Below are 57169 nucleotides of genomic sequence, written 5' to 3'. Positions count from 1 at the left end.
CAAAATGATGCCCAAGTGAAGAAAATGCTTCTTATCTTTCTATACAATTTCATGTTTTTGGAGGAAGGTCTTCTCTTTCTTTCCTCCCCCCATACATCTCTCGATCACCCTTTTTAAACCCAATGAACTTACCCCTCTCATGGCCCTTTTCAACAATCATTTTATTGCCAAAAAAGTTGTGACACCTACCGCACCCCTCCCTTGCCGTTGTCCCCATTCACATTGTATGAGTTTCAACAACAAAATAAATAAAGATTGGGATTGAATTTCGATTCTCAGATTGATTGAGGGCTCTTCTTTTTATCCCACCACTCCCCTGTTGTTGCTCAACTGCTCGTTGAAGAACTAGTTTAGTGATCTTGTATTTACTGTTTCTTTTTTATGATAACAAGAAATCAAACCGGGTTTTTTACCCTGTCGGCCCATCAATAAACTCTAAATTGATTTCCTCTAACACCAGGTTGGGGTCAAGGACGAGTCGGCCGAATCCTAGATCAATTCGCGAGATCAAGTCAGGTTGATTTCCTTTAACATCATGTTAGGATTAAGGACAAGTCAGCCGAATCCTAGATCAATTCGCGAGACCATGTCAAGTTGATTTCCTTTAACATTAGGTTGGGGTTAAGGATGAGTGAACTAAATCCAAGATCAATCCACGAGGCTATATCGGGTTGATTTCCTTTAATATCAGGTTGGGGTTAAAAACGAGTCGGTTGAATCTTAGATAATCCGCGAGACCAAGTTGGGTTGATTCCTTTAACATTAAGCTGGGATTAAGGATGAGTCAGGCAAATTCTAGATCAATCCGCGAGACCAAGTCGGGTTTAATAAAAATATATGGTAGTTTTTCACAATGAAATATGAAAAAACTATACAAATTCACGATTTATTAAATCTTTGACTAAATCAACCCCAGCAATTTATAGGGAAAAAAAAAGGAAAAAAAAAAGAATGAGTTGATTCCTTTAACATTAAGCTGGGATTAAGGATGAGTCAGGCAAATTCTAGATCAATCCGCGAGACCAAGTCGGGTTTAATAAAAATATATGGTAGTTTTTCACAGTGAAATATAAAAAAACTATACAAATTCACGATTTATTAAATCTTTGACTAAATCAACCCCAGCAATCTATAGGGAAAAAAAAGGAAAAAAAAAAGAAGAAGCATTCATCCAATTTTGTCCAGGCGGCTCCATTGTGATTTTAATTGTTTATAATGATCTCATGACATATTCATGAAATAATGTTTCTTGCGCCATACCAGCTCAACATCATTGTCCGAATCCCATGATTTTGTGTTCTAACAGTGGGATCTATGAGTGATTATTATTGCCATTGATTTCTAATCATTTTCTATTATTTATTTATTTCTTTTTTCACGTCGTTCTAGTTATTAGGGATTGGAGCTGGGGGCCATATATTTGTTGATCATGAACAGCAAAAATACAAAAAAATAAAAAATCATCCCATGATCAATAATCCAAAACAATCACCTACCGTTGTTCTTACTTTGATCTTAAAGATTTTATTTGTCGGAAGCATATCAAGATAGTTCACCCTATTTCACTAGCAAGTTTATTAGGCATAATCATGTTTTTACTCTACTGTGTGCATCTCTATCTTGTATGGTTACTTGTCATTTGTCATACTTTATTCTCTCCCTTGCCACTGTTTAGATTACATTTTGATTTTTTTTCTCCTTTTTATCAAAGTAAATGACCGTTTGATACTGTAAAAATTAAATTAATATTTTTTTAAATTAATTTCTAATATTAATTGAATTCATTAAATTGATTTTTTTTGCGTGGAATAAATTAAAGTTGTGAATTCGTAATCTTTTGGGTTCAACATGAATAATAATGGCCTATGAACAACTTGGTTCGAAATGTCCAGCAGAGATTCAAAGAAGACTGTCTGTTCACCACTCATCTCTTTCTTTCCTAAGAAACTCCATCTGGGTCAATTCTGCAACTTATCTAAATCATGATGTAAATTTTTGACCATTGTCTTTCTTAATTTGACAGCGAAAAGATTCATGAAATGCTTTGAACAGTTCATAATTTTTCACTGGAGCTGCGTAGGCTTTCTTTTTCTTTTTTTCTTTTTCACTCGAAGATGCTTATGGAATAAAGTAAACTGGAATTCTCCATGAATAAGCTGAGTTTTATAGTGATGCAAAATGATATGTCATTTTCCCATGTATATAGAACAGTAAAGAAATGAGTGGGATCATGAATACTAAAGGACAAACAAGAATGATTCAACCTTATTTACTGGTGTGTGTTTTTGTAATATTTTTATAAAAGCATTTTTCATTAAAAAACATGTAAAAATATTGTTTTTTTATATTTTTTTAAAAAATTAATATTAAAACATGAAATTTATATAAAAAAACTCACTTAAAAAACATCAATTCAAATAAAAAAACAATATGAGAAGCGGGTTGAACCGCAAAAACAACCACTTCTTATAATGTGTTTTGACGAATTTCCTACTAAGGATTTATTTGGAATTATAGTAGTGTTTGTAGTTCAAAGTGCTCTTCACTTATAAATATATTAAAATAATATTTTTTTTATTTTTTAAAAAATTATTCTTAATATCAGCACATCAAAACAATATAAAAATATTAAAAAATTAACAAAAAATAAATAAAATTTGACATAACACGGTTTGCATTGTGTTCCCCAAACAACCTATTAAGTAAAGTCAGCCCACAACCCTGAGGGGTGATTCAACTGGTTAGGTCTTGGGTTTGCTTCTCAATGGTCACGAGCTCGAGTCCCCTCAGGGTCATTGGAGGCTTACATAGTCGTTAATTTTAGAGCTCGTGAAATTAGTCGAGATGCATAAAAGATAGCTCGAACACCAACATTAATTTAAAAAAAAAAAAAGGCCAGCCCACTACATGGTCTCATTCCCAAATGAGGTAAATATTATGTAATGGTGCAAATAATGGAGGTGAGCAATTAATGGCGTTGCAGGTTTTAATTAGTTGTTTCTTCCATTTTGCATTTGAACTGCGAGGTCACCTTTTTATCATTTCTACCATCCCATCCTTTTCCTTTCTTTTCTTTCTCTACTCTCTATCAGAGGAGGATTGGGAACCAAATCATCCCAAGTAGATCTTGTAGCTTAGCTTTTCACTAACATGTAATCCAGGAGGGTGACTCGCTGGTCTTCGAACTCATGAGTGCGGGGTTGATATCTTTCTCACTTTGCATGATCTCCCAGTCAATATAGTCGGGCGTGAAAATGGAAGACCCATTTTCAAGTACATTGTTCCTGCATATGATGCATATGTGACACTAGTGGCCATTACCTGAATAAACTAGTCCTTCCTTGTTAGGAAACAAGGATTGTAAAGAAGAAAAGTTGCAACCTTTCACCAAGAGTCAACTTGCCCTCAACTATGGCGGATTCAATTTTTTGCGCCACCCCTTCTTAACCCAGTTCATTACTGACTGACTAACAGTGGCCCCAAGAAATCTAATGGAGGGAATCTAATGATCATTAGCACCAAAAGGGATTCTAGCCAGCAAAGCCCCTTTCACCACTGCTTCTATAAAATATATGCAGGTTCATGATTAGTCTGATAGAATTGAATTCCTCAGGCAAATATTATGCAAATTATCTTAGTTAGTGAAAAGATTAAGAAAGATGTGCGTATGTGATCGAGAATCACAGATGGTTCCTTGGCTGCAAGCCATTAACATCATTGACTACGTTTCAACGGTTCTGACTTGGGGTAAAAAGCCATCGGCCTTTTCTAGATTAAGTACATGGAACCGGAGGTATAAGCCAGAAGCTATGTAGCCTGTCGTCTTCTACTTGTTCAACTTTTGTTTCATGTGATGTGATCATCGTAATTAATGGGGCAATACCAGTCCAAGCCCTTGTGTGTTCTTGTCGTTAAAAAGGTTCATCTTTGAGTGAATGTTAAGATCATGAAATCAATGCAATCTATTCAAGTTATTGGCCGAATCAGGCCATGATCTTGAGTGATAAAGTTGTCAGGAAAAATCCAAAGCTCAAAGTTGTTTCAAGGAATCATGCCTGCATGCCATATTCATGGAAAGATGGAACTAGGCTAAATCCAAAAAAAAAAAAAAAAACATCTAGTTTGTGTAGAATATAATCAGCCTAACGAAATAGATCGATCTGATTACTTATTGATTGTTTTTAAACTTTAATAAAATATTTTAAAAGCCTAGTTTTATAAAAAGACTAACTTACTATAGCTAGATAAAGTCCAAAAAACCTTTAATTTAGACTTAAAAGATATTATTTAATCTAATTTCGTTATTTTTTTTTGCTTTTTATTTCTGGATTTTCTAATTTTTTGGGACTTTCATTGTCTCTTCTTTTATTTCTTGAATTTTTAATTTGTTGAAGTTGGTCTCTAAGTTTATTTCAGAATCAAAGAAATTTAATAAAAAAATTTCAAATTAAATATTGTATGCAATAATCTTATTTAATAGAAGGATAATAGTCTTGTTTTGATATCAAAATGACGCCACCCATAGAAGAGCTTTCTACCCACCATGGGGAAGAGGCACACTAATTTTTTTTTATTTTTTTTTCTTCAAAAAAAAAAACAAATATTAGAGAACGATTTGGAGCCTCAAGTAAGTCGGGTAAGATTAGTTGCTTAATCCAATTAGTACACTTGGAAGATAAGGTGGGCTTAGTGGCCTGAGTCACTCAATAGACTGCATAAAGTAGGGTAGTAGCTACCCACTATTATGTCCAATAATCTTTTTTTCCATTAGTTTATTCCTTCTTCTTGGCCTTTTTCTGAATCAAAATGAAGCAGTCCACGACATTAGTAGGAAAATATAGCCATCAAACAAACGCTAGTCGGAGGCAAGCTTTAAGTGCTATCCACTTCCAAAATCATTTCTTGTGGCTTTTTTTTTATATATATACAGTGCACTAGCACCCCTTTAAATAATAATAAAAAAAAAATAATGCCCTCCATTTGATGTTATCTTGCGTATATGTCAAATAAAAAATAAACACCCTGAAAATATAGTCTAGGTGAACATGAGAAGAAGGATGAATTAGATATGTAAAGTAAAATTATAATTTTAAAACTTTTTATAGAATGATGTGTATTTCTAAACATTCAATCTAATACGGGAGCTAAATCAATATAAATGTGATAATTAAAAAGTTAGAGTTTAGAGAGAATGCACCAAATTTTATAGAGGTCCAATAAATCATCTACTCCTTTTCTTGAACTTACATTCAAGAGTTCCATTACCACACACTGGTTTTCTTAGCAGATGAGAACAAACCGTTACACGATCTTTTTACGGGCTTAGAATCAAATTGTATCCCTAATCTTTTTGTAGGTTAAAGATTAAAAAAAATTTCACTTATACTTCTTAAAGAACAAGTATTAAACCTCTCTCAATTTATCCTCTAAGAGCCTTTTACAAGAATTTAAAGTTTTACTTACACTTTCCACTATATACTCTTTTGGTAAAGTTGATTGGAATAACAATTAAACTATTTGGGATGATTTTTGTCAATTTATACCTAACCTTGTCTTTTATGATTACAAGTGAAACAAGAGTATTATAAGTTGTTTTTTAAAAAAAGTATACTTAGATTCTTACTTTAAGAGTTCCACATTTTTTTTTGCCAAGGGAAAGGTTATTTATAAGCTTAAAAATAAAACTAGTCGTTAAACATAGTTTTTTTATTGTTAGAGAATCGGTGAAACTGTTTTTAGAATTGGTCAAATCCTTTTAGAATCAGTCAGACTATTTCGAAGAACCCTAAGAGTTTATGGAAATTTTCTAGAAACAAACCAATTGTTTTAAGAAACAGTTTGTTTAATGATTTCATAGATGTTGTAAATCTATTTGAATCATTGTAAAAGTATATACAATTTATGCTCTGTGTGTGTGTAGTGTTTTACTTAACAATTAAAATGAAATTAATGCATGTGGCACACAAATATGTTTAATATAGTATATTGACATGACCTATTAAATCAATTAAGCATCATAGCATGGTATTTAAAAACTTTATGGCATAAACCATGATATAACATATTTATATGCATGAACATGTGCATGCATTCATCAAAACTATATCAAATCAATGTTTTATCATTGACATATAACATACTACTTAATTAATGATATCAATATTTAATGTTTATGTTATCATCAAAATATAATGAAAAACTTCATTAAATCATCATTTTAGCCATAAGACTAACTACTAGTACTCTCTTAAATATAAAAAACAAATAATACCCTTGATTTTATGTTATCTCGTATACATGTAAAGTAAAAAAATAACACTTGTATACATGCTCATCAAGTAATGTGACTGGGAACACGAAGAACAAGTCTTTAAGCAAAATTTTGCCTTTTATTTTATTTTATTTTCTTATAACATGGAAGTATTTGTTTTGAAGAGAGAATGAGTCGTGGGATTTTAGGTTGCTGCTGGGCCTGCACCTCGGCTGAAAAGGCTACAGGCTAAGATAAAAGAATAAGGCCCACGAGATATCGAGGCCCAATGTAAGATAAAGAGTTCCTCAGTTTACACTTTACAGCTGTTATCGTGGTTTTAAGCCGCTGGGGGTTTTTAAAAGCACGTTTTAGCCGTGTTTTTTTAAAAAAATTGTTACTTTTTTGCTTTACAGTAGGTTTTTTAATATTTTTGGATTATTTTATGTATTTATATCAAAAATAATTTTTAAAAATTAAAATAATATTATTATGATATAGTTTCAAATACAAAATATACTTAAGTTAATCCATGAATAATTGGGTATATCAATATAATTTATTTTTTTCATAAAAATATTTTTTTAATTTAAAAAAAAAACTCAAAAAGACTCTTTAGATGAAAAAAAGATTTGAAATACCTATGTGTGTGATAAGTCCATATCAGAAACACGAGGCTGCTTTCGCCGAGGAATTCATCAGAACATAGTTAGCTTATGGCTTGGACATTTCGGAAGCGTGCACCTACTTTTTATTACTGTAACGAGCATATATTGAGCAGTTCATGTCAAGAGCACAGAACAAGTATATCATCTTTTTTTGCTCTCAATCCCACTAGATTGCAGTCAATTTTCTGAGCTGGAATTTCATAAAGTAAATGATTCTAGAAAATGTACAAGCATAGTTGGTATTCTTCCATCCATAAACACGAGAATAGATGCATTCAATTTGTCCTTCAAATATAAACAAGGAAAAATATGTGCGTGCAGACTCAAGATCCATGGCGATTTTAAATGCAGTCAGGATCATTTACTCCAGATTCATGCCACATCTTCTCATGATTTTGGTCCAAATTGGCTATTCATTTCTCTGCACCATTGCAGAAGCTGTCTTCAATCATGGGATGAACCCTCATGTCTTCGTTACAAACCGATATCGTAGGCAGCTTAGTGATGTTTCCTCTTGCATATTTTCTTGAAAGGTGCATCACACACATGCATACACCCACCAGATAAATTGCAAAGGTATTAGCTATACAGTTGATACCGGCTGGTTTATTGTATGAAATTATGCTACCGAACGCATTTTGCTTAATATGATTTTCGTTTTCCTGCAGAAAAGCGAGGCCAAAGCTAATAATTGTGTTGTTTCTGGAGATATGTGTGCTCTCTCTTCTAGGGTATGAAGGGCAATCCATATGCTTCAACATAAAGCAAAACGAAACAAAATTTTTTGTCTTTGTGAGAAAAGGAAAAGGACTTACAGTTTTCTCTTTTGACGAAAGCCAGGGCCAGCTTAACAATTAACATGTACTTTGCAAGCTTGAAATACACTTCTCCTACCTTTGTTGCTTCAATGAACAATACCGTTCCCTCCATGAGTTTCATAATTGCAATTATACTCAGGTGGGGACTTCAAAACCTGAATAACCGAAGACCAGAAATCATATCTATCCTGATTCTGACACGAAGAGTGCTTTCATTTCATGTAGGTTGGAGATTGTCGATTTAAGGAACCCTCGAGGAATAGCTAAAACTGTCGGAACGTTACTATCGTTGGCTGGGGTCTTGACCATCACTTTATACAAAGGACCTGAGGTGCAAAGCTTGCAGGGCGCACCAATCCATGTCAGAAGTAATCATGCTCAACAAAACTGGGTGAAGGGGTCTTTTCTGCTTGTTTCGAGTTGCTTTACATGGTCTCTCTATTTTATTATGCAGGTATAGAATTCTCCACTCTGTTATTTCCCTTGGACTTTCTTTTTGGTCTGGCATCAAACACAGACCATTACTCCGATTTCCAATTGTGCTACAAGAGTTATAAGATTCTAACATAATATTGGTGGCGTGGAATGTTAAAAAAAACCAATTATAACTTAACATGAGGCTAATTCTCCTTGCTAGAGTATCTTTGCCTTTAGAGATGCTTGATTTTATCAGAGCATACGCATGCAAATGAGTGCTAAATTTTCCTTAATTAATCATAGATGTGTACCTTGTAAGCATACACACTGAAAAGGTATCCTGCACAACTATCACTAGCTGCATGGATAAACGGCTTAGCGGCTGCACAATCAGCTGTCTTCACTGTGTTCATACAACACGAACCAGCAGCATGGAGCATCAGATCCAGCATTATATTCTGGTCCGTCATATTTGCTGTAAGTTCATCCATGAACAGCTTTACGGATTATTAAACTAGCTTGCAAGAAACCATGTTAAGTCATGTTATTAATCATCAATGGCAGGGAGTCATTAGTTGTGGCTTGACGGTCTTCATTCAATTATGGTGCAACAAAGAAAAAGAGGCAGTCTTTGTGACCATCTTTAGTCCTCTTGCAACCGTAATGGTGGCAATCACGGCTTACTTTCTTTTTGGTGAAGAGTTGCACGCAGGCAGGTAAAATTAAATTTTATTTCACAATTATTAGAAAAAAAAGAACGGGGTGAATATAATTTCATAGTTTGGAAACAGGGGAGACTGTCCCTAATTTATCTTTGGCTATATCAGCATATTGGGAGGAGCTGTTGTTATCATCGGACTTTACATGCTGCTGCGGGGAAAAGAAAATGAGCGAGATCGAAACAAGTCCCAAGAACCATCTCTTTCCACTTATGATGAGGAAAAGTTAAGCCAGTTAGCGTGGAAAGTTCAGCAGAAGACACGTAGTGAAACAGGAAGTTGAGAAATAAATCGAGAATTGGGACTGATACAAACGAGTCCTACAATACTCAGATCATGATGTTGGAAACGAATGGCATGGCAAATAAATTAAAGCTCGTTTATTGAGCACTAATAATCATTTTCTACAACAATTAGTTAACAAATTTTTCGATATTTCCAAGTGCGTATCGATATCCCCAAACTAGTACAGTGAATGTTACTGCAAACTCTCTAATCTAATCTTAATCAGTAAACTTCTGCGGAATGTTATTACAATGGAGTTCTACAATCATTGCTGAAGTTGTCTCCATAGTAGTTTTGTTAAATAGATCAACTGCAAAAGGTATATTACACTTGCGGCTAGTAGAAAAGAAAATATTGCAGTTGCAAAAAAAGAGGATTCATTATCTTGCAATTTGGTTAGCAAATTAATCATTCACAGACATCTAGACTACCTTAAACTTTTATACAAACATTGGCTAGCATATCATAAATTAGGGCATTCAGGAATAGCCAACAAAAGTGGGAGAATTTGGACACCGTCCCTCATCATGTTTCTTGCTATGATTTCAAAAGACATCGAGTTCTCTTTCTCACTTGGCTTCTTCAAGTCGTGCTCGTACAGTTTCTGGACTGTACATTTTGTTGATGCTGCAACATAAGATTAGATTGTGACATTAACAGCTTGAAAAGCTTCAGTTTGAACAGTGTATTATCATGCTCATTTTCTATGAAAACCAATTACTGAGTTTCAATGGATTCTCAATTACAATAGGAAATTTCTCAAAGCAAGGAGAAAGAATGAATTGTTTGCGAGGCTTACCGAAAGAGCAAGTCCCCACTAGATGCCAATTTCTCAGATATCCATTCAGGAACGAGTTCAAGCAACAAGTTCAGCTGCTCATCAACTTCTCCTGCATACAAAACACAAAATGAGTTAGCTTAATGTGGTGTTCTGAAAAATGTCTATGGTTTTTGACAAGAAACTCCTTGCTTACTTCTATCAGCAATATCAGAGTGGCTTGCAATTATCTTGTGTATGAGCTCCTCTTTTGTGAGAACTGATTGTCTTATTGACTGAAACAAGAAATGAATCTTGTTGAAGAGCTTAGGAAGGCAGGCAATCATTTGCCGCCGCTTCTTTGCTTGTGAGATTGCAGGATCTCGCTCCTCTTTAGCCTTCTGTTCTTTCTCTTGTATCTGCAGAAGCAACAATGATTACTACCAAACACAGCTTTAAATGTCTCGTTTGAATTCAAAGCACAAGTATTGAATCCAAGAAAACAGAAACCCTGGAGATTAATTTAAATATCAAAATAAAAATGTATGCAGTCAATCAAAGACAGCAGCTAAGATGTATCAATAGCCTGTAATGTTCACAGACAGACAGGTGAAAATGATTGAGAATTCAGGATGAGCTTACCGATTGCAGAAGACTCTTAGGGAAAATTTTCAAGATATCATCATCATCTGATACATCCCCTGTCTCTCTTTGTTCATCCATAGCATGCTTCACTGGAGTTTCAAATATCAGTGACCTGCTGGGTGGACGCCTAGCAAGCTTGTCTGGTGAGTTGGAAGAACCATCATTATATGGGCTCGTGCATCTTTTATGCTGATGCAATGCAGGTGTGGTAGATATCAATGCAGCTGGAGTTAAGGCAAGTTTTGCAGGAGTTGATTGGTCACTAGCCATCTTTATGGGAGAATCATCTCCATCATTCATGGCATCTTTCACTTTGCTTGGTGTTGCAGACAAACAATCTTGGTTGCAGGTAGGTGTGAAAGACACTTTGGCTGGTGATGGAGCAGAATAATTAGTTCTCTCATTGGAGGAGATTTTGCTGGGGCATGGCTCTAAAGCCGAGGAAACTGATCTTTGGAGGCTGTTTTCTGCTTCAATTTTTGTACCTTTTTGGGAGGAGAAGCGCCTCTTGAAACTTCGGGATAAAAGTGATGCCATTGCTGGTTTTTCTTCTTCAATTGCTGGGGTTCCTGCCAGCAATGGGGAGCGATTGAATGGCTCTGGGAGCATTTCCTCTGGAATATCATCACCCTGAAGCCATGGAAAAGCACTGTTAACACATCAATCAGAATTTATAAACAGAAGTACATTGAATCAAGTAGGACAGAAAACAACAAACTCAGTTTCATACAACTCAACGCAACTCTTAGCTAGGGACAAATTATAAAGGCTGTCAGTAATATTCTAATCAGTGGCTTCCTCAGCACATTCAATCACATTATATTGCAACGGTTGAACATACAAGAATAAGACAAGCTGATCTAAAGCCGCTTCCCAAAATGCAAATCACACATCACAAAAACATCATCAAAATCACAGTGTAATGGATGTCATTTTAAAAAAACAAAAACAAAGAACGAAAGAGAGAAACACATTCATCTTAAGCTTAAACCGAGTTATAGATTCATAACATGAATTTTAAGCACTAACAACATAAACAAAGGCACAAAAAACAGAAAAAACCTGAGGATGGTCTCTATAAAAATCCACAAGCCTTGAGCGGAAGACCTTCCTTAAATATATTTTCTCACTTTCAGTTTTCAACTTGCCATCATCACATTGAATTGCATCAGCATTTACAGTAACTTGAAGATCCGGCTTCATACAGCTGGTTTGCTCATCAAACTTGAGCACCCTCTTTATCTCAATTGCCTCTGGCATAATATACTTCAATTGCGCCAAATGTTTATGCGTAAACCTCCTAAAAAATAACAATTACAATTAAAATATACAATTACAAAATGAAAAAATAAATAATAAAAAAGAAAAAAAAAAGACAATACAGTAATCAGTAGTACCTGTCTGTTAAAGACTCAATTTTTGGGGAAATGTTAGAGAGAGTAGACATCGAGCCCTTCATACGCAACAACCGGATCGAGCTATCCAAGTTATCAAAAAACTCACCCAGCATTTCATACCTTAACAAGTTTTAAACAAAAAGAAAACATTTAGCAGAAATCACTACAAATTTCAAAAGAAATTCAAAAAATGACCCAAAAAACCTACTTATCGGGGATTTTATTGTGCCCATCACGAGACTGATTCTTTCTGGGCTTGGGTTGTTTACTGGTGGTGGTATCGGTGGTGGAATCCTCAGGCCAAGACGCGATCTGTCTTCGAGCGGACTTGGTTTGATTGGTTCCATGGTCTTGAGAGGCGATGTGACGGACTTCTTTTAAGGAGAGGGCGACACGGCGGTTGCGGAGGCGGGAAGGGAGTTGGGATTGCTGTGTTGGGGTTTGTGTGGCGATTGTTGAGTTTGAAGGCTTAGATTTTGGGGTTAAAGATGATGATTCAAAATCTAGTTTAGGTTTCTTGGATTTTGAAGGCTTAGATTTTGGGGTTAAAGATGATGATTCAGAATCTAGTTTAGGTTTCTTGGATTTTGAAGAAGGGATTGGTGAGTATAGAAGGGAGTTCATTGCTGCTGTGCTTCTTCTTGTTGATTTTGAGTGTTTAGTGAGATTGCAGACTCAGAAGAGGAGGAGGAGGACGATGGGGAAGGTGGAGGGCAGGCTAGTAGTATTAGGGGTTTTTCTTGGCGGGAATTGCTGAGGTGGAGCTTTGCCACGTCATACTTCCCGCCAAGCTGGTCCGTTGCCTCCCGCGGTTTTTCTTTCTTGACTCCTCTGTCTACTACATGCCGTTTGGCTAGATGGTGGAAACGACGATTCATTTAAACTGGGGACGAGGAAAAGACGAAAGGGCCATTCACCTGGACGGCCGTGCATGTGCCACGTCCTCGTGCTTAAAAAGTAAAGTTGCACGTGTAATTTTGCTCGTTCATCCCAAGTCACATTCGGATAATTTAGATAAAAAAAAATGTCATAATAGAGAATTTCTATGAATTATTTAAAATTATTTTTATATTTCCTGTCTCGAACTATTTTTTTTCCTCTTCAGTTTTTTTTTATTTAGATTATATTTCGGCACTTTGAATTTTTTACCCGTTACCTTGTTAATCGGTTACCCAGTTTTTTCCTAAAATTTATATATATATATATATATATATATATATATATAATGTTGATTTTAATTTGATTTTTGTAACGTAGTTTAGAAAAACCATGGGTGATCGATAAGTCAAGACTTTGAGTGATTCAGTTAGCCTTCTCATCCTTTGTTGAATATTTTTCTTAAATAATTTGTCTATAATTTCTTAAATAAATCAAAATATTGATCTAAATAAACTACAAAGCCTAAAAATAAAGGAAAACAAATAATTCTTTTTTTCTAAAAATCCTCCTGTATTAAATTCTCTCCATGGAGACAGATTAATTACATATTTACGAGTATAATAAATGTTAATTTTTAAGGTATGTATCATTTTGAAATGTATTAAACTAATTTTTTTTATTTTTATTATCGATACATAAGACAATTTAAAAAAAATAATTAAATTTTCAAAATATTAAAATTTTCAAAATATATTCTAACCGTAATCTTAAACACGAAGATATCGCAGTTGTGGCACGTTACTCCTCCTGGAATATCCTCTGTCCTTGCTAGTGATGCCGCTGAAGTTGCTTGCTTTTTTGGAGGATCCAGCTTTTGTTTTGTTTTTGCCCCTATGCACCAGAACAAAGTTAAAGAAGAGACTATAGGGTTGCACCCCTGAGTCCCTCCATGCACGGCTGCCGGTGAATTATTATGAGGACTAAGCAGGCGGATGAACCTGTTGAGACGTCTTTGACATTGACAAGTGAAATAAAACTTTGGACGCGTGACTTCTTCGAACATCTTGTGAGGTGGCAAATGTGGCGGCAGCCATTCACGCCAGTAACTCAGCATAACTCGTTCTCTTTTCAAACTCAGCTAAAATCACCCAGGACTGGTGGACTGGGAATCGAAGACCGTCACGACTGGGCTCTCCCTTTGATTGATTAATTAAAATAACAAAAACACGTTGGTCTTTGACGTTTTCTCTCACGTGTCACCTTTTTTCTCCTTTTCCCTTGATCCTCCTTTAAGAAATTATGCGACGAATTTTATTTATTTTCATTTTTTTTCTATCTGATCACTGACGGATTCGAGGTTTGTATAAATTAAAGGTTTATATTATAAAATAGAATTTTGCTTCATAATTCACAGCAAATTAAAATAACAATGACCATAATATGGTCATTTTCCTTTTTAGTGTTTCAAGGGCGCAAAAGACTTTCGATTGAATTTAAAGTTTTTGTTTTTTCACATTAGATCTATTTTTAGATTATTAGTCTCAACTAAAAAAATTATTTTTTTATTACATACCAGTTTCTTTGGTACCGTTTGGAATGTATTCCATAAAAATTTAATTTTTTATTTTTATTAAAAATTAATTTTTTATATATTTTGAATTGTTTTGATGCGTTGATCTCAAAAATAATTTTTAAAAAATAAAAAAATATTATCTTGATGTATTTATAAATAAAATATACTTTAAAAAACAATTACAATCACACTTCCAAACATACTTGAAATAAAAGTTTAAAAGTGACTTTTGACCTTCAAATGTGTTAGAAATTTAAATCAATTTTATTTTTATTTAATTTAACATTTTAGGGTTGAAAATGTTTGTGTACATATTTTCTATTATTTTTCTGGATTTCCAAGTTAAAATAAGTTGAAATTTTAGTTTTTCATGTTGAAACAATTTGAAATTTTAATTTTTAAAATCCAAAGATTCATACATTGACTTTCCATCCATTGAAAGTAACTAGAAGAAGATGATGTGTTATCTGCTTAGGCAAAAACATTTAAAAGATCCATGTATGCATCAAGTTTTTTTGTCTCAAGCCAGTCACGTAGATCCATCCTTCTGGGCCTAGATGTGTATAAGTTTTTTTAAAAAAATTGTTATTATTTAAAAAAAATAGAATAATTTTTTTAAAAAGTTATAAGATGATATTTTAAAAATTATCCAACTATGCATGGTTTTTTACAATAGCAAGTCTTTTTTATGATAATATTAATAATTATGCATGCGCCTGAGTCTAGATTTGTTTTAAAATTGTTTTTGTTAATAGTTAATATTCAATGAGAATGAAATATTACTTTGTTATTTTTTATTGTAATTTTTTTAATGTTTATTATTTTTATATTTTACCATACAAGCGTGAAAAATGATTGATCCATTAATTTTCTATTGTTTTTAATTGAAACATGCTTTCATGATCATAAGAGTTTTTATTTAGAAAAACAAATTTCATAGAAAAAAATACATGAATAAAGAAATTGATTTTTTAATTAAAAAGATAATTTTTTTGAATCTTTTACTCAAATTATTAGAATTCTATGAATATTTTTTTAATTCTCATTGTTTTTATTTAACAAACCATGTTGTAATAAAAAAAATACTTGTCATTATAAAAAAATAAATTACATGAATAAGAGGGTAGATTTAATTAAAAAATATTTTTTTATGGATACCTATTATAATCATTACGTGATTAAATAAAAATCAATTTCATAAAATATCGTCCAGCAATACGAGAATTATAACTTATAATAATAATAAAGTTCGGCTTGTAATAATTATAAAGTTTATTTATGAGTATATATATTATTGAATAACTTTTATATAAATATGTGAAATTATAAAAAAATATTAAAACTTGGTATATTTTTTTAATTTAAATATACATTTGCAAAAACAAAGTATATCTATCTCTTCATCAAATCCACACTAATTTGATCCAACTTTAAATTTTTGTTTTGTTTTTGGTTTTATATTTCATTAGCATTTTAATTAAATTAAATTATTAAATGATTTAAATTTAATTTAACACTTATTTAGAAAAAACAAGAGAAGTTAAGAATATACATACAACTTCTTTTTATTTAATTATATTCATTCATAAAGCCATATTTTTATTTAAATTGTAGTTGTAATATATAATATAGTAAAAGAAAAGCGTCTATCTGTTAGATTTTACCAGATACCATGCCCGCACGATGTTGCGGACTTCTGGCATGCTTATGCATTATCGTGGGCTTGTAGAAAAAATATAAAAAAATTATATGAAAAAAAATTGTTGCAATCCAAAATATTTTCAAGGAAAAAACTACAAAGCTAAATTCTTAACCAATTTAATATTAAAAAAATAAAATCAACAAAGAAAATTTTGGAAACAATTATAAAAAAACAGAAGGAAAAAAATTATGTAGAGAAACACTATAACAATCTATAGTGTTTCATAAGGAGATATTCAATTGTAATTCTCAACCAGCTCAATATTAAAAATAATAAAATTGATAAAGATAATTTTGAAAAAAATTATAAAAAAATTATGCGGTGAAACACTGTAGCAATTCATAGTGTTTTAAAGAAAAAAAACTACGAAGCTAAAATCTCAACCAGCTCAATATGAAAAAAATAAAATTGACAAAAACAATTATTGAAAAAAAATCATAAAAAAATCACGTGGATAAACAATGTAGCAATCCACAGTGTTTTAAAGAAAAAACTATAAAGCTAAATTATCAACCAGCTCCATATAAAAAAATAAAATTAATAAAAACAATTCTGAAAAAAAAAACAAAAAAATGAAAAACAAGAAGACAATTTTGAAAAAAAAAAGCAAAAACAAAATGAAAAAATAAAAAAAAACATGTGGGGAAAGTTAAAGCTAAATTCTCAACCAGCTCAATATTAAAATTTTTTTTAACAAAGATAATTTTGAAAAAAAACACGTGGAGAAACACTGTAGTAAAACAAAAATCATGCGGGGAAATACTGTAACAATTCATAGTATTTTAAAGAAAAAATTTACGAAGTAAAATTTTCAACCAGCTCAATATAAAAAGAAATCGACAAATATCATTTTAAAAAAACAATTTATAAAAAAAACATGTAGGAAAACATTGTAGTAATCCATAATGTTTTAAAGAAAAAAATTACAGTACTAAATTCTCAACCAGTTCAATATTAAAAAAAATCAACAAAAATAATTTTGGAAAAAAAACACAAAATAAAATAAAAAAATAAAATAAAAGAAGGCAATCTTGGGGTGGGGGGGGACATATAAAACCTAAAAATATAAGGGAAAAAACAAAAAAAAATATGGGGAAAAACAAAAAAAAAGACAAAACATAAAAAGATAAAAATAAATGATAAAATTAAAAAATAATTTTAAATAAAAATATGCGGGGAAAGCTACAATATTTTTTCCACATGTTTTAGAGTATTTGTTGAATATAAATACGCAACTCAGTTAAAATTATATTTTTTTAAAAATAATTATTTATATTGTTTTATTATAATAATTTTAAAAAATAAAAATATTATTATATTTTATTTTAAAAAAAATTACCGCTGCACAACCAAACAACCTCTCCAATGCACAAATAAATAAATGATGAAACCTGGTCACCAAGAAATTGGAACTAACTAATTTCCCAGTCCATGAAGTAAAGGGAAGTACCGGTTGTTGCTTTTCTGTAAAGTCGCGTCTCCTCCTCCTCTCCTCCTCCTCCTGCTCAATCCACCACGGAGGAGGCTTTTTTACCTTTACTGCTACTGCGTTTTTAACATCCATCTCAAGTAATAACAAAAGCAGAGATAGAGACAGAGACAGAAGATGCCCAAAAAGCTTTCTAAATTACCCTTTCACATTACCATTTCTCAATAACAATTTAAAATTAAAATATAAAAAATTCCCAATTGAATTTCAATTCCCTCAAGAAAGAACCACGCAACCCAAACAAGCAATCTCCCTCCCTCCCTCCCTCCCTTCTCCCTTTTCCTGTTTTCTTCTGTCTTTCAATTCTTTTTGACAAAACAAAATATTTCAGTGCAGTTTCTTATAGTTGACCTTACTGAATCCTCACCCTTTTCTTGATTTTTTCCACCCTTCGGTCATATCATTATTCTTTTCTGGGTTCCAGGTAATTTCGTGTTTTGTCTTATCTCGATTCGAATCAATTTTTTTTGTCCTTTAAAGTGATAATGATACCGTACAACATGAATACAACATGAATTTTTAGTTCTTTTTTTTCAGTTAATGATGTGAATGTTTTGTTTGATTTGCTAATCAACATGGACAGCTGGGATTAAGCTACAGTAATTTAATCCAGATTAAGCAATTTGTTTTTTTGACTCAATATAGTGATTATATGATCAAATAAAGATTGCCCATCTCCTTTTTTCGTGAATTTTTATCCGATTAATTTTGGTTTTTCCTTTCTGGGTTTTGCTCTAAGTGGTATTTATTTTCAGTTTAAAAGTTTGTGACTTTTTGTTTGCATATTGAATTGGAGGGTTCTATTAGAGATCTTAAGTGGTTAGTGATTTCACTATCCTTATTTCTCTTGCTAAATTTGATTTTTTTGGTCGTAGCTTTGATTGTTATTAATTAATTAACTAAAGGGAGCAGCGGGGATAGCAAAGATAGTGCACTTGAATTAAGTAGTTGTAGAAGCAAAGCAATGCCTCCAGAGAGATCATGTATTTCTGGCATTTGTTAAAGAGTGAAAAATCCCTATTGCAGCTTTTATATATGGCACAAAAGGGAGATGAAACTAGACCATGTCTTAGGAAATAAAGGGAGTTGATCTTGGTTTTTAGTTGCTCTTAGTAGATGCCTTGATTAGTTTTGAACTCCTTGTTAAACTCCCTCTCTGTCACTGGATTAGTGGCCTTCCATATTGTTTTTATCTATAAAATTCACATTTTTGTATGCATTTACGTGTGTTTACATTAGCAGACTGATCAATATCATTTTGGTGCTGCTTTTACAGGCAGCAGTGAAGCCCTTGTTTGTATTGTAGAACTGGGTGAAAATTGATTGCCTTGTAGGACTTAAGCTTTGGCAGATGAATAGGTAGATACTTGATCAAAACGCTATGAACTATGTGGGAATATTTGATTCTGTTTTATTACCCATTGATTAAAAATGTTTGTTTCAGCGGGTCTTAATAGATTTAGGATACTGAAGATGTAAGAATACTTTCAGAATGATGGTATAATTTCATTATGTTTCAACAACACATTCTTTGTTGTGCTCATCTTCATTCTGATTAATATGGTGCATTGGTAATATTGGTGGAAAATTTCTTCCATCACCCCCTGCCCCTTCTTTTCCTCCCAGAAGATTTTTTTTTCTTCCTTTTCTCAGTGACATTTGACGAATGAGAAGTGGAAGATATTGTGGTTGTGTAAATGCATTTTTTAGTTGAGTGTAGTAGAAGTGGCATGGTTTAGCATTCAACTTCTCTAGTTTCTCAAGTTTTGAATATTAGCTGATTACTGAGGAAACAGGGGATTGTGTAAAGTAGCTATATAAAGGCATGTCTAGTCTGATCCATTTTTTTCTTTCATTTCCAGAGCTTTGCCTTAACCATTAATGCAGTTTGGGGAATGGACTGGCCCTTTTTGCCTACTGTAAGTGTTTGTGAATATGATGTTCAGTGGGCAAAATTTTAATGCTCTGAGCATATTTAAGTGGAAATGGCGTGGTGAATCATCTTTGTCAAACCGCTTGCTTGACAATGTTCCACCAGAGATTGAATTGTCTGACTATAGAAGGGTGCCAAGTCCTGGTTGCGAGAGCCCTTCAGGGCTTCTTAATGGCGATAGGTTGAATGTGGAAACAATTGCTGATTTGGACCTGTTCTTTGAAAGATTATACAATTACTATTGCGAGAAAGGGCTTTGGTGTATTATCATAAAGTGGATAGTTGAGCTTTTTAGCATGGGTTTCACCATCGGTTTCTCAGGTTTTTTTTTATTATATGTTGACTGGAATGGTCTTCGTAATGCTAAGTGTGGGATGGATGCAGTTGAATCTGGAATCAAGCCTTGTGATCTTGCTAAAGAAGCTCTCCATCTGCACCCATTAACCCCTCTAACGCTTACAAAAGCTATCATTGTTGGATATTTGGGGTTATTTTCTATATACTGGATCTTCTGTTTCTTGAGGTTTTTCGCTCAATTGAGGGACATTCTTGGTACCCGGCGCTTCTATTATAACAGGTGGCTGATCTAATATGTGAAAATTTTTGTTGGAAGTTTACTTCAGTACAGATGTTTTCTTTTATATTGACTTTTCATTGTATTTCAATAATAGAAAAAATATTATCTTTTTGCAGTCTCCATGTCACAGACAATGAAATTCAAACCATGTCATGGGCTACAGTTCTTGAAAAGGTTGTTCAGTTGCAACACTCACAACAACTGTGTGTGGTTAAGGACCTTACTGCTCATGGCATCATGATGCGATTGATGCGGAAAGAGAACTACTTGATTGGAATGCTCAACAAAGGAGTGCTTGCTTTTCCAATCTCCCTGTGGATTCCAGGTGTTGGCCCAACTGTCAGGACAGGTTCAAATGGAATGCAGCATCGCCTAATATTGACAAAGCCCCTTGAGTGGACCTTAAATTGGTGCATCTTACAGAGCATGTTTGATCGGTATGTTTAATTTCACATGACTTCCTGTTTAAATGTTGATTATTTAGCATTTTCTCATTAGAATGTACTTCTGCAGGAACTTTTGTGTTAGGAGGGATTTCATTTATAATCCTAATGCATTAAAGAAAAGACTTATGGTAGTTGGGCTTGCAATGCTTGTCCTTGCACCATTTCTTGTTATATTCATGCTGGTGTATCTCTTCCTAAGGCATGCCGAACAATTTTATAATCATCCAAGCACAGCATCATCTCGAAGATGGTCAAATTTGTCAAGGTGGATTTTTAGAGAATTCAACGAGGTACAGACTGTCTCTCTCTCTCTCTCTCTCTCTGTGACATTATTTTCAAACAAAACTTTCCATAATCAATCTGCTTGCTTCTGAAATGTTGGCAAGGATGTGTTGAGTGCAAATTTTTGAATGTGTTCTAGTTTTTTTTTTTTCAAATCTTGCGTCTTATATTTGTATTAAACTAGCAAAACCTCTTGATAAGGTGAACATATTTTGGTGGTTTTATAATATTGCTTCTAGTCAGAAGAGGATGTTTTTTTTCTGATAACACATTTTCTCATGATTATGAAACAGAGCTTGATTTATTTGATGGCATTGTAATGAACAGAAGCAAGATATTGTTGGGTTTTGTTAATTATTGGATGAATGAGGGCTATGCCTGTTTAAATCTATTAATTTGTTTCTGGCATGTTAGATTGCTAGATTTATTTTGTTACAAGAAAAATTTCTTCTATTTGCCATTTTCATGCATGAGATGAGAGTCCATTTCCATAATGTAGCTTTATTTCAATAAAAGAATGAGGGTTTTAGCAATTTTTGAAATCATTTCTCAGATATGAATCCACCTCCCTGAACACTTCTATAATTAAGATGGCATGTATTTATGTTGCAGGCTGACCATTTGTTCAAGCATCGGATCAGTAGCAGTGCGATGCACGCTTCAGATTATTTAAAGCAGTTCCCTTCACCTATTATTTCAATCATCGCGAAGTTCATCTCTTTTGTCTCTGGAGGCTTTGCTGCTATCCTGATCATCATTGCATTTCTGGAGGAATCTTTGCTAGAGGGCCATGTAATATACTTGCACTTATACTATCTTAAAAAGATACTAAATAATACAAAATTGGCAGTCATAATTGATGATAATATGTATGTTTCATGATAGTCTTTTAAATTTTGCAGATATTTGGGCGCAACTTGCTTTGGTATGCTGCTGTTTTTGGAACTATAACAGCTATCAGCCGGGCTGCTGTTACAGATGAGCTCCTGGTCCTTGATCAAGAAGGGGCAATGTCTATGGTGGTCCAGTACACACATTATATGCCAAAGAAATGGCGGGGCAGAGAAAATACTGAGAGGGTCCGTATGGAGTTTGAAACCTTATTTCAGGTAATGCAGATGAAATTCATGCATTTATATGAAAATGAGACCTCCCTAATGATGGTGTTGATCCATTTTAACTGTTTTATGGTTTTTATGCAGTATACTGGAATGATGTTACTTGAGGAGATGGCTTCAATTTTCCTCACTCCATTCTTGCTTTTATTTGTTGTCCCAAAGGTATCCATTTCATCTCCTGATAGACTGTTTATCTAGTTATAGCTATGACATATATTGGCTAATTTCAAGCTGGTTTGTTGTGATTTTTTGTAGCGCGTGGATGGCATCTTACAGTTCATTGCAGATTTCACAGTGGATGTTGAAGGTGTTGGCGATGTTTGCAGGTGAGTCACATGTTCTTATATTAAAAATTCTGAAACCTTAAGGAATTAGATACCAAACCATATTTTAGCTTTGTTTCTTAACATTGACGATATTCAATCCTTGACTTTATTGACCTGTCACAGTTTTAGTGCTTTTGATTTTCAAAACTATGGAAATAGCAATTATGGCTCGCCCTACAATGCACCTCGCTCCCAGAGGAGTTGTCAGGGGAAGATGGAGAAATCATTTTTGAGGTATGATTTTAGCATTTTAATTGTCGATTCTTTCTTCAATTTGATAAGCTTTTTGAAACCTTGTGTGACTGTCCTTGTGCTTGCTTTACATGCACAACAAAATTCTCAGGATGAGATGCTATTGTATTTGTTCCTTAAAGGGAACTAGTCATTCTGGGCATGTTAATCATTATTTTGTAAATTTGCCACTGTTATGTCCTCTCTTGGAAATTGAAATAAACCCTTGCAAGGTGCCTGCTGGTAGTTTTGTTTTCATTGTTCCCTGTGCTTGCTCCTCATCTTGCATCGTTGTATTTTGCAGTTTCCAGAGTAGCTATCCTTCATGGGAACCCAACATTCAGGGAAAGCAGTTTCTATTAAATCTTAGAACTTTTAGGGACCAAAATTTGCAAGGACAGGGAGCTAGACATACGCACTCTTCTCCTAGAATGTGGCGAGGGAGCCCCAGTTTCAGAGGCCCCGGTGATAGAAACATTCCTTTTTCAAGGGAAATGCCATTTAATACTCCCGGTTTTCAGCTGGGTTCTTTGTGGCTACTTGATATAGATCAGAGGAATCATCCTTATCTTCTTGATTGGTATTATACTTCTCGACCTCATAGTTCAACTAACAACACGAGAGATGCCACAGCAGTACCATTTGAAGCAGCTGAGCAACAGCATTCCAGGGATTATTGGACGCCATCCAACTTGGAGCAAAATGAAGCAAGATATGATGAAGAGTTCTGGGGTCACAATTACCAGGACCGTTCCGAGTCTCATTTGGGTGCTTCAACGTCTGCCCCATTCTTCCAGGAAAGTGTACTACATCATGACTCCAGCAACCTTGCACATCCTACTAGGAGCCATTGGTGGGTAAGAAGTGCCCCATTTGGTGCGCAGCCCCAAGCAAGTTTTCTCGAGCCTCCTGATTTCCACCAAGCAAGTTTTCTCGAGCCTCCTGATTTCAACCTCCATGCTTCTGAAAATGACTATGATAATTTATCGGAAAAAAGCTTAGAGGACCATGAGCAACACTTGGACTGGAGAGGCACTAACAGGTTGTCCCGGACCACTTATTTGGATGATGACATTGAAGCGGGAAGGAGTGTGAGTCTTCTTTTTGACGACATTTATAGCAGGCCACCTGACACACCCCCTGCATTTCGAGAGCCCCCTAGCTTTTGAGAGTCAATTACATCTTCAGCAGTTTGAGGGGTTCTTGTTTTTAGATTTGTGGAATGCATATGGGTTTCCGAAGATGGACTGTGATTTCTTCTCTGTGTAAAGAGGAAACAATGTATTCTTTGTTGTACATAAGATTCATCACGAGGTTAGATTCTCAAGTAGGCCTCGTCCCAATTTGGAAGGTAACAGACTCCTTAGTCACTGCATGCCTCCTGAAACTGTAAAAACAAATGCAATCCATTGATACATTCCAAATCCCATTCTAATCAACTAGTCAATTTCTTTGCAGTTGCATATAAGATTCGTTTCTTCAATTTGATAAGTTTTTTGAAACCAGGTTAAAATCTGGTTTGATTTTTAAAAAATATAAATGATGTTGTTTTAATATTTTTCTTTTTTAATTTTGAAATAAATTGTTTTTGATTGGTTTTAATCCATTTAAATTAACTCATTCAATCTATGATTCTAGTTTAATACCTCATATCAAAACAATTCTTCAACGCAACACAAAGAATCCTCCTCTTCTTTCCATGAATTTTTATTTTAAAATTAGTATAGTAAATTGAAAATATTAATGTAATAGCACAATTAAAAAATAATTAGTAAAATAATATAATTTGTACATGTGATTGAGAAATATGGTATTTATAGCTTATATTAAGAAAAAATTATTAAATAAAAAGGAGAGAAGAAAAAAAAAGATTTTGAAGAAATATTAAAACTCCAATTATAATATTATAGTACAATTTAAAAGATCTCAGGAATATAAATATAACATCTTCAATAAAAATTTTAAAAATTTCAATAGATTATTAATGATAATTCGACTAGGTCATACTTGTTATAAAAAATAAGTAAATCATCTTTACAGTAAGTTTAGTCTATTTGAAATATTTATAGTGATTTTTATTTGTGTTATTAAATTTATCTTATTAAATTATTTTTAATAATATTGATTATGTTGTAATTGAAATATTTCTGATTTTTTTTCTCTCCTATTCATTTAATAATTTTTTTCCTGTTTATTTAATATTTTTAAAAATATCACTATTCGGAATAAAATAAACTATAAATATTCTATTTTTCAATTATAATATATACAAACTATATTATTTTACCGATTCTTCTTTCTTCACAAATATATATATATATATAAAAGCAAAAATAGCCTCTTTCCATCTACCCCTCCTCTATATAGGCGTGTTAACAGACAAGACAGGGGAAAGGGAAACCAGACATCTCGAAAGGGTTTTGGGTTCTGCAAGGGTTTAAGGTTTTTAAGCAATTGAAACCAAGATCAAAACAAAAAAGAAACCATTTTTCACAAAACTTCCCACCATGAAAAGAGCTTCAATCTTACTTCTCTCTCATCTTACTCGCCAAAAACCTAAAACATCAACTCCTCTTCTCTCCAGAAACTACTTATCATCTAACACCACAAACACACCCTCCTACTACTCACTTCATTCACCTACCAATAATCTCAAATCCTGCACCAAAACCAATGGCCTTATTATCAAGCCCCACCAATCCCAATCAAACCCATCTCGAAATAGTGGTACCCTTATTGAAACAACTCCTCAAATCTCCTCTAGGCAGAAGAAAATCAAGGAAAGATCTCAAATTGAAGAGGCTTTTGAGTCTGCAGCGACAGTTGAGGGCATGCTCGAAGCTTTTAAAGATATGGAGGCTTGTTTTGATGAGAGAGAACTTGGTTTGGCTTTATTGAAAGTTGGTCTTAAACTTGACCAACAAGGTGAGGACCCTGAAAAGGCTTTAACTTTTGCTACCAGAGCTTTGAAAGTTCTTGATATTGGTGATGATAAGCCTAGTTTTCTTGTTGCTATGACTTTACAATTAATGGGTTCTGTTAGTTATAGTTTAAAAAGATTTAATGATAGTTTAGGGTATTTAAATAAGGCAAAGAGGATACTGGGTAGGCTGGAGGAGGAGGGGACTACTAATGTTGAGGATATTAGGCCAGTGTTGCATGCTGTGCTGCTTGAGTTATCTAATGTTAAGACTGCGATGGGGAGGAGAGAGGAGGCCATAGATAATCTTAAGAAGTGTTTAGAGATCAAGGAAATGACTATGGATAAAGGCAGTAAAGAATTGGGCGTGGCAAATAGGGAACTGGCAGAGGCTTATGTTGCAGTTTTGAATTTCAATGAGGCTTTGCCGTTTGGTTTGAAGGCATTGGATATACATAAGAGTGGACTTGGGGATTATTCTGTGGAGGTTGCATATGATAGGAAGCTTCTCGGGGTCATATATAGTGGGTTGGAGGAACATGACAAGGCATTGGAGCAGAATGTGCTGTCACAGAAGGTTTTGAAGAGTTGGGGTCTTAGATCAGAATTGCTTCATGCTGAGATTGATGCTGCTAATATGCAGATTGCATTGGGCAAGTATGATGAGGCTATTAATACTTTGAAGGGTGTTGTCCAGCAGACAGAGAAAGATGGCGGGACTCGAGCATTAGTGTTTATCTCTATGGCAAAGGCACTATGTCATCTAGAAAAGATTGCAGATGCAAAGAGGTGTCTGGAAATTGCCTGTGGAATTCTTGACAAGAAAGAAACAGCTTCTCCAGTTGAAGTTGCTGAGGCATACTCAGAGATAGCAATGCTATATGAGAATATGAATGAGTTTGAAACGGCAATTTCATTGCTAAAGAGAACACAGTCTATGCTCGAGAAGCTCCCACAAGAACAGCATTCAGAAGGAAGTGTTTCTGCTAGAATTGGGTGGTTACTTTTGTTGACAGGCAAGGTGACTCAGGCAATTCCTTACTTGGAGAGTGCTGCTGAAATGTTGAAGGAGAGCTTTGGGTCCAAACATTTTGGAATTGGATATGTCTACAACAATTTGGGGGCGGCGTATTTGGAATTGGATAGACCACAGTCAGCTGCACAGATGTTTGCAGTTGCAAAGGACATCATGGATGCAGCTCTTGGTCCTCATCATGCAGATTCAATTGAGGCATACCAGAATCTCTCGAAAGCATATAGTGCCATGGGAAGGTAAGAATATGTCCTCAGTTCCTGGTTCCTGATTTTATTGCTAGCGCATGGCTTTTGATTCATTGAGAAATCATTATTGGGTTGCTATTCCACATCTGTTATGCTGATTAAAATGAGTGCTTTGATGCTGTCTTCCTCTTCATGAAGCCTTTATAAAGGGAAAAAAAATTCATATATGTCAGGCCGAGCATGTGAGCATGCAAGAATGCATGCACTTCGCAAAGGACCTGTGAATATGCAAAAAATTTTGATTTTGAGCAAGTGCTCAACATTTCTTTTTCATCTGGACCTTTGGCTCTCCACCGTCTACCTTCTCAAAAGCCTTCAACAAGCCAAATTAGAACATTCTCTGTTGACTCAACTTTTACACGAGCGAGTAAATAAATTATTTTTTTTAAAAAAAAAAAATTTTGGTAGATAAAAAATACATTTTTATCACCATATCATTTGTGGGTAAGGTTTATAGTAGTATAAATTTACTTTTTTATGAAGAATCTGGAACAGTTGATTGTGTTATTACTTATGGTGGTAATTAAAGTTAATACTTCTGGTGCAATTAAGCATGTCATGGCTGCATGCATTCATTCATTCATCGGGCTGCTAGCAAATGGCATGGAATTTAGTGTCATATAAGGTTGTTTTGTTTTAGGTTTCTATCTCAAAGTAGAATTTCATAGTTTCTAAAAACTTTTTTTTGGATATTGCAGCTATACCCTTGCCATTGAATTCCAGCAGCGAGCAATAGATGCCTGGGAAAGTCATGGACCAAGTGCACATGATATGCTCATGGAAGCCCGTCGAATTCGGGAACAACTAAAGACAAAAGCTCGTGATGCATCCACAAACCAGCTTCCTACAAAAGCCTTGCCCTTGCCTCACAGTGGCCCCTCTGGAAGAAACGAAGAAACTTACATCATGACATCCCTCTCAGCCAAAATCAAACAAGCATAACGTAGTCTGATAAACATCCAGCACTTTGGTACATCTCTGCTTCTGGTTAGCTTTTCTCTTTCCAGCTATTCTTTTCTTTTTCCGGTTAGCTTTTTTCTTACAAGTGGATATGATAATTTATTATTGCTATCTGTGGTGCTTTTTTTTTTCCCCTTTTTTTTCACATGTACTTGTATAATTCTAGTTATTTAAGCAACACAAACACAGTTTCATATGAAATTGGTTTTGGGGATGCGTGCTTTTCTGTGGTTGTGTTTGCCTGATAAAGACTGAAATTACTCAATTTTGTTTTTCATCCACCAAGTTCTTTCTTCAAACAAACTTGTACGGTTATCTCGTCTGTGCATAAATCCATGTTAAACGGAGGCTCAATCATGCTTTCCATGTAGTGTCGCCATTATAGTTAACAACTTTTACTTAACATAATATGATTATTCCACGTATGCTTCTAAATATTGAGTATTGGTGACTTTGAGATTACAGCCTGTTCCTTTGTGACCAGTTGGACCCTAAAAGCCATTAGAGGATGAGAAATTATAGCTGTTAGACTCTCTGGAGTTTCATCTGGCCATAATGTGAAGTTGTTTTATTCTAGTGTCTGCACTACATTGTGAATTTTATGTAGCTTTGCTGGGGCAATAGCACATGGAATGATGCTTGCTGAGCAAGGGTTGCAACTGAGACGGAGGGGATTATACGTGGTTACTGTAGTATAAAATTTTCACTTGGAAGATCTTGACGACGACGACGATACAATAGGCCACAATGGGACATGGGTTGGGCTCTGTGTAATGTCTATCCTCACTGGGTTTGGGCTGGACTGTACATCGTTTCACGATTATTATGGAGTCGTTTCATTGCACCACCCGAACAAAAGATTGGCTAATTAATTAATTAGTCCTCATGATTCCAAAACTTGTATGTTTAATCCTTGTATTTTAAAACTAATCTATAAATTAAGCCCTTCATCAGTTTTATATTATTTTCAGATTAATATTATTTTAATAAATAGAAGAATAAAGGAGAAGCAAGCAATACCGAGCACACTAGACTCAAGACTTACTGTAACTGCAATGGTCTGAAATGATGCAAGTCAAGTTCCAAAAGGTCAACTTGTGGACTAATATATGGTTGTTGAGGAACAATAGTATTTTTAACGAGGGAACTATATGTTTATTTGATTATTATTATTATTTTTTTATCAGGTTGTTATTTGGTAGTATGTTTTGAATTTAAACCTTTTGATTTCTCTGTTACTGTTGTTGCAGATCAACATTTATTTTTTTTTTCTATATTCTCTTTCTATGTTACTCCAAGTTTTCTTTTTTTTTTGTTTTGTTTTTTTTCTGTATGTTGTTTCGGTTATTGGTTTTATTAGTCTTTTTAATATTCTTTCAATGATTGTTCGAGAAAAAAAAATTAGTAAGCAAGATTGAAATATTCAATGAAGAAAAAAAAGTATTCTTGAAAAAAAAAACTACATGATTAAGGAAAGATTTAATTGTTTTTGGTAGCACAAGGACTAGATAAATAATTTTCATAAACAAGGAATGTAGCTAGAGGTTTTTTTTTGGGAAATAAATTAAATGGTTTTTAATCCTTTTTGTTCATACGGTCCGCGTATTACTTTTCGAACCAATTTTTTTCCACTTTTAATCCATATTTGTCCATTGGAATTCAATGAAGGAATTCCTCAACTGGTTAATTAGCCAATATATTAATTTAGCATTCACTTAATTAATTAAGTTTCAAGCTTCTAGATGCAACGAATTTATATATATATATATATATATATATATATATATATATAGCTCAAACCAAAATAATACTCCATAGTCCATAAGGTGATTTGAAATTTCGTCTCCAAGGAGAGATTAGGGAGAAGTCCAAAAATATCAGTCAAAGCAGTATATTTTTGGACCTCTGTTTGGCCTTAATTGATTAAATTAATAATATAACTTCAAATGTTATTATTTCAAAAAAAAAATAGAAAATACGAAAATAGTGTCAACTAAATCTAACTTCACGTCAACATTTCAATTAATAAGATTGATTAAATCTTTTGAATGTAAATTAATTCTCAATAAAGTGAAAGAATACAGATATTTCACGTATTATTATTGGTTAATAGTTTGTCCAGTTTCCACTGGCAAGACTTTGAAAAGAAACTTAATTACTATATAAAGTAAAAAAACATATCTATATATATATTTGATTACAGATATTTCTCATTGATTGTTCTCCCAAATACAATTGATTAGTCTCTGTTTTACCTTTCTATTGATGAATTTTGAAGCACGTGGCCGAATTACAAAAATAATTATTTCAACACCAAGTGCATCAGCGAGTACCTAGCTAGACTATAATCATGGTTTTAATTTATTACTTTTATGAGCTATATTTAATTGGAGGTGATTTTTAAAGAATAATGGGGTTGAAAAGGTATTATTCTGATATGTTTTTATTTTATTTTAAATGGTTTTGATATAAATATATCAAAATAATAAAAAAAAATAAAAGAAACATTAAATTGATACATTTTTAATTTAAATGCATTATTACACACCCTAGAATTTCTTTGAATGAGTGGTCCAGCCTCTCAAACAACATGTTGTTTCCCGAAGAAAAAAAACGTTTGGAAAAACTCATTGTAGAAAACCATACCGTGGCTCAATGTCAAGACAGTTGACGTTTCTTTTTCCTTTCCGTAGCACTAATATTACTTTTCTTCAGAGAATAAATATTACTCATATTTTATTTAAGAAAATAAGTATATTTTAACTTTTGTCCCGAGTCAAGACAAGAACTCGCAACAAGCCGGCCGAATATCCAAAACATCCATTATTGTCTTCATAACTTGGCAGGTCGACGTTGATGCAGTGCCACACATGTTAATTTTTACTTTGTGTTTCTCTAATCACACAGTTAATTAACTCATTGAATCTTAATAAAATACTTCATTTCCACTAATTAAAGCAAGTCAAGATGAAGAGAAAGGGACATTAACATGAAATTAAGAGGAGTTAACTGCCATTCAGAGCCATTCCACCTACTTATTGAGCTTGTTCTTTCTTCAGACGAGCCACCCTATTCCTCTCATCATGCAGTAAATAGGCTTGAGCTTTGCTGTGACCACAAAACTACTCCCTCTTCGAAGGGAAAGAGTCGTTGCTATACTCAAACAAATCCTACATGATCATATTTATATGATCTAAGACAATAATTTCTCCACTCAAGAGTCTTTTTAATTAAGTTGTTAATTAGCTGCATGCAGGCTGAGCAAAACATACCATCTTAGAGCTAGCTAGCCTATATAGAAAAGAGGGCTAGGAGGCATTTTTTCTGTCTTTCAGACTGAGGTGATGAAAGCTCTTGATTTATTCACGTGCATTGCTACTATCTTTTGAACACTTTCTACCCAGTTTTGGTTATGGTAATTGTTTAAGGATCTACGAGAGACTAATTTGATCAAAGCCTGTTAACATGAGAAGAAGAAAAGCCTATTATTGCAATGCACTAGGCTTCATTTAGGCAACTGCATTGATTAATTTTTATATCCATTGACCATTGGATCAAGTGAAATTCAATCTCAAGCCACCTTTTTCTCTTATGGGAAATTCTTTATGGAATAATGACACTTGATTTTATCAACCGATTAACTAATTAATTAGCTAGCTTCGTAGACCAGCAGCATCCTGTTATATAGGCTTCAAACTTCTAGATGCCAAAGTCCTCTAAATTAATGCTCAAACTGGGACAATTTATTATACTACGTGCTATCTAATATCAAATCAGAGTATTTAATTTTGAATTCAGAGAAAAAAGTTTTGCATCTTGAAGAAATTTGTCCTGGTTTATCAATTTTTTATGGATATTTTGAAAGAAGTAGAATATATATATAAACAATATATATTAATATTTAAAATTACTTTATCAACAATAATATGTAAAATAAAAATACAAGTAGAAAACAATTGAAAATTCATTTAAACTTACGTTAATGAAAATAAGTCATAATATAATAATAATAATAAATACAATCATGAAGCTTGTTGTAGAAATAAACCATGATATAGTGATCGAGACTTAGTTCGATATACTAGTGGAGATATGAAATCTGTAGGTGCCATTATATGTGGAAACAGTGAGACGACAAGTGGTGACATTGATGGGGTCATAGACGCTGACATATTTTGGTTTATATTTAATGTCCCACCATGATATTTAAAACTATTCCTAAGATATTTTTTTATGGAATATATATGCTGTTTCATTTAAGAAATAAAATCATTTTTTTTTATTTTTTTTTGAAATGCTCGATAAAATGAATTAGGATATCATGACTCTACCGAGTAGGGATATGATGAAAAACTCGTATTAATTATGGACTTTAACATATGAGGTGCACCATATACCTTATTATTTGTAACTTCTCTTGAAACAACATACCAAATTGCTCCATCAAATTCATTATAAACAAAAAAAAAATAATCATTCTTAGCATTCTAACTCGATACGATGCAAATGATATTGTACCTCTAAAATGAGGGCTTATTTTGCTATCCATTTTAGTTAATTGATTTCTCCTTGCAAATTATAATTTATTTTGGAAATTTTCAGGGTGGATAAAATGTTTTTAATTATTTAATCCCAATCATCATTGTTATCCCAGTAAGGATCTTCTCATCAAGACACAATCTATAATATTTGTGGTGTTTATATTTGATATGATTTTCTTGCAAGCTTGTGTCAAATATTGGTGGTTCGAGGCAATTCTAGTTTTATCTTTTTAAATATTGTGAACAATTGGTTTGTTTTTTTGGGGGAATGTATATTTTTTTCTACTGAATAAAATATAATAAAAAAAATAGAATAATTACATATAATAGTGATATCACAACAATATATATTTTTTTCTACTGTTTTTGTTGTTTGAATTGAAAATGTAATAGAATTTGGTAAAAAAAATTGCTGTCAAAGGGAATGGGTCAAGGGATTCAAATGCATTCTCTGCACTTCTGGATAGGACACACTCCAGTTCTACCGCAGCCACTTAATGTGGACTTCGATGTAAAACATAATTCTGCTTTTGTCTAAGCATCGCCATTTTTTATCTAGAGACCATCTAGATGACTTGGAAAAGCTTGTATTTATTTTTATTAATAATATTTCGATGCAGAATTCAATGGTTTATGAAGAAGGAAGCTAAGATTCAATTGCTGTACTTGTGTTATTGCTAGGAGGAATTTTATTTAATGTGGAAAGACTCATACGTGAGAAGATATAAATATTGTTGAGTTACATATATATATATATATGAAATTAATGAGAAAAGAACTACACGAATTAATAAAATGATTTGAGCTTTTGGATTGTGCTGGTGTCTGCAACATGCATGCATAATTCCTTGCATGCTCGTTCATGATAAGCCCACGAAAGCTTTCGATTATATACAAGTCTTCACAATATTTAACAGTAATTTCCTGTTTTCATTGCCAGGACAGTACTGGAATGTAACTTACGATAGGGAAGCAAAGCGATCATGCATATAGAGTTATAAACCTGGACGTCAAAGAGTCATGTTTTTTTTATACATATAAAAAACAAAGAATTATATGATATTTTAACTTAATAATTTAAATTATTAGATGAAATTTTAGAATATAATTTATATTATTTTTTAATATATTATTTCTAGTAAAAAATTTTTAAATTTGAAATTTATACAAGTATCTTATATTTAATTTTTATCAAATAAATAAAAATAATGAGATTCGAACTCGTAACTGCTTGATTATTAAGATTTTAATATTATGTCAAAAAACTATCTTAACCTAATAGTTTAAATTATTAAATGAAGTTTTAAAATATAATTTATATTATTTTCTAATTAAAAAAAAGTCATTTGACTATCAGGAACACTAATTTTGAAAGTCAACATCCCAAATAAAACTGACAATTCATTGTTATTTTCATAGCATTGATTTTTACGCCTTTTTTGTTTTTATTGAATTCTGAAGCAGATGATGTAGCGTGTCCAACAGTGGTTTTAGACTGGCACTGATGATGACTTCCAGTGGCCTTGACATGAATTTTCAATATTTAAGTTTTATTTTTTACTTATGTGTTATGAGAGGGTCATCATAGTGTAATATTAGACTGTAAAATACAATTTAAAATATATTTTAATGCAATTGAAAACAAAAAATCATTGATTTTACACCTAAGTTTTATGATTTTTTTTTAAATTATTCTAAAAAAGAGAAAATGATAGAAACGCCCATAAAGAAAATAATAATTATAATTAATTTGTTGTGTTGATTTTTAAATTGCTATGATTGCAATAATTATAATTCAGTTTTAATGGATGATATATGACTGTTAATAAACTTGGATTGGAATAATGGTTGACTTAATCGTATACCATTATGACGATCGATTAATACTTAATTAAAATGGTTTTGCCTTTCCAAACAACTTATATATATATATATATATATATATATATATATATATATATATATATATATATATATATATATATATAAGTCTTAGTCACATGTTTGAAAACAAGAGTGTTAACTGAATTTGACAGAAAACAGAAAAATATTCTAGTATTTTAAAAATATTCACCACTCCATATATATCTCGTGTAATATATGATATATATTGAAATTGAAAATGATATGATTTTCATTTTTATTTTTCATATATTGTTTTATTTTTCTAAATCACTTAAATCATAACATTTTCAATGGTAATTGTTAAATAATACATTTGGCTTCATTCACTAGTGAATTGAACAGGAAGTACGTACCGCGAGTATTCTTGAATTTTTCAGTATTTTTCTACAAAATGCTTTCAAAAGTACTTTCAATCACTTTTTCTAACTTGTATATAATTGTCTCAATGGTATACAGGTTCTTAACCAGTGTGTGTGTGTGTGTGTATAAATAATAATAATAATTCTGTCGTGTTTTCTTTTCCTTCATCGCTACAGAAGCCAGCCGCCAGCTACAAGACCCTATATAAGTCACACAATGCTTTAACGTAGAGGCACCACTAAGCTATTTCTCCACAAATCATCAAACTTATAGTTGTTGTCTTACAACAAAAAATTTCACGTTGTAATTCATGGAGAAGCTCATCTCGGACAACAATCAAGTTCAGATCAGGTCGTTACCGGAGAAGTATATTTTCCCACCAGAAAAACGACCGGGGAAGCTCCCTGTTTCTGCATGCAAGTTCGTGCCCGTAATAGATCTCGAAGAAACAGCGGGTGACAATAGAGCAGTTATTTCACAGAAGATTTTGAAGGCAAGCCAAGGGTTCGGATTTTTTCAGGTTAGTACAAACAATAATTATTCTTTGATTTAATCATTGATTATGCCTCAAAATGTTAATCTAGCTCGTGAATATTAATCTAATGATATATTTGCAATCATAAAATCACAGGTGGTCAATCATGGAGTTCCTGAAGATCTGATGAAAGACACAATGAGAATGTTTAAGGAATTTTTGAGCTGCCTGCGGAGGACAAGGCAATATTCTACACCGAGGACGCAAGATCAAAAAAGCACTGTAAACTGTACCCGAGTAGCTTAATTTATGCCACTGAAGATGTTCACTTATGGCGTGACAATTTAAAACACGACTGCCATCCTCTAGAGAAATGCATTCTTGACTGGCCCGTAAAGCCAATTAGATACCGGTAAATTAATTAATCCCACGTATCAATTAATGTCAATCTTCGTCCAACAACTGCAGGAAAGTAATTGTAAATTCTCCCATATTAAATTTACCTTCATAACTTTCACAGACAGGTCGTTGGGAGTTATGCAGCTGAAGTGACGAAGTTGGTACCAAGAATATTGGAGCTGATTTGTGAAGGACTAGGACTAGAGTCCGGGTATTTTGAGGGAAAGCTAGGTGAAGTTACGTCACTGTCAGTTAATCATTACCCGCCATGCCCAGACCCAAGTTTAGCCCTGGGATTATCTAAACACTGTGATCCAAATCTCATAACCATTTTACTCCAAGATGATGTTTGTGGGCTTCAAATCTTCAAGGATAATGAATGGATTGGTGTTGATCCTGTTCCTAATGCATTTGTGGTTAACATAGGCTACCAGTTGCAGGTACACCTCGATCGTATATATAATAAAAGTGTTTTAATTATAGTTTTTTATCATAAAAAAAGTAATGTTCAGAGTGACTTGAAGTCAATTAAGCAATTCTCTGGATTATATTTTCTGAAAAATCTTTGGTGGTGTTGTGCTATAGATTATGAGCAACAACAAGCTGAAAAGTGTTGAACATCGAGCTGTGACAAATTCAAGGACTGCTCGGACAAGTGCTGCCTTCTTTTTTAATCCTAGTGATGACATCATGATAGAGCCTGCGAAAGCTCTTATCAACGCAAGCAATCCTCCAGTCTTTAGAGCCTGTCAGTACATAGAATTTCTTCGCAACTACATGACCAGGAATGGTAGCGATATTGATGATGCATTGGAGCATTTTAAGCTTCGAGCTTGACCAGTTGTTGGTGCAAGAGAGACAAATGTAGGCTGAGATGGTCATATATATCTTTGTTCTTTACCTGTTTTTTTGAAGTACATTTCACTCATGTATCAATAAAATAAATAATAATTTGTGCACCGTTTGAATAAAAAATCCGGTAAGTATTTTACTCTTCGCGATCTAATTTAAGATTTATTTTTATTTGGTCGATGGAGCATGCCCTCACACTGAAGTTACTTAAGAGAATAAGAACAAGAATTAAGTTTTGTTTAAGTGATAATATATTTTCTAAGTTGCATGTTTAGCATTTTATTTTAAATATAAGAAAAGTAATAAATCATGAATTGAATTTAAATTGTACGTGAAATTTAATTCAATTTAACTTTTTAAAATAAAGTCTAATAAGTTCGGCCCTCCCTACAAAGTTTAGAAGTCTTTAAAAATATCTCAGTCTGACCGACCTTAACAAGAAAAAAATTCATAATCGCTAAATAAAAAAAACTATTAGAAAGTATGAAAATAACATAAAATCTAGAAATATTTAAAAAAATAACAAAATTGACACAAACAGAAGCCGTAGAGGTGGTTTAAAACGGCCAACTCAAGCAACTTTGAATTATCAGATTTGACATTTCATGGTGTAGGCTTTGAACCAACGGTTGAGATACTTCCCAACCGAATTAAGGGCTGAAAATCTTCTCTAGTGAAGAAAAAATTATCCTCTTCCAACCCGTATAAATAAGGTTGGATTTCATGGCCTGAAAATGAAGAAAATCAAGTTCAAAGTCAGGAAAAAACAATCCTTTTTCTCGTTTCCTGCCTTTTTGTTCCTTCCCCCCTCTCTCTTCGCCATTCCAGTAACCAATCGAGCCACCAACAGCTCTTTCGCCACCAGCTGATCACTAGGATCCACCGCCGATCCTTTTCTCTCTCTCCTACATATATTTTTCTTCTTCTTTCTTCCTCTGCCACCATAACCAGCAGTAGTGGCAGCAGCACCGACCATCGTTGCAACCACCATAAATGAGCCTCCCATGCCAGCTAGCCACAACTAGGTTGATCTTACTTACCTTCTTCTTCCCTTCTCCTTTCTCCTTTCCTTCAATGTCACGCCTGCATGCAGAATGGGGGGAGGGGGGGGGGGGGGGGGGGTCTAGCCCAACTCAAATGACTGGCCAGGACCAGCCCATACTGAAAAGATATGTTGGGCTGGTCTTGGAATGGTGAACCTCCAATTTATTTTCTTCTCAAAACAGAATTTTCCGAAAACATTTGAATTGTTTTGGATGGAAGTTGCTACATATATATATATATATATATATATATATATATATATCCATGGAGGCATCCAAATATGTCTTGACCCTTTATAGTTACTATTTTGGCTGTTTCAATAAAAGAAATTCAAAGACTATTTTCACCAGTGTTTTTTAAAGTAATCAAGATGATTAAGACATCCAAAGTATTCTGGGCACAGACTATCCATGCAAGCAGATTAGTTAACCTCTGCTTCCTATATATTATTGTTAACATCCGCCATTTCAGTCCCGCTCCTGTAACTCACTGTTTGCCTCCATCTCTCTCTCACTGAACGTAGCAGCATACACTGTCCAAGGCAGAAGAAGACTTTCAGAAACTTTTCAAACCCAAAATATCAAACAAACCTCTACAGGTAAACACCAGACACTCGTAGATTTCAATTCAGTTGTTATTGCATTATTTGTTATTGCAATTCTGTCAGATTGACTATTTGACATGAGGCCTGACAATATATATATTGGATTGAGATCTTGGGAAAGCTGGTTAGATACCGGAGGAAATGTATGATTAACATATTTCCGTTGACCCTATGCCAAATCATATTGCATTCATCATCGATGGGAACTGGAGGTTTGCCAGGAAACGTAATATAGTAATAGAGACAGGCCACGGGTTTGGTTTTTTTGGCTGTCACTTCCTGTGCCAAGTATTTCTATGAGTTCAGTGAAAGACGTAACATTTTATGCCCTCAATTTATTAGGTCTATGGTGGATTGGAATTTATAATTTTTTTAATTTATTTTTTATGGTATTATCTTAAATTTATAATCCAAACTATAAGTTCAATTGTTTAATTTGGTACATTTGAGTTTTTTTATCATTTTTTTTTAATTTTATCCCTCATCATTAAATTAATTAAGAATTAGATTTTGTGATTTGTTTTGGTTTTTTTTCTTTGAATTTATTCTTATTTCATGACTCGAGTCACGGATTTGACACGTTAATCCTGGTTAACTCAAGTTATTTTTTATATTATTTTTAATTATTTTTTTTAATTTTATGTTTCAACATTAAATTAATTGAGAATTAAGCTTTATAATTTGTTTTTTTTTTCTATTGAGTTATCATGGTCTTATGATCCAGATTTTGGGTTTGACAGATTGACTTGAGTCTTTTTTTTTATTCTTTTCATAATTGATTTTTTTAGTTTCATTATTTAGCATTGGAAATTGAGTTTATAATTTGTTTTTTTTATAAAGTTATCATGATCTTTTAACTTGATATATAAATTAATAAGTTAACTCGGGTTTACCTGAATTGTTTTAATTTATTATTTTCTCAATGTTTATTAAAAAAAATCTCATTTTAAATATTTATTTTGAGTCAAATTATATTTTTATTAGTTATTCAAATTGTTTTTTGACCCTCTAATATGATTGAGTCATATTACATTAATTCTCACGTGATTTAATTTTTTAATAGAAAAAATATTAATAATTACTAAATATTTTTTTATATTAAAAATAATAATATGACCATATCGTAACGTTGGACAATAATCTAGATATTTCCTTGTGTTTTTTTTCATATTGATTCTTGCAATACGATAAGTTTCTTGATGATAACGTGTGGGCTGAAGTTTAAACACACCAGCAGCTGGGCTAGAATAATGAGTGGGCTCGACGGGAATATAAAATTTGGGGAGGGTTATTATAAGGGCCTGTTTGGTGCATGGAACATTTCAGAGTTGTAACGTTGGAAGCCCGGAACATGTAGTTTTTATTTTGGGGGGCTACACACACACACACACACACACTCCTAAAAGTCAACAATTTGAGGGGGGGTTGTGGAACTTTCGAAACCTCTGGTGGGATTCGACCTGAGTGCTTCGTGCTTAGTGCTTTTTGGTCATACTTCGATACTTTTCCATCTGGAGTTTTTGGATGACACAGCAAGAGGGAGTGTAGTACTGGAGCCATGCAGTATCGCTATGAAACCTTTCACATCACCCCCGATATGCAAAACAAAAGAGCTTTGCCGGCCGTTTTATTAAAAGAAATGCCAATGACATCTAGCCACAGACAGAATGGTGGCTTTGGAACGCGCTTTTAGACATCTCACCACAAAATTGAAATTAGAAAAAGAGCTATTTTCTGGTAACTAGCTGGTGGCAAAAGCAGTTGCTCAAATGCACCACCACGATGAAACCAATCAATATGCAGTCGTAGGCAATATGACCTCATAATCAACTCATGAACATGACCTAATTGTGTAAAGCTCAGCCATCTTATCTCACCACCTTTGAAATAGCATTCTCAAATATCTAATAAGAAATCCTTTTCTTTTGAATTCTGAATCTATTCAGTGATATGGGAATCTTATTTTATGCAATTCCAGTCTTATGAAGTGTGTGTCAAAACCCAAGCATCAAATATAACTAAATAACAGCATAAGCATGATGACGAATCCGGCAAACGTAATCACAGATGACCTCACTGCAATTATTTTTCCATTCTCTGTAATTATAAACAATTGATTAAGATACACTAATATTAAATTAGCTCTCAGAAAAGGGTAAAAAACATGAATAATCTGAGAAACCAATGAATTGAACAAAATCTACATGACCTAACCCACCAACCTCATTATTTTACTTTGAGATCTGGACAAATATATGCCAAAAGTGAAAAGGAAAAAAGAGGAGTGATCTCCTCTCCTCTCAGCTCAAGCCATCATCAGCTTCATCACCCATATACGTTGAACTGCCAAAATCTATCCCCGTCATATCTTTAGCAGTTGAATAAGTTCACATCCATGGACTATTTATTAATAATTTGTTTTATCAGAACTGGTGAAGTGCATTTGCCACTCAATATAAACGCTAAGAGTCGAAGCTAGCACTTGCACATTCATTCAACTATCTAGACAACGATGGATGATCCTAATGTAGGAAAGGTCAATCAGCAAGGAGAAGAAGTTAGATACAGAGGCGTTAGGAGGCGGCAGTGGGGGAAATTTGCAGCGGAGATACGTGACTCAACAAGGCGTGGAGCAAGGTTATGGCTAGGGACTTTTAGCACAGCAGAAGAGGCTGCAAGGGCTTATGACAGGGCTGCATATTCAATGAGGGGCCGTTTAGCAATCCTTAACTTCCCTGGGGAATATCCTGAAACTAAGGTTGATTCTGATATAACTTCCTCTTCCTCGTCGTTATCACCATTGTTATCATCATCGGCCTCATCATCTTCTTCAATGCCGCAGAATGCCGAAAGAAGTGGGACAGAACAAGACAAAATAGTCTTTGAGATTGAGTACTTGGATGACAAGTTACTGGAGGACCTTCTTGATTTTGAGAAAGAAAATACCAGGAAATCAGAGTGAATCTTGCAATCAAATTCCAAACTAATGTATTCATATAAAAGGAAAGAACTACTTTCCCGCCTAAAGAAATTATGAGCTTTTTTTTTTTTTGGGTGGGGTGGGGCATTACCTCGTGACCAGTTATGTTAAAGGACATGATGTAGTTAATACAACATGAGTTCCAGAGGTTTTTTCTTACATGAGTCGGCTAACAAATACTTTAAACACTTGTTAAGAACTATTTAGAATTCATAACCATTTTTCTATTTTTATTTTATAATAATTCTTGCGATAACCACTTCAAATGATTGCAATATAAAAACCATTCATTTAATATTTTTAAATAATATGATCTAATTTTATTAGAATATTAGCTCTTAATTTCTTATAATGAATCTCTAGTTCTTTTTTAAATCGATTTAGAAGAAATGAAGACTAATAAATATATGAAGACAACATTCGATTTAGAAGAAATGAAGACTGATAAATATATTAACTCAATAGATTATAAATTAATTTTAATTAAGATTTTAGTTCGAGCATGAGTAAGTAGTCTTACTCTTGAATCTTGACTACTTTTTTTATTATTATTTGGATTCGAGAAAACTCCATCACTCGAAAAATGTATTTTTATGAATTCAGGTAAGTGAATAAAACCCCGGTTATCTTAAGTTTTTATAAGAGATATACGTCTTGATTCGAACTTGAAACCTGCTATGCAGATCCCAAACCTTTTATCATCACACTACGTATCTTGAGGACTTGAATCTTGACTACACACGGGGATAAACATGATTTTAGTAAATTCCATGTCAATCACAAATCACTTTTCGGGATCATCTTCTAAATAATTATTTTTTTATTAATACACTTTGATTATTATAAAAAAAATCTCAAATTACAAAAGCTGTGCCATTAGACACAACGGGTGTGCCAATAGCAATTCATGAGAAAAATAAATAAAAACTCACCCTTCAAATCCTGCTCCTCGAACCCCACCTTGAGGAAAATAAGATTAGATATTCTTTTGGGACCAGGAAGATGGAGGGCTAGCTGCCTAGCTAAACGTTATGCATTGAAGTCCAAAGAAAGTCTAGGGCTAACTAAAATAATCCTGAGATTTCTTTCTCCTAGCTATTCCATTGGACAATCCCACCATCGTCATCGTGATTACTATACTCTATCATCACTAGCTAGCAGTAGACTTACCAATGCATTAATGCCTTGCTTTAAAGCCAAAATTTTAGCCGCTTGTCGTGGCACTAGCCGGAGATGTTTCAGAAAGCTAATTTTGATGCAACTTGCAAGACTGATGTTAATTGCATGTCCCTAATCTTGCTGGGCACTGGAATGATTAAACCACTGCTTAATTTCTTAATATTGCAAGAACCTTTATTGATTAACATTAAAGCAGAATTTCATATTTAAAGAGAAGTTCTTACATGGACCAAATAATTAATGGAAGTGTCGTTCTACAGCCATCCGCATGCCAAAGTTCAATAAATTATATGTCATTTACATTTCCATTTAGGCTAAACAAAATTAATTACTTAAACACCAACAGTCCGTCTTGAGATCCTACAAAGCAAAAACTTAGCATTTGAGGTTGTGTTCTAATGAAAAAAAAAACTTGTTTTTTTATTTGCATCTGGGTTCGATTTTTTCTGTGCATGTCTGTCACTCTTGCGGTGCCTTACATGTTCATTGGGCTTGCAGGATATTCAATAGGCCTGAGAATTAGTTGTGGTGCACGTAACTGACCCGGATACTCCAGGTTATCAATATATATATATATATATTAATTAAGCACTGGATACAATCAAGTTACATAAGCAATAGAAAGTCAAAATCATAAGAGTAATTACCTCACCGATGAGGAAAAAGAAAAAGAAAAAAGAAAAAAGAAAGAGTTACATGAGCATAAGATGGCGTAATTACGATGACAGAATCGAAGGGAAGCAATGTGATCTCAGTGCCATGACATAATTCAAAACTAAGCATCTAGCTAGTCTGCATCACCTTCGATATGGTATACCACAGGTTCTGTCGTTTAAAGAACCTAGCTAGCACTCCACCTCCAACCTCGTGCAATAAAATATAGCCAATATGGAATGTTATTTATAAACTAGATCGAGTCCTTGTGGAATCATCTGGTCTTCGGATTGTCATAATCATATCACAAATATGTTCGCAACATAAGAATGACGACCAAGCAGCCAAACGTAATCATGTGACATCGCTCATGACAACAACAACAACGATGTAGCCTTAATCTTTTGTGTCATTCCACACCATCATCAAAGACTTTGATTTTTTTTTTTTTGATTTACGTGGGTGTCCGGGCCAGCTTGCGCGCACCACGACTAATCCCACGGCCCATTAAACACCCTGCAAACCCAGTGGGCATGTAAGGCACCGCGGGGGTGACAGGTGTGCACGTGAGGACTCGAACCCGGGAGCAGCAAGAGAAGACAAGCCCCTTCTACCACCAGGCCAAGACTCTCGGTGCAAAAAAAAAAAAAAACTTGATTTATTGTTATATGTTCCTGTTGTGTTTTGGATCCAGGTTTGGGTCATCCTGGCCAACCCAACCCATGTAAAATGGAGTTAATAAGATTTTTAATTCTTAAAATTTTCATTTTTTTATTTGAGTGTTTTTGTTTTTGTTATTGAAGTACGTGGGTTTTTAAATATTTTTCTAATGAAGTATTTCTATTAGATTACATCTATTTTACTATGGCATGGACGTTGGATTCACTCACGTCATGATGACATGTTTATCATATGTGCATGAACTTTTAAGTATGTTTCTAATTGAATGCTTGTACTTTTATTCTTATTTATTTAAGTGTTTTTATTTTAACTTTTTTTATGGCTTCGTTTGTTTGCAGGAAAGTAGTTTTCTTTTGGAAAGTAAATTTCAGGAAAAGTGAATTCCGAGAAAGTGAATTCCAGGAAAGTATTTTCCGATGTTTGGTAGTGTAATGGAAAATAAGTTGGAAAACACTTTCCAGTGTTTGGTTATGTTATGGAAAATGAGCAGAAAAATAACTTATTAATGTTTTATTTTTTCAAGTTTATTAAAATAATAAGGAACAAATCTTACAAATTAAAAAGTTGAATGAGGATGAAATTGAAAAAAAATATAATTTCATAAATTATCTCAAATAAAATAAATAATAGAGATCAAATCTAAAAACTTAAAAAAAATGAAAGGTGAAGAAATTAAAATAATAATAATTAACATTTCATAAATTATTTCAAATAAAATAAGTAAAAATCAAAAGAATGAGGACCAAATTTGATAGATAAAAAATTTCAATAAAAAAATGATAAGAAAAAAGCAAATAGCAATTATAAAAATAAGGACCAAAATTAATATAAAAATTAATTTTTAAGAGATGAAATTGAAAAATAAATATTCAAAACAAATTATATATAGCAATCAAAAGTTTGAGGATCAAATTTGATATAATTAGCAAATAATGACATTTCTAAATTTTTCACAACTTCCGGAAAGTGTTTTCCGCCCAAATTTTTCAGGAAAACACTTTCCTGAAAACCAAGCCAAATTTTCCTTTGACTGGAAAGTGTTTTCCGTTTACCAACTTTTTCAATAGCAAACAAACACAAGAAAGTTTGGAAAGTGGTTTCCCGGAAACCACTTTCCGGAAAACAAACACAGCCAAAAGGGAAAACACTTTCCTAGAAATCAAACCAAATTTTTCTTTGACTGGAAAGTGTTATCCGTTGACCGAAAAGTGTTTCCGTTGACCGGAAAGTGTTTTCCGTTGACCAACTTTCCTAATGGCAAACAAACACAGGAAAGTTTGGAAAGTGGTTTCCCAGAAAATAAATTCCGGGAAACAAACATGGCCCTAGTGTCTTAACTTTTAATAATGTATTGATTGAGTGTTTTTTAATTCATTAGTTAATAGTTGATGTTTTCACCCGTGGACATCCTTGTATGAGATAAAAAAAAAATGATATAAAGAAAGTGTTGATACTCATTTTAGGACCCCACATAAATAAATAAAAAATAACAAAGTGAAAATACAAAAAAATAAAAAAATATTAGAAGAAAATTAAAAAAAAATATTAGTGAGAAGAGTATATCAAAACGCCCAATAAATTATCAAATACTGATTGAGAAAGATCAAATATACAAGAATAAAAATTTTGACATTATATTTTCGACTAATGAAGGCTCTATTAGCAAATAAAATTTAATTTGAGGAGAAAAACTCAAAATTGAATGTTTAATGACTAAAATATGGTACATTTTGCTTGATTTTGATCTTTTAATGATTTTTGTTAGTTATTTTTTTATTCAAATATGTTTGTGTATAATATTGTGACTTATTGGTATAAAAAAATGGGTGTGTTTTAGAAGCCAAAAAGGCCCATTTCTTAGCTTAGTAGTGACTACAATTTCTAGGCATGACTGAGGTTTTTTTTTTCTGAGTTTAAGCAATATTCTTCATGTTCTTGGAAAAAATATTGCTTTAAGCTCTAGATTTAGACCAATTTTGGTCTATTTCTTTGCACGTACACCTTCTTAAGTATGATTAACCAATAATATAATATTTATTCACATCAATAACGTGTTTAATTGGTTTTTAATCCTACAGTTTTGGTTTTGAACAAAAAGCTATTTTGACCAAATCATGATGATTCATTGATAATTAAAGTGAATGAACACCAGATTATTGATCTTTGCATGATTTCCAACATATATGTGCTTTCAGTTTGCCCATATTTGGTCTGGTTTGACAACCATGTTGTTGGATTCACGTTGAATTTTTTTATTTGTTCTTTGTATTTTTTCCAAAAGCATTGTCTTAGTTACATGATTTTGACTTGTTTTGTTTTATTTATTTTCTCAAAACCCTTTCTTATACATGATTAACCAATAATCTAGTGTTTATTTGCATCAATAATATAATTTCAATGACTTTTAATCTTAGGATTTTAGTTTAGAATCAAAATTTATTTTAATAAAATCATGATGTTTTAATGATAATAAAAGTGATTAAATAATAGATCATTGATACTTGCATGATTTTCAACATATATGTAATTTTTTTGTGACCAAATTTGGTTTGATTTGGAAAATTCAAAGCAATTGAAATCCATTCCTGCTCGTAGAAATTTTCTTGATCATCAAAACTTTATAATTTTTTATGTGTTTTTAATATATATATATACACACACGCGAGAGAGAGAGAGATTTTTATTATTATTATTTTGTACTCATAGAAAATTCAGAAGATTACCAAGCTTGTTAGGATAATCTGGACCAAAGCATGGAAAGAACGATTTGTTACCGTGGACTATGGGCAATCTTGTGTTGATTGTGTTCTTTATTTTTTTTTTATTTGATATATTTTGTTCAATTATTTTTTGTTTTTTATTTATTTTAAGGTTGTTTTTCTAGTCAAATTAGAATTTTGATTTGAACAAATTTTTTTGGATCAACCCAATTGGATTAAGTAAAAATAAAAAAGATCAAAGGGCTTAATACCCTATTTTGCTTGACATAATTTTTGTTAAAGAGTTTTAGGTTTAAGAATGTGTTTCATAAACACCCTTTAAATCTATTTTTAGTAGTTTCATTATATATATAAAAAAGAGTTCTTACCAAACAAGATCTAAAAAATAAAAAATAATTTTTTTTTATATACGGCTACAAATCCTAAAGTTATTTAAATATTTTTTTAAAAAAATATATAAAATATTTGACATGTTTTTTTTTAAAAAAATATTATATAGAATTTTATAACAAGTTTGTATTGTATGAACAGAAATTAATAGCATTTATAAGATGAAATAAACGGAAACAGAGAAGGGAAAGGAAAGAAGATGCTAATTAAACAATGTTCTTTTAAGTCCCTGGTTTCAGACCATTTCCTTTGCTCGTCTTATTCTTCTGGGTGGTGGGGGAGAGGGTTGCTTATAACTTGATATGGAACGTAATTTTGTTACAAATGACAAACAAAAAAACAATTGTTTCCATTTTAGATTCAAACAATGGACAAAATAAAAGAATTGCATTGAAGGGTGACATGACAAAGTGACAATCCACATTCATCAATGGGCCTAATGCTGCCTGCTGGGATCATTCGTTCCCAGCAGCTCCTCCAACAATTTGTTATCCAAATACTCGAACTCTATAACTTCTTGTCCGCCAGTAGAGGAAACTTCATGGCCATAATTCACAGGATTGGCAGTGGAGAATGAAGATGAAGAAGCAAAAGACACGGCAGAGCTTGGATCCTGATGTTGGTATTCATTCGGGAAATTGAGAATGGCTAAATGACCCCGGAAGGCAAAAGCAGCTCGGTCATATGCCCGAGCCGCCTCCTCCGCCGTGTCATATGTTCCTAGCCAACGACGTGCCCCATTCTTTGTTGGGTCGCGTATCTCGGCAGCAAACTTACCCCAAGGTCGCCTGCGAATTCCCCTATACGCATTCTCCCCCCTTCCTTTCTCTTGCTTCTTTGTGTTCTTCTCTCCTTGATGTGTTTCCATTCTGTGTTTGAAGTGAAGAGGAGCTTGACTTCAAATTCGGTGGCAATTTATAAATATATTATGAATTCGATGGTCAATGGGAGTCTTATTTGACGGTTGGGTCTTGTAGTTTCTAGGAAACTTCCTGGTCTATGCAGATGTGGATTTGGCTTGTCCTTTTTATATTCCTTGGAAGTGCTTTTCGTACCACTAGCTGCATATTTTTTTACTATTGCATGTTTTATGTTCAACGGACTTGGGCAGAAAATAAAACGTAGATTCATGATGGTGGATTCTGAGTATTTCTGTGGTTCGGAAAGGACTTGTTTATCTGGTCCACTCTGTCTGCGCTGATCGTTATCACTTATGATTATTTTTTAAATAATTTTTTATATTAAAATATATATTAATAATTTTTTTTATTTATTAAAAATATTTTTGATATTAATATATTAAAACAATACAAAACATATAAATTATATTAAATTTTAATAAAAAAAATTATATTTTTTGAGAATGTGATTTACACAACATTCCAAAATGGTTTAGAGAAGTTATTGCGGAAAATTGTCTATTCTCATACCATTTCTTGAAAGAAAATGGGTGTTCGGAAGGTAGTTGTAGTTATATTTTGCTGTGGGTTTTATTTAAAAATATATTAAAAAAATATTTTTTTTAAAAAAAGTTAATATCTTAAAATGATTTGAAAATAAAAAAAATATTAATTTAAAATAAAAAAATAAAAAAATAAAATATTTTTAAAATACAAAAAGACATTAGAGGTGTCACTTGACTTGTCCCTTCCCAATTTTGATGACTTATTTTCCATTAGTTTTAGTCTAAAGTATTTGTTCCACTCTATGTCAACATAATTAAATTTTGTTCTTTTATTAATACAGCAATTTCACCGAACACCATAGAGTACATTACCATTTACAAAATTCACTTGTTGCGCAAATTACAATTTAAAATTTGAAAATAAATTAACGAATAACGGTGATAATAAGTAATTGAAATTGATGTCAATATTCGTGAATACTCAATGAGTGTTTGATAGTATAGTACTTTATTTTTTTTATTTTGAAGTGTGTTTTATTTGAAAAAAATATTAAATTGATATTTTTAAAATATTTTTGATACATTAATATAAAAAAAATTAAAAAATAAATTGTTTTAATATATTTTCAAACAAAGAAACCAAACAATTTCACTAAGTATAGAATACTAGAAAACACTTTTAAAAAATACTTTATATCATAATATCAAATAAATCATTAAATTTAACTATATAATTAGCTATCTAAGCTTCTTTAACCAATATTTAAAGCAGATTAAACAAAACTAACATCATCCAATGCTATTCCCTTCCTCTCATTATGAAGAAACCAATGTTAAATTAATTAGCTAGCTCCTTAATCTTCATGGATAAAAGCTTGAGGCTACTTCCGAGGTTGATGGCTGAATGCAAGCAAGTTTTCGGGTGACAAGCCCAAGAAGTTCGGTGAATTCAACGTGTGATGGCCACACACGTGGCCCAAAGAATTCTGATGAATTCAACGTATGGTACCATCACACGTGGCTCGAATCAAGTATGCTTTTAGATTATTCTATTTTGGGCCTGGTAGAGTACTGCCAGGGATTTAGCTGGAGATTAGACTGGGCTTCACGGTTAGGCTTAATACCAATTGTATTGAAGCATGATTTTCCCTCAGATTAATTTTTTTTTTAGTTTAAAAATGACTGCATTTCCCCTCCTTCTCTCGGGGGAAAAAAATGTATTCAACCATATAGCATGGGAAACTGGGAATCTGCCCATTGGATAGAAGGGTATGATGATTCAAAGTTTTTTTTTTTCATTGTAGTAAAAACATTATTTGTTAAAAAATTTATTTATTTTTTAAATAATTGATAGCAATAATATATACAAATTAAAGGTTAGTCAGTTTTTTTTCCAGATATAAATTATTAAATTCTGTTTATAAACTTGATAATTACCTTTTCAGCCTCTAATTAATTAATAATAAAATAACATAACATATTGAAGTACACTACATCTATGTTTAAAAAATAACAAGTTATTTATACAGTTTTTATTTGGTAGACTATTTAGTCTCTTATCTCAAAAAATATAAGCCAAAAAAATTTAATTTTTGTTAGCTATCTATTAAAACTTAGATCCAAAATTCTCAAACTTTCTTACAAGAATAAAAAGTGAAATAACCCCAACTAAATTTATTATTTAGAAAATTTAAAAAGAAACTGATACTAACAATTTAAGAATCATAACAATCCTAAAATTTCAAAAAATTGATATGATTTTATATATATATATATAATAAATAAAAGAAAAAAAGACAAAATAAAACAATAGAGAGACCAATCTATTTGAAAGAATATGCAAAGAAATTAATAAGAAAATAGAAACTGCTGAGATATAAACCCACTAAATTATGGTTTTTCTACTTTCCTTTCTTTTTTTGTTTAATTTTTTTTACAAGACATGTTGTTATATTAATATTTTAATATAAAAAATATTTTAAAAAAACATTAAAGGGGCAGCTTGCCTCCTTTTATTTTCAGTGGCTTTACCTTTATATGTTGATATCAAAAATTAAATTTAAAATATAAAAAAATATAATTTTAATATATTTATAAATAAAATCACTACTGTAAAAATTTACAATTAAAATGAGAATAAGAGACCATAGTTCGCAACTCTATTTGCTTATCCAAGAGCCCAAAGAAAGAGAACTCATCATGAGCATCAGGAAAAAGTACTCCCCTGCATTTACTTTTAGATGTGACCATTTCTCGGCTCTGTTATATATTTATAAAAAAACCCAATCAAATTGTATATATATATTTCAAAATGGACTAAATCATTAGTGATACTTTTATATTTATGTTTTTTTTTAAAGGGAGTAAAATATCATTATGCTGGTGAAAAAGAATCAGATCATATTTTTCTCCTCCGTCTTCCCAAACTCCTCCTCACCGTTAAATCTACCTCATAATACACATTGAAAATATTTTTCAGACCTTCATATTGGCAACAGTAATAGAATTCCAAGTGAAGAAAACTATACGACAAATTCACCTGCTGAATAAGATGCATTCATGAATGGGACAGTACTGGGGCCTCTGCTAGCTAGACTTTCTTCCAGGGTCCATTTTGATTGCCTTGACTGAAAACCTAGGACTGTATATCATTTCTCTTATTCTCCAAGGAACTTCCAAGAAAGAGCGGATTTGCATACTCTAGTAATAATTATAGGCTAGCTAGTATAAATTTCAGAATTAATTAATTTGATGCAAATTGGACGAAGGTCAGATATGAGAAGAACGGCGAAAGAAAAACACAGCAGAAGAGATTTCTTGGCAAGTTCTCGAGCTTAAAGAGTCCCTCGACTCTTTAGAAACTCCAAGAAATTCTTTGCTCAATCCCCTTTTTTAATTATTAATGGGTTAGATTACCGTGGGACTGTGCATGCACTTAGCCAAGTAGCTTTTATAGAAATGACATGCATGCCCCATTTACACCAAACCTGATTTTGCTGTCCCCACGTAAAAGGGCATAAAGTATGATTATTTCAAGGTTAAACGTGCAGTCAACTATAAATTGATAGCTTAGAAAAATATATTTGAACCCCGTTTTTCAAAATCTTACTCTATTATGACATTTCACATAAATAACTTTGGTGCGGTTCCATACGTGCACCTAATTCTGCTGTATATGGTTCTAGCTAGATTCTATTGCCTCATCTTTCCTTTCCTTTCCTTTTTTTTCTTTCTTTTCCTCCTTTTACTTGAAAAGGATTGTTTGAGAAATTATTTTTATAAACAAGCTATGCAATCTGAATCGTTGGCAGCCAGGTAATTTGATAGATTGGTTAATGTTTAAAATAACTAACCTAATGAGTAATGTTGATGTTTTCCTAATTCATCGTTAGGGCATACAATTGACTATAGTATTGTATAGAGCAAGTGGTCGTCAGGAGTCGGTATGGTCCTGCCCTTCTTTAAATGTAATATGAATTAATGCGGTTGGTTTTTTCCTTTTTTAGGTTGGGGGATATTATTTAAAAATAGTGTCAAAGAATCATATCAACCCAATAGTTTAAGCTGTTAGGTGAGGTCATAAGATATGATTTATATTATTCTCTAACACATCCCCTCAAGTGAAAGCCCTTTAGATTTAAAAGTTGCACAGACTCACTTTATCTTATGCTTAATTTTTATCAAATAAATAGGGATGCTGAGATTCGAACTCGTGACCGCTTGATCATCAAGACTCTAATACCATGTCAAAAAACTATCTCAACCCAATAGCTTAAGCTATTGGGTTGAGATGGTTTTTTGACAAATAATTATGAGATTCATCTTGTTTTATAAATTAATTCAATAATTTATTGGCCTGATACTTGACTTTCAACCTAATTAATTAAAAACAACTTAAATTAATTCAAGTTAATCCATTTGATTCATAATTTAAATCTCGGACCACTTTAATTTCAAGTTGAGTCTTGTAAATATGCCATGAAAAAATATTGATACCAACTTGGTGATAGGATTAAACTTTTTTGTATAATTGGGTTTTTTTTTGTAAGCCATTTACAAGTGTGGCACAATCTCTTTTTTATTTTTGTAACTATAGCTAATATACAAATTAATTCATGATAAATAATTGAGTTAAAAGTTAAAACCTATTTCCCTCGAGGAACCACTCAATTTGCCCAACCACCCTTCGTATAATTAATTAGTCATTACTCATTAATAATGGTGGCAAATCTAGTAAACAAGATCACCCAACTACGAAGTAAGAACAAGATTGCGACCATTTGCATTTGTTTACTGGTTACTTATCTCTAGAGCAGTTACTTTATAGGCAGTATGTGGATAAAGATTAAGTTGCCATTTCTCTTTCAACTCACTTTATAAAATAAAATTATCCAGGCAGCTCTTCTTTAATTCTCCATGTAATTTGTCAATTACGACGAATAATTAAAGATGCATGCACTTATTAAAAGTTAAATCGCATCAAACAAACTGAAAATAATATATATTATAGTTTGGAAGAAAACCAAGTTACAGATGAACCTGGGAAAATGAATGAATCAAACAAACATTCAATGCAGAGAGACTTATGCAATTTTTCACATTTCAGACACGTTGTATATATGTTATACATGGGAGACATTTTTTTAAGGAGATTATTGGTCCAAGCATACAGATTCATGCACCTTGCTGAAAAAAAGAGCTCACAATAATATTCCTACGGCCCCATCACCAAACAAGTTGTGAGGAATTGGCATTATCACTCATCTAATGGTCTTAGACAGAAAGATAATGAAATAGGACACAGAACATGACACTTGCCAATATTGTTTTAATGAATATTTACTATTTTTCATTTTAAAAAATATACATGTTTTGTATTGGTTGCGCTTTATAAAAGGGGAAAAAAAATAAAGAAAGAGGTTAAAGCTCTGATAATATTAGTAGGGCTTAGCATTAATGACACCAACAAGCAAGTTGTGTGTATTATATAATACAAGTTGTTGTTCATGGACAGTTGAACATGAAATTCAAATAACTCTGGTGGTGGACGTGCCAAAAGTGACCGCACCATTATTCTGACGATATAAATCTATTTCAAAACAAGAAATTCCGACTATATATATCCAAGGCTAGCTTGACTGTTGATTGTGGTGCCGGCGCCGGACTGACGGCAACATTGAATGAGATTGGTCACAAAAACTCCAAGATGCAGCACCCAGTCGTTAGCGCGGGCTTTGATGAAGAAACAGTGACAATCCATAGAATTATTGTTTTTTTTATTTTTTTTAAAAATGGGAATCTAATTAATGCGATATAAGTGACTATGTACTATGAATCGTTAGGCACCAAGGATAAGTGAGTGCATGGCTGCCGACTAGTCCAGACTCCAGAGATGTGCTATGCAAGGACCACTCTACGGTGTTTGTGATGCACGTGTCCCTCTCAAGTGATAGGACTTCCATCGTAACCTTGTGGAAGAACAATGATCCATTCATAGAGTATTTGAGTACTCGAGGTTGTAGGTATTTTTTAAATAATTTTTTATATTAAAATATATATTAATAATAATTTTTTATTTTTTAAAAATTATTTTTAATATTAGTATATTAAAACGATTTAAAATATATAAAACATATTAAATTTTAATAAAAAAAATTTTAATTTGTTTTAGAAACACGATTTACACTGCATTTCCAAACATATTCTTAGTGCAAACAAGGACTCAAACTAAGTGCTTGAGTCATGGCGTCCCTGCCACAAGATAAAAGATAAAAAGAAAACTCTAAGTTAATTTTCTGGTAATGATTACATTAGAAAAAACTACAACAATTTGATAATATGTTGGATAATAAAATAAAAAAACTCGCGTATATAACCTTGTCATACATGGTTATCAAATGATTTATTTTAAAAAAACAGGTGGAAAATTAATTTGGTTAAATTTGAGTGATTCCTATATCAACTTGCAACCTAAGAAGGGCAGAGCCAGGGAATGCTTGAGCTTTTTTTCTTTTCCTGGCTCCCCCTTGAAAAATTTAAGTTTTTCCACTCTAGAAAAAAAATTCTAATCTTGCCCACCCTAAAAAAATTCTTGGTTTTGCCTGGAAATATAGGTGATCTGATCAATGTTTTTTTTAAAAAAATATTTATTTAAAATAATATTTTTTTATTAAAAAATCTAAATAAATTTGGGTTAACCAATTAATTTTTAGCTTAACTCTCCCAATTTATAATTTTAGTATTGGACTGAGTTGAGTTTTATAGCTATGTTATCATATGTTGAGGCCAAGGGCGGATCGTTGATACATTTTTTTGGAGGCCCAATGATATCATTGGAAAAAATAAATATTTTTAAAGTATCATAATGAAAATAAATAATGTTCTAGGGACTAATAAAATTGCATATTCGTAAATTTTGAGTGGCAATGGCCCTTCAAAGCAACACTGCACGCCGCCCATAATGGCGACGGTGACAGCCGACATTACAGTTGGAGAAATTTCTTCATTCGTTTGTTTTTAAATCGTTATCAGTATTTTCTTCATTTAAGTCTTATATTCCCAATTAATAGTTTTATATAAATAAAAATTTAATATATTAATTATATTATTTAATCTATGTAAATTTATAGTTATTTGAGTTTTAGATATTTATACAGGAATGATTGTTTTATAATACCTGTAATAAAAGTTTAAAATCTTGTTTTATTTTGGATGTTGACTTTTATCCAACAGTGAAAAGGGTGATATAAAGGTTGATTTCTAGCCTTTTGGCGCACCTTATCTATTTGGTTTAAATTTAGTTTTTATAAAACAAAAAAAAAATCATTTCATATATTTTATAAGCGATTAAATTACTTTATTATTTATCAGATTTTTTATACTAATTTTTAGTTTTTATTAATTCCAAATTATTTATATATAATTAAACAGTAAAAATATGTTTACTCTATTAGATTTACAACTAATAAAGATAACAATAATAAAAAAATTATTAGTATTAATTAGGATTTAAGAAATACATTGAAGGGACAAAAAAAACATAAACATGAAGGGGGAAATTAAAATTAAGATAACATGCTTGGATACAGACAACACACTTAAATTTATTTCTCATCTCTAATGAGCCCGAGTTCAACACTTGTCAGAGACTTTTTTATGACTCTACGCGATTCTTTTAGTATTTTATATTGATCTAATACATATTATTTTATATTGGTAACAGATGATCATGTCTGATAAATCAGGTGACTTGTACCAATTACCAATTACTTGGTTTATTAGACACAATATGTTATTATCATATTTATCGGTCACCTGACTCATTAAATATGATTATTTGCTACCACTTGTCAATCCTCCAAGTTTTTTATAACAAGTTATTAGATACCTTGACAATAAAAAATATATTAAATTACTTAAACTAAAAAATTAATCAATTTCATTCCTACCCATTTTGAATTTTGATACTCGACACACTCTATATTTCAAGATCTTTGAATTGAAAGAGAGAGAGAGAACGAATTAAGAAGAAAAGACAAAAATAAAGAAGGAAAAAATAATTAATATTACCTATAGATTGCTGCCCCCTTGCAAAATTAGTTAACAATATCCTCGAATAAATTTCAACATTAAAACACCTTGTTTATATCCTCCTAGTTCGATCGAGTTCTTCGAAACTTCTCATAGGTGGCCGTGGGATATCCCTTATATAATAAATTCCTCTGAAAATTAAAGGGTTGTCTCCATCGATCAACCTGTACGCAGCAACCCTTTCTCTTTGGAGGACTTTCAAAATTCAACCATTTCCATTAAAAAGTTTCTTGTCTTCTTAAAGACCTTGAAAGGTTTCAAGAAATCTCACGAAAGGGGGGCTGTATCTGCTCCACGTTGTCATCCGTGTAACATATTTTATGAATCCTTCATATCGTGTCCTCTTTATTGCCAGTCTTTTCAAATTTAACCTGTCACTAGAAACCCTGACTTTAATACTTTCATGTGCACATCATTTCATCGATAATTAACGATTAGAGAGGCCGAGATTTGTCAAAGATTACCGATTTGATTGGTTTTATGTGATTTGGATATGAATTTGTCCGATCTAGCTGGCTGCCATTTTTCTCCACTCTCTCTGAGTTAATTCTGGCTGAGGGCTCTACTTCATTCTCTTTTCCCATCGTTTCTCATGGACGAGGGACCCAAGTCAGTTCGAGTGGTACAGAAAAAACAACATCAGAAATGTTTTCGTGATGCACGACAATGTCTAATAAATAAATTAAATGCCTTCACAAGCATGTAAAACCGGCTCCATGGAAGATGATCGAAATAAAATCTTTGGAAACCACAAAAATTAATATCAATTAACACACAAACTAATTTGAAGAAGTCCTTGTCGTTGAATATATATATATAAAAAAACCTCTTAAAAAGAGGCTCCAATTGAATTTTGAATCTAAAATCCTCAAATCGTGATCTTTCATCTCATAAAATTTTATCCATTCCCTTTTTCCCCAACTTCAAGTTTTCTTAATTTCATGCTTGAAGTAATAAAAAAGAGTAATTTTCTATACCGGAAAAATCATTAAGACTATGAACTTGAACATAAGCTTTGAACTTGAACATAAGCTATATATATATATATATATATATATATATATATATATATATATATATATTGGAGTTTTCTTAATTTCATGCTTGAAGTAATAAAAAAGAGCAATTTTCTATACCGGAAAAATCATTAAGACTATGAACTTGAACGTAAGCTATATATATATATATATATATATATATATATATATATATGTTAAATTAATTAAGATCAAATAGAGAAAGGAGGCTAGAATTTTGAATAATCGGTGTATTATGAATGCTTAGTGTTAACCTAAATACAAATAAAGTATATATAGGTCAAACTGAAAGTACTATTCTACCCTTAATAAATAAGATTACATAAATATTATTTAACATCTCCCCTCAAACTCACGATGCGGCAGCTACAAGCATCGAGAGTTTGCCAACCAAAAAACAAAAACAAGAGATGGAATGCGCCTTGGTAAAGAAATCTGCAATCTGCAAGGAAGAAGGAACAAAAGGCAAAGCAATGGTGCCATGTTTGAGATGATGACGAGTAAGATGACAATCGATCTCAATGTGCTTAGTGCGCTTATGAAAAACCGAGTTATGAGCAATCTGAATAGAACTCTGGTTGTCACAATACATAGGAGTAGGATGAGAAAAGGAAATTCCCATATCAGCAAGTAACCAACGTAACCAAACAATCTCTTTGGTAGTAGATGCCATGGCACGA

The 57169-nt window shown here is 32.5% G+C and overlaps 5 protein-coding genes, 1 long non-coding RNA gene and 1 pseudogene across 13 annotated transcripts; 5 read left to right on the top strand and 2 right to left on the bottom strand.

The window, feature by feature from the left end:
• Positions 1-7186: 7186 nt before the first annotated feature.
• LOC133693945 (uncharacterized) lies at positions 7187-9487 on the top strand. Of its 3 annotated transcripts, none has more exons than XR_009842209.1 (6): positions 7188-7494; positions 7587-7649; positions 7759-7875; positions 7962-8630; positions 8718-8869; positions 8981-9487. It is a non-coding gene; the product is annotated as an uncharacterized LOC133693945 (long non-coding RNA). The 3 variants fall into 3 exon arrangements; XR_009842208.1 differs by having other exon boundaries at positions 7189-7494; positions 7587-7875; positions 7962-8190; positions 8457-8630; XR_009842207.1 differs by having other exon boundaries at positions 7187-7494; positions 7587-7875.
• A 30-nt stretch (positions 9488-9517) lies between these two features.
• LOC133693944 (CDT1-like protein a, chloroplastic) lies at positions 9518-12674 on the bottom strand. The gene is made up of 7 exons (XM_062115330.1): positions 12165-12674; positions 11957-12076; positions 11622-11859; positions 10557-11189; positions 10132-10333; positions 9957-10047; positions 9518-9784 (listed from the first exon to the last, which is right to left on the bottom strand). The coding sequence occupies exons 1-7, from the start codon at positions 12578-12580 to the stop codon at positions 9727-9729; spliced, it is 1758 nt and encodes a 585-aa protein (XP_061971314.1). The 5' UTR covers positions 12581-12674; the 3' UTR covers positions 9518-9726.
• Positions 12675-17561: 4887 nt separating this feature from the next.
• LOC133695366 (autophagy-related protein 9-like) lies at positions 17562-23980 on the top strand. Of its 2 annotated transcripts, XM_062117316.1 has the most exons (11): positions 17562-18023; positions 18876-18958; positions 19462-20109; positions 20226-20546; positions 20623-20845; positions 21450-21629; positions 21740-21946; positions 22040-22117; positions 22211-22281; positions 22405-22515; positions 22817-23980. In XM_062117316.1, exons 3-11 carry the CDS (start codon positions 19535-19537, stop codon positions 23679-23681), a joined length of 2631 nt encoding a protein of 876 aa, XP_061973300.1. In that variant the 5' UTR covers positions 17562-18023; positions 18876-18958; positions 19462-19534; the 3' UTR covers positions 23682-23980. The 2 variants fall into 2 exon arrangements, with proteins under 2 accessions (XP_061973300.1, XP_061973299.1); XM_062117315.1 differs by lacking the exon at positions 18876-18958 and having other exon boundaries at positions 17563-18023.
• Positions 23981-24856: 876 nt separating this feature from the next.
• Positions 24857-28637, top strand: LOC133695201 (protein KINESIN LIGHT CHAIN-RELATED 1). Of its 5 annotated transcripts, none has more exons than XM_062117079.1 (3): positions 24857-26704; positions 27412-27683; positions 28281-28637. In XM_062117079.1, exons 1-2 carry the CDS (start codon positions 25020-25022, stop codon positions 27653-27655), a joined length of 1929 nt encoding a protein of 642 aa, XP_061973063.1. In that variant the 5' UTR covers positions 24857-25019; the 3' UTR covers positions 27656-27683; positions 28281-28637. The 5 variants fall into 5 exon arrangements, with proteins under 5 accessions (XP_061973063.1, XP_061973064.1, XP_061973062.1 ...); XM_062117080.1 differs by having other exon boundaries at positions 28139-28637; XM_062117078.1 differs by having other exon boundaries at positions 27412-27700.
• A 6122-nt stretch (positions 28638-34759) lies between these two features.
• On the top strand, positions 34760-36190 carry LOC133694263 (hyoscyamine 6-dioxygenase-like; annotated as a pseudogene).
• Positions 36191-40365: 4175 nt separating this feature from the next.
• LOC133694261 (ethylene-responsive transcription factor ERF098-like) lies at positions 40366-40815 on the top strand. Its single transcript, XM_062115753.1, has one exon. The coding sequence runs from the start codon at positions 40366-40368 to the stop codon at positions 40813-40815; it is 450 nt and encodes a 149-aa protein (XP_061971737.1).
• A 5972-nt stretch (positions 40816-46787) lies between these two features.
• Positions 46788-47343, bottom strand: LOC133693171 (ethylene-responsive transcription factor ERF098-like). Its single transcript, XM_062114335.1, has one exon. It carries the CDS (start codon positions 47323-47325, stop codon positions 46894-46896), a length of 432 nt encoding a protein of 143 aa, XP_061970319.1. The 5' UTR covers positions 47326-47343; the 3' UTR covers positions 46788-46893.
• Positions 47344-57169: the final 9826 nt, after the last annotated feature.

Source organism: Populus nigra, chromosome 5, assembly GCF_951802175.1.
Source record: "Populus nigra chromosome 5, ddPopNigr1.1, whole genome shotgun sequence".
In the NCBI taxonomy this organism is placed as follows: domain Eukaryota; kingdom Viridiplantae; phylum Streptophyta; class Magnoliopsida; order Malpighiales; family Salicaceae; genus Populus; species Populus nigra.
Note: the sequence above shows the minus strand (reverse complement) of the source record. Positions and strands in the feature narration are given on the sequence as shown.

Bases quoted from the DNA above. Each gene is read 5' to 3' on its own strand.
- LOC133693944 (XM_062115330.1), bottom strand. From the start codon at position 12,580: ATGAACTCCCTTCTATACTCACCAATCCCTTCTTCAAAATCCAAGAAA. The intron at 12,077-12,164 runs GTAGGTTTTTTG...AAACTTGTTAAG, and splicing joins CACAATAAAATCCCCGATAA to GTATGAAATGCTGGGTGAGT. The intron at 11,190-11,621 runs GTTTTTTCTGTT...CCATGGCTTCAG, and splicing joins TTTATAGAGACCATCCTCAG to GGTGATGATATTCCAGAGGA.
- LOC133695366 (XM_062117316.1), top strand. From the start codon at position 19,535: ATGATGTTCAGTGGGCAAAATTTTAATGCTCTGAGCATATTTAAGTGG. The intron at 20,110-20,225 runs GTGGCTGATCTA...ATCTTTTTGCAG, and splicing joins CGGCGCTTCTATTATAACAG to TCTCCATGTCACAGACAATG. The intron at 22,282-22,404 runs GTGAGTCACATG...GACCTGTCACAG, and splicing joins GGTGTTGGCGATGTTTGCAG to TTTTAGTGCTTTTGATTTTC.
- LOC133695201 (XM_062117079.1), top strand. From the start codon at position 25,020: ATGAAAAGAGCTTCAATCTTACTTCTCTCTCATCTTACTCGCCAAAAA. The intron at 26,705-27,411 runs GTAAGAATATGT...TGGATATTGCAG, and splicing joins GCATATAGTGCCATGGGAAG to CTATACCCTTGCCATTGAAT.
- LOC133694261 (XM_062115753.1), top strand. From the start codon at position 40,366: ATGGATGATCCTAATGTAGGAAAGGTCAATCAGCAAGGAGAAGAAGTT.
- LOC133693171 (XM_062114335.1), bottom strand. From the start codon at position 47,325: ATGGAAACACATCAAGGAGAGAAGAACACAAAGAAGCAAGAGAAAGGA.